This window comes from Mustela putorius, unplaced genomic scaffold (genome assembly GCF_011764305.1).
Source record: "Mustela putorius furo isolate JIRA1106 unplaced genomic scaffold, ASM1176430v1.1 tig00000040_pilon_pilon_pilon, whole genome shotgun sequence".
NCBI classification, from domain to species: Eukaryota; Metazoa; Chordata; class Mammalia; order Carnivora; family Mustelidae; genus Mustela; species Mustela putorius.
The window spans coordinates 2,287,041-2,344,182 of record NW_025421261.1 but is presented as its reverse complement, the minus strand read 5'-3'; the positions used below and the strand labels follow the sequence as shown (position 1 = coordinate 2,344,182).

Here is a 57,142-nt window from a genome sequence, read left to right as displayed (position 1 = left end):
ATCCCCTTGGCAGGAAGGATTAGCTAAGGGCTCGCTTCGGCGTCCTCAGAGCTGCGGTTGACGGAAGGACCGACCCCAATGAATGATTGATGACGCGCGCGCTGTGTTTCAGGAAACCTGAGAACCGAGAATTTCCGTGTATACGATGCCCCTACTGTCATTTATCTGAGAAATATACCTTACTTGCATTCTTGGAATATTTGTCTGAACACATATTTGGAGCTTTAAATTACACTCTGATAAATTATTCATTGGTCATTTTAATGAAAAAGTGGTAATTTTGTCCGATAAGGTCAAGTCACAAAAGCTAACCTGATCTTAAGTTACAGCTTTATCCATTACTGATTACCGGCTTGAGAGCTCCTATCTCAATAATGAAAAGCTTATAAGGCGCTTGTCGATTTTTCAGGATTGGAAATATTTCGTGACTACCACACTTAACATCAAGGCAGCTATAAAACAGAGAGTCACCTGGACAGTTCAGGGAAGCCACTGTGGGGGGAGAGATCATATCGCACATGGATGTGGACGTCTTGGACACGTGCCCCTGATACACTATTAAGATTGTCTCCTGGGCTGAACACCCCTTCTCTTTACACTGTTCTAGCCTCAAGCTCTGTACTTCCCGCGTTAACTGGTGTGGCAAGGCAGACCCTCCAAGGCCATCCTGCAAGTGGACATTGTGAACAGACAGCAGTCCCTCAGAACAGGGTACCTGACCGAAGTTGTCTCTTTCCTGAGTGAGTGACTGTGGGAAGATAATCTGGGCACTGTGCCCTCTGAGGGTGATGCCCTTGGGACAAAGCTGTGAGAGTTAAAGACCCATAGGTAGGTGCTGCTGGATGCCGCCATTAAGTCCACTTTCGTGTCACACAGTCTATCCCCTGCCTCGGGGGCAAAGATATTCCAAACAAATCCAGTTCCCCCTCCATAGGGGTCTGCTCAAAGAGGAGTGGCTCTTGCCCCAGACGATCAGCCTCTTCCCAGAACCTGGGAAGCCAAAGACCATTTGGCTGAGCCTCTGGAGGCTGCAATTGGGCCTCTTGTCTTTTTCCTTTCTTTGAGCTTAAGTCACACCCCCATTGAAATAACTGGTTTTTTTGTTTTGTTTTGTTTTGATTTTTGTATCCCTCTTTTCTGCTGCAAGAGTAGAGGACCAAACTTTTGTCTAGAGGTGACCTAGGAAGGCCTAGACGTCAGCCTGGGCTTTAGTTCACCTCAGCTGAAGGCCGGCGAGGTGCACTTAAGCTTTCTCTGGTCCTAGGGGCGGACTTCGGGAAGGGCCGAGTGTTCACTAAGACAAAAGACGTGACCAGCTCTGGTGGGAAGGAATTGAATTTGGCAAACTAGACCCCAGGTTCCTTTCTAGTTCTCTGGGAGACTGGGGCGGAGGTGAGGCGGGGAGCAGAGTTCTGCTGGTGCGCGCCAGCAAGCAGGGGGCTCACCAAACCTTTAAGATCTGTGACAAGAGAGTTAAACACGTATTTGTTCATTTAAAAAAAAAAAAAGAAGAAGAAGAAGAAGAAGAAAAGGAAGAAACAAGATGCGTAGTGAAGACAGACTACAGGGCACGTGTTTCCTGCGCGAAGCCTGCAACGCCCCCCTCTGCCCCCCATGGCCCCCAGGCTTAGCAGGGGCCGGAACGGTGGCCCTTCGGTCCCCGGCTGCGCCCGCCCCGCCCGCGCCCTGCCCCACACCCCGCGCTGCGGGTCGCGCTGAGCCCGGCTCCCCGCGGACGCGCGGCCGGATGGCGTCTCACTGCACCGTCTCGGCTCACCCCGGCCGTGCATCCCCTGAACCCCTCCAGGAGAGCGCGAGCCACTTTTCTCCGGTTACTTCGGGGACCATCGAAGGACTCCGGGGACCACCCGGGCGCGGCCCACCCGCCGGCCGCGGGGCCGGGTCAGGGTCAAGTCCCAGAAGCGCACGCACGGCCGGGGCGCGGGGCCGCCCTCCGCCCCCTCCCCGCACTTTCCCAGCCGGGACGCGCGGCCCGGGGGAAGGCGCACGCCGCCCGCTGCTCGCAGGGGCAGAGCAAACGGTCCTCGAGCCGGTGTCCACTCCTCGACACTCGCTCCCCGACAGGGAACCGATAAGCGAATCCGCAGGTGAGGGGGTCCCCCCGCCCCCAGTCACCCGGGCGCCAGGGTCCGAGTGCGCGCGCACCGGCTCGGTTGCCCCCACTCCTGGAGGTCCCCGCCGCCGCGCGCCTCCGGGACGGCCCTCCAGCAGCTCTGCAGCCCCTCGGCCTCACCTAGGCCCCTCTCCCAGCCCCAGCCCCCGAGCTGTCCTTCCAGACCCTCACCGGTTCCGTCTGAGAAACCCGATGGCGAATCTCTCTCCGTCCTCCGTGGCTCGCAGGGGGGCCCAGACGCCTGAGGAGAAGGACGTCGGGGTGGGGGTCGGTGCCCGAGCCTCCCCACTGTTCACACCCTTGCGCGGGGGGTCCCTGGAGGCCGGTTTCCGGAGACCCGCGCTCGGGAGCGAAGGCCCGGGCCTGGTCCCTCCGCCCTGCGTCGCGCCGGGTCGGAGCAAGGACGGGAGGGCCACAGCGGGCTCGGGGAGCAGCCGGGGCGGCGCACGCCCGAGTCCGGACGCCTCTGCCCCCTGGACACCCGCAGCTCCTGCGCCGGCCCGCCTCGCTCAAGCGTTGGTTCCAAGAGCCTCGGTGGCGCCCAATCTTTTTTCTTTTTTTTTTTTATTTTATAGATTTTATTTATTTATTTGACAGAGAGAAATTACGAGTACACTGAGAGGCAGGCAGAGAGAGAGGAGGAAGCAGGCTCCCCGCTGAGCAGAGAGCCCGACGCGGGGCTCGATCCCAGGACCCTGAGATCATGACCTGAGCCGAAGGCAGCGGCTTAACCCACTGAGCCACCCAGGCGCCCGCGCCCAATCTTTGTTCCGGGCCGAACCGCACTCCGGGAGGGGCGCCTGGCCTGAGGTTCCGTGCGGGAAGGCAGGGACCGGTCGTCTCTGATCCAAGCGCACAGGAGCCCGAGGTTCTCAGAACGCTTTCCTGAGCGAGCGGCTTGAACCTGGGCCTACAGGGCCCTGCGGCCCTCCCTGTCGGTTCCCAACGCCCTTCCCCACAGCGAGAGGCTGTATCTGCAAGGCGGCGGGACCCCTTTTGGCCAACCAGCTCCCTGATGACCTGCGGGTGTGGGCTCCCTCCGTTCAGCTGGTAGTGGAGGCGCAGCTGTACTGTGGGGGGGTCAGGACTTGACCGTGAGGGGCCTTCAGGCCATGCTCTGGCCAGGACCCTCTGTTTCCGGCCTTGCGCGCAGCCTCGACAGAACAGCTTGTGGCTGAAGGAGGCTGAGAAAGGGCGAGGAGGGATGTGCGAGGGACGCGAAGCCAGGGCGCCCAAGCAGGGTGGCAGCGGCAGGTGACCCGAACTTCTCCAGGTCCTGGGGCGAGAGGTCGTCATGGGTGTCCAGCCTCCATGGCTTGTTCTGACACAGCCGCAGGCCTCTGGCCTTCTCTGCTGCGTGTGGAGTCAGAAGGCAAAGCAACTTCTGCTCGTAGGAGTGGGTCTGCCGTGACCTGAATTCACTTCAATGAAATCAGTTCTTTTCTTTAAAAAGTAGCTCAAAGCTCAACTGAAGCTCAACTCTACAGCTCGATCCGGGGGCCCTCCAACTAACCCTGTGACCATTTCGGTTTTAGCGTCTGATAAATCCAGCCACTGAGTCCACAACACGACAGGCCTCTAGACACCTGAACGTGCGGTGTCCAATTCCGGACAACCACCGCTCATCAAGTATAAAGCCCCTTGTCCTGTCTGCGGCAAGTCACAGAAGGTGAAGGAGGTGCTTCCCAGTGCCTCTTAAACATGCGCACAAACCGTATGTGGGGTTCTAAAGATCATGTGCTTAAATACGATCTTCCCCAAACAGAGTCTAGCCTGACCCTTTTTAAAATAATATTTTATTTATTATTTACTTGACAGAGAGAGACACAGTGAGAGAGGGAGCACAGGCAGGGGGAGGGGGAGAGGGAGAAGCCCGCTTCCGGCTGAGCAGGGAGCCCGATGCAGTGTGGGGCTGGTTCCCAAGACTCTGGGATCATGACCTGAGCCGAAGGCAAACACTTAACCAACTGAGCCACCCAGGCGCCTGACCGGTCTGCCTTTTGTAACAGGTTTTGTGCCTGGCACATTCTGCATCTAATAATGCTTAGAGAGGTCATTCTGAGCACGCGTGGAGAGACACAGGTCCTTCCAGTCTTAATTCCCCATACCAAGTGTGTCCAGTGGTAAGAGTGGGGAATCAGAGACTTTTCTTGACTGTGAAGGGGGAAAAATGGTTGAATTAGAATTACCACTATTGCAATAGCTCTAGCATTCTGAATGTTTGGTTTGTATCCAGAGAGACAGGCCATAAGCAAATGGGCGCTCATTCGAGAAAAGTGAGGGCGGGGGAGAGAGAGAAAGAAGGCACAGTGTCCTCTTCTAGGACATCCCTCTTGTGCCAAATGAGACAGGAGGGAAGAGAACAGAAGAGAGACCAAGCCTAGTACCAGTGAAAAACAGCTAGGAAGCTGCTGAAACCGGGGTCCATGGGCTGTCCATTCACCAAGCCAGTCAAAGGCCATTTGTTCAGAAAGTAATTTGATCAAAGCTGATTTCTCAGACTAATTCTGAAAGCCAGTCCACACAGACTAAGTTTTTTTCCCCTCCAATAATAAGATGCTTATTTTTTTCAGTGTTAAAGGGACGCAGGATCAAATTGGAGAGGCAGCTGTTGGCAGGGAAGTCACAAAACGAAAGATCTCTTCAGCAATAGCAAGCGGATGCTGTGCTTTTGTTTCCGTTTTTTTTTTCCAAGAAAAATGTAGGTCTCATATTCTAGAGAAATACTCCTTGCATACTTTTTCTAAAACTTGGAATTTTCTGAGAAGCTCAAAAAGTGATCTCTGCTTAACGAAAAGCTGTTTTAAAAGGACAAAGGAAGGGGCACCTGGGTGGCTCAGTGGGTTAAGTGTCTGCCTTTGGTTCAGGTCATGATCCCGGGTCTGCTCAGTGGGGACTCTTCTTCTCCCTCTGCCCTTCCCCCAACTCCTACTCTCTCTCTCTCACACAAATAAGTAAATAAATAAATAAAGTCTTTTTAAAAACCCAAAGCCAATAAAGAAATGAATATAAATAAAAAATTAAAAAAACAAAGCAAAGACAATGACCAAAAAAAGTGCAAAAAAAAAAAGTATCTCATTCCTGTGAACTCTACAGGAATTATTTGTGATCAGTCATTTTTGTTTCTTCCTTTATTCCCGCCCCCCCCCCCACTGCAAAACTGCTAGCTCAAAATGCTGGACCATTATTTTTGTAATCACAGTATAAAAGCATTTAATAATCACAGTATATCACAGATAAAATTGAACTACCCACATGACTATCCTCTCAGCTGCCACGTAAACATATACAAATGGGATTTTAAATGAAGCAGAACAAAAAAAAAGAAGCAGAAGGACCTAACATACGTAGTTTATTTTGAGTATTGTGGCTGCATATACGTAATACACAAATCATGTTGATAAAACCCATGACTTTTTCAGACGATGTCTTTGCCATTGGCCCATACCAGATTAGAGCAGTGACACAATCTTAAGCTCCTGAAAAAAAAAAAAAAAGACTAATTCATATTCACAGGTATTTTAATTTTATTATTTATTATTTATTTATCTTCAAGATTATATTTATTTATTTGACAGAGGGAGAGAGACTGTGATCACAAGCAGGGGGAGCTGCAGAGGGAGAAGCAGGCTCCCCACTGAGCGGGGATTCTGGGATCCTGACCTGAGCTGAAGGCAGACGCTTAACCGCTGAACTGACTGAGCCACCCAGGTGCCCCTTCACAGATTTTTTTAAAAGAAGAGTTTATGCAAGCTACACTGCTCTTTGCTCTGTCTTTGAAGCTCCTGCATGACCCTTAACTCAGGGGTTGAGGAACGTACACCGTATTATTATCAGAGTTTTTCTTGGTTGTAGATGAGATAGTTTCTTGCTGGGACCCAGAGGGACACACAGTGGAACTCAGGGCTGTGAGGAAGGCCACAAGCAAACCTACCGTGATTCAGTTTTTGTTCAGCTGTTTCATTTTCCTTCTGGATAGAAATAGTCTCCAATCAATCATAGGTTCCCAAAGGCAGCCTCCTTCCGGGACACACTGCCTTGTAATCCCCCAAAGACACAATAATGTGAATCCTAAATGAGGATCCTTACCAGGGCTGGTTTCAAAAGATGGCTTATCAATCATTGCCACTTATCACCAAAAGAGATAAGAACATCCCGGCATTGAAAAGTACATTGTACCTTTGTTTGTTGTGTTTTTCTTAGATTCCGCATGTAGGTGAAATCATGTGGTATTGGTCTTTCCCTGTCTGGCTTATTTCGTTTAGCTTCATAACCTCTGGATCCATCCATGTGGTTGCGAATGGCAAGATTTCATTCTTTTTTGTGGCTAAGTAATATTCCAATGAGTATATATGCCATCTTTTCTTTTCTAAGATTTCACTTATTTATCTGTTTTGGAGAGAGAGGGAGTATGAGCAGAGAGAAGCAGAGAGAGAGAGGGAGAAGCAGACTCCAAGCCAAGCGTGGAGCCCGACTCAGGTTCTGTCCCATCACCCCGAGATCATGACCCGAGCTGAAACCGAGAGTTGAATGCTCAACCGACTAAGCCACCCAGGAACCCCACACCACATTTTCTTTACCCAGTCATTGATCAGGGGACACTTTTAGGTTGCTTCCACATCTTGGCTATTGTAGGTAACACAGCGGTAAATATAGGGGTGCATTTATCTTTTCAGGTGGGTGTATTCAATTTATTCATTTATTTGGATAAATACCCAGAAGTGGAATTACTAGACTGTGTGGTATTTTTATTTTTTGCTTACTATGGAACCTCCATTCTGTTTTCAATACTGTCTGCACCAGTTTGCCTTCCCACCAACAGTGCATGCGGATTCCCTTTTCTGCACATCCTCGCCAACCACTGCTGTTTCTTATCTTGATACCAGCCATTCTTACTGGCTTTAGAGATGCCATTTGCAAGTATTTTCTCCCATTCAGTAGGTTGTTTTTGTTTTGTTGGTTGTTTCCTTCACAGTACAAAAGCTTTTTTATTCCTATGTAGTCTCAATTATTCATTTTTACTCTTGTTTCCTGTGTCTGGGGAGATAGGTCCAGAAAAATATTGCCAATGTTGATGTCCAAGAAATTACTTACTGCCTGTGTTTTCTTTGAAGAGTTTTATGCTTTCAAACAAAGAAACAAATAACAACAAAGAGAGAAACCGATTCATAAATATGGAGAACAAATTCATGGCTGTGAAAGAGGAGAGAGGTAGGGGGTGGGCAAAATGGGTGAGGGGGTTTAAGAGAACAAATTTCCAATTTTAAAATAAATAAGTTACGGGATGAAGAATAACAGCCTAGGGAATACGGTTGATAATACTGTAATACATTTGTTGTGGTGTGCGTTTCAGGATGTATAGCATTGTTGCACCACTGAGTTGTACACCTGAAACTAATTGGATATTGTTTGTCAACTATACATCAATGACGAATTTTTAATGAAAGGAAAAGCATCAGAGAAGAAATAATTGAAGCTTAAAAAGTTTTTTAAAGTACACTGTAATGCTGGGAGGTGTGTCGTCTGTGATCTCCTCTGTCAAGGGCCTGGAGGGCTCTGGAGAGCGTGAGTGTGAATGTGTGTGTGTTCTCATCGTTTGCTTCACCATAGTTCTTAATTACAGTAATCATTTTCACAAATGGGCTTTGTTTTCTACTCTGGCTCCTTGGCTTTTGGCAGGCGGCACCAGGCAAACACCTGTTGTCTGGTTCTATAGAGAAGCACCTGTCAGTGGAGCCTCTAAGTACTGACACAGGAGCTGTCTTCTGGAGTCTGGGGAGCCTTTGCAACGGTAGGCAGGAAGAAGGAAGGAGCACCTGCTTAGGGCCCAAGAGGACGGAATGATCGCTCATTGACTTGTGGCAGGAGATGTCGATGAATCCAGTCCCCTCGCTCTCCCTACTCCCAAGAAATGCAGCCCGTGGCCACAACATCTATTAATGTGTAAATGAACGTGACCAGATTCAAGGAAAATTCCTTTTTAAGAGGAAGTGTAGTTTAACAGAGATGAAGGCTTTGAGGCATCAGCCTCGAAATGGCTTCCACGGATGCGTGTGTGGGTGATAAGCACGGCAGAAGGGAAGCAAGAAGGAAAGAGAGACGGAAGAAGAAACGGGACAAACAAGATTTTTCCCATATGATAATCTCCTTCAGAAAATCACCATTTTGAGGGGCACCTGAGTGGCTCAGCTGGATAAGGGTCTGACTCTTGATTTGGCTCAGGTCGTGATCTCAGGGTCATGAGATCGTGTGTTGGGCTCCCTGCTCAGCGCAGAGCCTGCCTAAGATTCTCTCTTTCTTCCTCTGCCCGACCCCTGCTCTCTCTCTCCATCTCTCTCTCTCTCAAATAAATAAACAACATCTTAAAAAAAGAAAGAAAGAAAGAAAATCACAATGTGGAGTACATTGGGGGTTTGAACCTGTACAGACAGGTGTGTCTTGTCTAACAGACATCACTGGAAAAAGTCAGTGTCCGCTCCTGAAGTAATTAATTCTTCTTTGACAGTTTAGATATTTGAATATGGCTTATACCCATACATGGAGAAGGAAGAGAAAACAAGTGATGAAAAAGTCTGGGAAGAGGAGATAAAAATCCTACATTTTTCAAAGATAGATTTTTAGCCCCAGTATTTATGTTTTAAGTTCTTTACCTTCTGATTCCCCATGTCCAAGATGTATAGAAATCCATAGCAGCTCAGAGAGATGTCTTGACCCTGACTCATCCGTGGCAGATAACCGCACAGAGCTGGGCATGCTAAGGGTGGACATGGAGCCTCTCCCTGTCCACCTCTTTCCGGCCGGGACTGGTCTCCGGGATACTCTGCGGAGGAGCTGGGAGCCGGAATTCCTCCTCCAGATGGAGTTCGCTTCTCTCTTCTACCCCATTATCGCTCACAAAACCACTCTTCTTCCCTCACATTATGATTTTTCCTAGACTTCGGAACTGTCTCGGCATGAGAGAAATCATGTCAAAGAGAAAAAACAGAGGACAGGATGGAAACCACGGTCGGCCGGAAGGGGGGCAGGTGGGAGACGTCCTTAAGAGGACTTTCAATCTTGGATTCATTCTAGATTTTTCTTTATCCTACACCCACTAGACAGGACCCACTAGCAGGATCTCTGTGGGCATCATCTTCCGAATGTGTACAGAATCCCAACATCTCTTGGGACCGCCACTGCCACACCCCACCCAGGTTTCAGCGTCATCACCTCTCGTCTGGGTAGCTGGTGTCCCTGCTTTCGGTCTCGCGTCCCCACACATCATTTCCAGTGCTCATTGGAATCCTCCTAAACAAAAAGTCAGTGTCTGACATTCTTCTTACGACTACCAATCACTTCTCATTTCTCACTTAAAATAAAACGCAAACCCTCCCCGTGGGCTCCGAGCTCCTCCCTGACCTCCAGGCTCACTCTTTTGGGACCCTCCTGGCTGCTTTGCGGTTCTGCCAGCGCAGCAGCCCCTCAGTCAGCCTAGGACACTCACAAAGATTACTCCCTCCCTCGGGCTGGGTTCGCCAGGGTATCTGGCCGACTAACTCCTCCAAGGTTTTGCTTGTGTATTTTCTTCTCAAATGTCACCTGAACGACGTATGTAAAACTACAGCCTCTGCAGAGTCCCTGCCACCCACGCTGCTTTTCTTCTCAGTGTTTTTCACAGCAACCATCGATCTCATGAACAGAGAGCTCTTCCCGTGTCAGGCATGCTTGCCAGGTATTAATTTATCTAACGCCCACAGCAGCCTAAGGGAGCAGGCACTATTGTCTTGTCCTTCGTAGGTCGTGAGAAAACAGGCCCAGAGCAGGGAAGTACCAAGTCACACAGCTGGGCCATGGCAGGCCAAGGTTTGAATTCGGTTCTGGGAGCCCTACATCGACAACGGTGCTCTCTGTACTCACGGCTCTCAGATGTACCCCGTATTCTGTGTCCTGCTTCCCGGTCGCTGTCTCTCTCACCTCGCCAGCCTGTGAGCTGCATGAGGGGAACGATCTTTCTTCTCTTCACAGATACTCACCGAACATCTAGAACGACACTTGACTCACCGTGGGTGAGCAGTAAATGTTCGAATGAATAAATGAACTTGATGATTAAGAGTCTGGCCCCAGGGACGCCTGGGTGGCTCAGTTGGTTAAGCAGCTGCCTTCGGCTCAGGTCATGATCCCAGCGTCCTGGGATCGAGTCCCACATCGGGCTCCTTGCTCCGCAGGGAGCCTGCTTCTCCCTCTGCCTCTGCCTGCCACTCTGTCTGCCTGTGCTCGTTCTCTCCCCCTCCCTCTCTCTCTGATAAATAAATAAAATCTTTAAAAAAAAAAAAAAGCTTTAAAAAAAAAAGAGTCTGGCCCCAGTTTGAGATACTTTATTTCAGTCTCATTACCAAAATCTCCGCTCCCCAGGCATCTCACTTTATCCTTTATGAGAACGCGGAGAAAAGGCATGCTCCTTCAGAAAACTTATTTCACTCTACAGTTTGTGAATGAGTGAAACTGCCTCAGGGATGCGACTTTGATTTCCCTCTGCACACTTGTTCACCGTAAGTTCCCCTTACAATTCCACGTCCCCTCTCCACCCCATATTTTTTCTTAAGATTTTATTTTGATTTTGGCTCAGGTCCTAAGCCTAGGGTTGGGAGACCAAACCTCCCTCTCCTTGCTCCTGGCTGGGCGGGGTGTGAAGCCTGCTTAAGATTCTCGTTCCCTTTCCCTATCCTCCTCGCTCTAAAACAAATAAATAAATCCTTTTAAAAATTTTTTATCAGGGGCACCTGGGTAGCTCAGTTGAGCCTCTCCCTTTGGCTCAGGTCATGATCTTGGGGCTCTGGGATCAGATCCCTCATCAGGCTCCCTGATCAGCAGGGAGCCTGCTTCTCCCCCTGCTCTCTCTCTCTCTCTCTCAAATAATAGTAAATAAATAATAATAAATAATAATAAATAAATCTTAAAAAAATATTTTGATCAGTTCACCTTGCCTTTGAAAATGCAGATAGTAAAATTAATAAAATTAATGCTTGTGTATGTCATACCTTGTGGCAGAAGAGCTTGTTTCTGTCTGTGTTTACAAGGTTGGATTATGACCGCCTGCTGGTGTTTCAGCAACTGAAAGGCAATTCCAGTGACCATTTGGGAATTACAGAAGGAAGGAGATTTATCTGCCTTACTCTGAAGAACACTAAAGGAACGGAAGATGAAGTCACGAAGCGCGTTTGCATTTTCAGCTATCTTCTTCAAATAATAGCGATCCTTTTTAGTGCTAGAATTGCACGAAGGCAGTAAGAGTCCCTGGTGGGTCATCTTCTTGCGCCTGAGCCCTCCAGCAGGTGCGGCACGGTTTGCAGGGTATAGGGATCTGTTCAGATAACCTGTGCCCCTGCAACAAGAAAGCAATTTTGCTTCAGATTTTCACATCAGAATACCTTTGCAGCAGCCACCTGATGCCACAGCAGTTAAAGCTCCGTGTCTTAAAATCAAGCAGATAATTTCACACTGACTGACTCGAATAACCTCACAGTCGCTGAGGGGCTAGAGAAAACTTAGAACAGACTCGAACCCATTTTCATCTCTTTTTCCCCATTAGTAAAACTGCGATAAAAAACTTGTCAGCTTTAAGAGTGTTTCTCATACATGATTAAATCTTAAAGTTAAAAACAAATTTTTAGGGCCTCTTAACGCCATAAAGTTTCATCTATAACGTGCTTTGATTTGTTTGGAGAAAGATGAGCGACAAGACCGTATGTTTAAGATAACAAAGCAGCAGGATGGAAGTCTTGGGACATGTCTAAGATTAAACATTTTAAATGTATTATAAGGAAATGTCCATGAATTGTAAAGAAAACAGAATCATAAAGGAATCATCTACTTAATAGCAAGGGGATGCTGCTTTGTTACCAAAGTAAGGGAAACACTTGAGATGGTAGTTAAAAATATTGGCTCTGCATGAATTAACAGGGCGGAAGGAAACCTGCACTTCCGACTGCAATTGTTTCATACCTAATCTTACTGCCACTGAAAGCGAGATTGGTGAGGAACCAAAACCCCGGAGACTCTTATAGCTTCTTAAAGGGAAACTACCGTCCATGTTAATGCTGGGAACCAGGTGCGAGGTCTCAGTAAGACTTGAGACAAGCCACAGTAAGAACACAGTCCAACAGTCAGAACTCGGCACGGACCTAAACGCCCAAATCAGAAGATGCTGGGTAGTTACTCAGCGTTACTCCTCTCCACAAGCACACCTGCCCTGGCACATGAAGCACACAGTCAGCCCATCACAACAGGACAAGGCTCAGAGCACGTGCTAGCTCCGCCACCTGGAGCCAGTTTCTAACCCTCTCTGGGCCTCACGCTCCTCAGTGGTACAACAGAGTCAGTAATAACCTCTTCTGCTTGGGTGATTGCTGTGAAAACCAAGAAGCCAATCCATATAAATGGAACAGTATTGTCCTTTCCTGTCACATCTCAGTGCCATTAACCATCAAAATGCAATCCCTTTGCCTCCCCTTACGAATTTGGAGAAAAATCATTTTGGAGGAGAGCAGGACTTAGATTTTGATGCAAGTCCACAAGTGCACCTGAGAAAGACGTCTTCGATTCTGTAAAAGGTAGAGAAAATGCTGTTTCACCTGAGTGGTAAAGATCACAAGAGGTTTCCTTTGTCATAAATATCAGAGACAATGTCATCAGATGACACATGGAGAAATGACAGGCCTCCGATTTAACAACAACGGAACACAAGTGTTGCAGACTATGAGATAATGATCTCTCGTGTCTTCCCATTACTGGAGAGATGACATCCAGACACCTATATCATGTGTTTAACCAGTGAGTACAGCCATATCTCTTCTAGATAACAAAGACACCTGTCATGTAACGCCAGAATAACGCCTTCAGAGGACACTCTGTCTGTCAAATTGGTATGTTACAAAACATATTCTTCTTCTGGGGATTTTTCTAGCCTGTCTAAATAATAAAGCCATAGTAAAGGGCGCTTCTTGTGTTAGAAACATAAAATATTCAGACCAAGGCCCAAAACAAGAGCAAACATTCCATTCGCAAGAGGAAGATTAGAATTTCCAGGAAGTGTGCAAGCCTGTGCTCACTTTTATGTCACTTTCGCTTCTCAGTATGAAGCCAAAGTTGCGATTGGACCACAGTAGTCAATGCCCTATATAATTTATATTTTGGTTTTACTTCTTTTAAAAAATTTATATACGGTAGAATTTATTCATTTGGGTGTACAGATCTAAGTTTTGACCAATGAACAGACATGTAACTACCACCACAGTCAAGATCGTAATTGGGTTTTAAGTGGCTCTAAGATATATGGATGTAATGGCCTCTAAATGACAAGGTGTAAGTGATTCTGTCCTTGAAATGGAAAACATGAAGAAGGGAGGGGGTGTTCCCTCCACTTCCTACCGTGTTCCTTATCTAACTTCTTCTTTCTTATTCCTTTATTTATTTTTAAAAATATCTCCACTTCAAAGCTGCTTCCTCACAAGAGCCTTCCCTGACTTATCTCCCACCCCAAACCCAGATTAGGCCCTTCCGTGATGTCCCATTCTTGTTAAAGTATCCCTACTCACCACAGCTGGGGCTGTGCAGCTTTTTTTCTACATAGCTTTTTATGAGATAATTAATCTGTCTGTCTCCTACACCGGGGAAGATAAAAAGGACTTGAATGTGTGGCTGGTCCTGCTAGTCTCTCCAAAAAGAACATTCGTTTCATAAATGTTTTCAGGCGCTAGCTGAAAGTCAGCCCAATTCTTTGATCAAAGTCTAAACTATACTGTACGAACCGTCCTCGAGGGGCTAGATCTGCATGAAAGTAAAGATTCGTGTGTACATCTGGAAGTCAGCAGTGTGATTTGTAAAGTACATAAGTAAGGTTAAACGAGGAAGCGTTCTGGTATGAACTTGTTTCCAGCCAGCTAATGGCATGATGGACGGCCACCTGTTTCCCCACTCCTGGGACCGGACTCTGTATCTATAGTTAGCTACACTTGGGAGTAGCTTTCACTGGCCAATAGACGGTAGACCAGGTTGGTCCACAAAGGTCGACCTGGTTCAACTACTGGCAGTAAAGCCAATCTAGATGCTAACAAAGGCTGCTCACGTCACTTTGCTTTACTACAGAACAAACAATCAAGGGGAGTAGAGGTTACCCACCACAGGGGTTTACAAGGGACTGGATGCACTGATCATTTCTTCTTAGTTCCTCATGCTGGTGTGTGCAAAGTGGCTGGTTTATTCAGTCCCTTAAGAACCAACCAGGTAAGAGGACCCCCAAAACCACAAGCCTCCTGCCTTTTATACTTTGAGGCTGAGGGGAATAGGCCACATAGACAGCCAAGAGCCTAGCAACTGGGGATTCTTGTTTTTCCGCAACTAAATGTTCCCAGGCTCTCTTTCTTATGTCCTCATCAGATGTATGGCCTCCCAGGAGCTCCAGGAGAGCAGGCAGTTTATGTTAGTCACTATTTGAATTTGCATTGCCTAGCCTGGTGCCTGCAACAGAGAATGCACTCAGGAAATGTGTGTTGCATGAGAAAAGAAATGAATGGATGAGTGAATGGATGGATGGATGGATGGATGGGTGAGTGAGTGAGTGAGTGAGTTCTGGTTCTAGTTCTGCCATTGATTAACCATGTGGTTAGCAAAATTACTTAGTCAATGTATCAGGCTTTCCGCAGCTGTGAGATGTAAAATCTGTCAAAGCAAGTAGATGAGATCGTCACTAGGATTCCTTCAGAAACAAGACAGATGTCATAAACAAGATCAACAGCAAGAAGTCACTTACCGCCCGGGCTTTACTGACCACGTTGGAGCTCATTTCAACTAAATTACATTAAAGCACAAAAGAGTATGTTTTAGTCCTGACAATACTGATCGTTGGACTGTGGCTCTGAACGTGTCACTTAAACTTCATGGGCCTTCATTTCCTTATACATAAACTTATATACCAGAAGAAAGAAATTATTTCTGACCTTTTTTTTAATCATCAACATTTGATTACTCTAGTTTGTTTTGTTTAAAGTTGTCCTTTTTTGTGTGACAACCCTTGAATTAATGTCTTTTGAATGCCCAGTTTCCAATGATTTTATTTAAACTTAAGTCAAATTAACAAGTCCTCTAAACCTTATGAAGAGGTTAAATATCATGGGGAAAAAGTTACTTCTGGGAAAGACAATAGGGAGCACGTATAAAAGTGGGAGAAAACAAAGCGGCAGGAAAACGATACCCTAGGAGACGGGCATCCTTTTGCCTGCGCGAGGATTATGGTAAAGAAACGTGATCAGAGCATCCTTGCAACAGGAAGAGGAAAACTGTTCTCACTTACAAGAGTGGATTAATCCACATTTCATCTCCCAAACTTTCCGTTTTTTGTTCTCTTTGTGACAACAGTTTTGATTCAAGCAGAACAATTTTCCTAAGACAAATAGCTTTTATTTCTGCAAAGATTTCTTTTAGTCTTTGGAAAAGTGCCCCAAATCCTGGATTTCTCCAGATTTCAACCACATTTCTGACACTGCACCTCCAATAAGATATGAACACATGGACATAATGAGTTCCTAGAGGTATTTTTTTAAAGGAAGGAAATGAAACATCTTTGTTACAGCTCTTGGAGACTGACAAAATCAGGCAGGATCAAAACGTCTTCTATTGTGTACCTTTCACAGTCTTTTCAAAGAATGCTATTTTGCATTTGCTGAAAAAAAGGCGCAGAGAAGGTAAAAGAACATGCCCTGACCCAATAAGGCCTAAAGGCTAGAAACCCAAGAGGGACAGAGATTCTCTGAAAAGAAACTAGACCTGTATATAGTCACTAATAATCCATTTGAGGAAGAAAACGGTGAAGCATTTTCTTTATTTTTTTTAAAGATTTTATTTATTTATTTGACAGAGAGAAAGGGAAAGTACAAGCAGGCAGAGAGGCAGGCAGAGGGAGAGGGCGAAGCAGACTCTGCTGAGCAGGGAGCCCAATGTGGGGCTCTACCCCAGGACCCTGGGATCATGACCTGAGCCGAAAGCAGAGGCTTTAACCCACTGAGCCACCCAGGCACCCCAAGATAAAGCATTTTAAATGAACTTTATCTTCCATGAACTATTTTAAAGATCTCAGGCTTCAAAAAAACAACAACAACAGTAGAATTGGAGAAGAAGCACAGAACAATACAAAACGTAAATGAAATGAAAGAACAATTTTTGGAAAGAAAGGGAGCTAAGTAGATCAAGACAATGAACAATGTTATTTTTGAAATGACACTCATTTCTAGCTTTCTAAGGGACATCTTCAACTAATCTTTGTGCTTTAATCTTTAATCTCTGCTTGTTTTAAATATCATTCAATATCTCTTTTTTCTTCTTCATTGTTTTAGAGAAGGAGGCAGAGAATCTTAAGCAGGCTCCATGGCTCATTCGGGGCCCAATCTCATGACCCTGAGATGATGACCTGAGCCCAAGTCAAGAGTTGGATGCTTAACCAACAGAGCCACCCAGGTGCCCCTGATTCAATACCTCAACCTTAGATTTGATCAGAACCTGAGACAAGGATTGGGTCCTGATAGTTTCTCTGGAAGATGATCCTAGAAGGCAAAAAGGAGGGATGTCAAGGGAATGAAACCACAAATACAGAAAAGCCCAAGAAAAGGGTTGCGGGTAGATTACTGAACTGATTACCAGCATCAGGGGCTGGGGTTTAGACGCACTGGGGACATGCTGGCACCCTTTGAAACCTGGAACAAAACTGTCTCACGAAAGACGGGTGAAACGGAGAGACTATTCACTGATTCCTCTTCTTCTTCCTTCCAGGCTGCACCTGTGCCCTGGCTGGGGGTGCCCATGCCTTAGAAGAAAGCCCAGAGGTAGAAAAAGAGAGAGATACAGGAGTTCTCATTTGAGATGCGACCCTGGCAATGCTGAAATCATTTGGGCAAAGAAAAGATGGTGCGAAACATCTTTTCTATTAGTCGTTTCACTCCAAGTTGCTCCTCCTCCTAAATGCTCACTTTTTCCATTAAATGCCATCACCTTCCACCAAGTTATCCAAGGCAGGACGCTTTGAGTAACAGCATGCCTCCGCAGCTGCCGTACTTGGTATTGAGAAGTCTTGCTCTTTACGTACTTCAAAAAAAAAGTCTGTTAAAACACACATAACATGAAACTTACCATCTTAACCGTTTTAAAGTAATGTTAGTTCAGTAGTGTTACGTATAGTCACATTGTTGTGAAACAGACTTCATGGAATTTTTAATCTTACAAAATGAAACTTAATACCCATAAAACAGCAACCTTTGCTTTTATACTGAAAGTGGGGGAACAGGTCACATCAGTAGCCAAGATCCTCTCAGTGAGAAATTCTTGCTGCTCCACAATGAACTGTTCCTAAATTCTCTTTCTTATATCATCATTGGGTACATAGCAGTTTGTTCAAACAAACAAGATGAAGGCCATCTTAATTTTTTTGCAGTTTTATTGAGAAATAATTGACATACCTTATTGCATAAGTTTAATGCATACAGCAGGATGGTTTGATTTACATATATTGTGAAATGTTTACTATAATCAGCGAAGCTAGCATCCATCTTTTCATTCAGATATGAAATGAAGACAGGAGAACAAATTTCTTCTTGTGATGAGAGCACTTAGAATTTAACAACTTTCTTGTATAATTCATTGCAATAAATCGCTGTATAATACAACAGTGTCAGTTATTATCAAGTTGTACAGTACATTCCTGGTGCTTATCTGTGAGTGTAAGCGTGACCCTTTGGTGACCTTCCTCCAATGCGTCACCCCTCACGCTTCCACCTCTGATAACAAGTCTGATCTCTTTTTCTAAGAATTTGGTTTTCTTTTTTTTTTTTTTAAGATTGCACATCTAAGTGAGACAACCAAGTATTGTATTTCTTCACCAGACTTATTTTACCTATGATAATGTCTTCAAGGTACTTCCATGTTGTCACCAAGAAGAGGATTCCATTGTTTATGGCTGAATACTATTCTGTTGTGCATGTGCACCACCGCTGCTTCTTCATCCATTCAGACACTGATGGACGCCTCTATGTCTTGGCTATTGTGAACAACGCTGCTGAAAAGATAGAAGTATAGGTATTGTTTTTAGTCAGTGTTTTTCCGACCTTTGGATATATTCCCAGAAGTAGAATTTCTGGATCGCATGGTAGTTCTATTTCCATGTTGTTTTTCATAGTGGCTATACCAATTTACAATCCCAGGAGTGAGTTCTGCTTGATCATGATGAATGATTCTTTTAATGTGCTGCTAAGTTTGGTTTGCTGGTCTGGTATTTAATGAGAATTTTTACATCTATCCATCAGTGATATTGGCCTATGATTTTCTCTTCTAGTAGTGTCCTTTTCTGGTTTTGGTATCACAATAATTCTAGCCTCATAAGGTGAGTTTGGCAGTGTTTCCTATTCCTTGATATTTTAGAAATATCATCTTTAAAGGGAAAAAGCTTGCGTCCTTCCCTTTGAGATCAGGAACATGACAAGGATGCCCACTCTCACCACTCTTGTTCAACGTAGTATTAGAAGTCCTAGCAACAGCGATCAGACAACAAAGAGAAATAAAAGGTATCCAAATTGCAATGAAGAAGTCAAACCCTCTCTCTTCCTCTCTTCACAGATGACATGATTCTTTATATGAAAAACCCAAAAGACTCGACCCCAAACTACTGGAACTCATACAGCAATTCAGCAACGTGGCAGGATACAAAGTCAATGTGCAGAAATCAGTGGCTTTCTTACACACTAACAATGAAAATACAGAAAGGGAAATTAGAGAATTGATTCCATTTACTATAGCACCGAGAACCATAAGATACCTGGGAATAAACTTAACCAAAGAGGTAAAGGATCTGTACTCGAGGAACTAGAACACTCATGAAAGAAACTGAAGAAGACACAAAAAGATGGAGGACCATTCCATGCTCTTGGATCGGAAGAATAAACATTGTTAAAATGTCTATACTGCCTAAAGCAATCTATACTTTTAATGCCATTCCAATCAAAATTCCACCGGTATTCTTCAAAGAGCTGGAGCAAATAACCCCAAAATTTGTATGGAATCAGAAGAGACCCCGAATCATGAAGGAAATGTTGAAAAACAAAAATAAAACTGGGGGCACCTGATTTCAAGCTTTATTACAAAGCTGTGATCACCAAGACAGCATGGTACTGGCATAAAAACAGACACATAAACCAGTGGAACAAAGTAGAGAGCCCAGATATGGACCCTCAACTCTATGGTCAATTAATCTTTGACAAAACAGGAAAAAATACACAGTGGAAAAAAGACAGTCTCTTCAATAAATGGTGCTGGGAACTGGACTGCTATATGCAGAAGAATGAAACTCGACCATTCTCTTACACTGTACACAAAGATAAACTCAAAATGGGTAAAAGAAGGATTTGAGAGGAATTGATGTTAATTCTTTAAATGTTTGGTAAAATTCACCAGTGAAGCCATCTGGTCCTGGGCTTTTCCTTGTTGGGGGAATTTATTTATTTATTTATTTATTTATTTATTTATTTATTTATTTTTTACTGCTTCAATCTCCTTCCTGGTAATTACTCTATTCAGATTTTCTATTTCTTCCTGGTTTAGTCTCGGTAAGTGGTATGTTTCTGAGAGTTTTTCCGTTTCTTCTAAGTTGTCCAGTTTTTTGGCAATATATTTGTTCATAGTAGTCCTTTACAATCCTGAATTTCTGTGGTGTCAGTTTTAATATCTCCTTTTCATTGACAGTTTTGTTGATTAGGTACTTTGTCTTTTTTTCTTGGTTGCACTAGCTAAGGGCTTATCAATTTTGTTTATCTTTTCAAAGAACCAACTCTAAGTTTGGTTAATCTTTTCCCTGGTTCTTCTGTTCTCTATGGCATTTACATCTGCCCTAACTTTTATTTGTTTCTTTTGTTGCACTCGCTTTGATCTCAATTTAGTCTTCGTTTTCTAGTTCCTGACGCTAGAGTTATGTTGTTTATTTGGGATCCTTTTTACTTCCTAATGTAGGTGTTTGTCGCAGTGAACATCCCTCTTAGAACTGCTTTTGCAGCATCCCACGAGTTCTGGCATGCTGTTCGTTCATTTTTAGTTGTCTCAGAAATCATATTTACTTCTCCTTTGATTTCTTCCATGTGTTCATTTTCCAGAGGGGAGTTTTCCAGTTTCACCTCTTGTCATTGACTTTAGTTGCATACCGTTGTGGTCAGAAAATGTACTGGATTTCAATTCTTTCAGTCTCCTTACATTTGCTAATACTTGCTTCGTGGCCTAACATGTGGTCTGTCCTAGAAAATGTACCATGTGCGTTTGAGAAGAATGTGTATTCTGCTTTTGTTGGGTAGGATGTTCTATTCATGTCTATTAGGTTCATTTGGTCTATAGTGTAGTTCAAATTCATTGTTTCCTTACTGATCCTTTGTCTAGATCATCTACCCATTGTGGAGGTATTAAAGGTACTGTTGGGCTATTGAAGTCTCTAAAAATTGCTCTATTTCTGTTCATTTCTCCTTTTATCTCTGTCAGCTTTTGCTTTATAGATTTAGGTGCTCTAAGGTTGAGTGCATAAATATTTACAATTATTATAACTTCTTGATGAATTGACCCCTTTAACACTATATAATAACTTCTTTTGTTTCTTTTTACCATTTTTAAAGTCTATCTTGTCTGATGAAAGTATAACTGCCCTTGCTTGTTTGGGGTTACCATTTGCTTGAAAGGTCTTTTTCCATCCCTTTATTCTCAGTCTATTTGTGTCTTTAAGGCTAAAATGAGTCTTTTAGAGACAGCATATTGTTGAATCTTGTTTTTTATTCATTCAGTCATCCTGTCTTTCATTGGTGAATTAAATCTGTTTCAGTTTAAAGTAATTATTGGTAAGTAAGAACTTACTATGGCCACTTTGTTAATTACTCTCTGTTTGGTAGATCCATTGTCCCTTGTTTCTCATACTGTTTGCTATTTTTCATGTTTTGATATCAGGATGCCTCAACTTCGTTATCGTGTTCTTTAGGGCAGTTACTGCAAGATTTATCCTTATGGTTATCACTAAGCTTACATAAAATACCTTAAACTTATAACAACTTATATTTAATAGAATTAATTTACTTTATACTTTTACTTCTTCTCCCCCCACATTTTAGGTTTTGCTGTTACATGTTTTTATTTTTTATTTTTAAAAAATTTTTAAATAATTTCTAATGCATTACTTGAACTCACAACCCTGAGATCAAGACTTGAACTGAGATCAAGAGTTGGATACTTAACTGACCGAGCCTCCCAGGTGCCCCTACATGTATTTATAGTGTGTAATTAATAACAGATTGTTACATTTTTTGTTATTTCTGCTATGTTCTTTTTTTAAAAAAACTTTTCAACTAGTTTATGAGTTATGTACCACTGTTACCATGTAACAGAGTCTATGGCTATATATTTACCATTTCTAGTGATATTTACACTATTTTTTTTAATGTTATTTAGCATTCTTTTACTTCCACTCAAAGATCTTCATTTAGCATTTCTTGTAAAGTGGGTCTGGTAATGAACTCCCTCAGCTTCTGTTTGCTGGGGAAGCCCTTACTCTCCCCCCCCCCCCAACCCGAAGAACAGCTTTGCTGAGTATAGCGTTCTTGGTTGACAGTTATATTATTTATTTCAATATTTTGAATATGTCATTTCATTCTCTCCTGGCCTAAAAAGTTTCCATTGAGGCACCTGCTGCTAGCTTTCCAGGGATTCTCTTGTATATAACCTTTCTTTTCTCTTGATGCTCTTAAAAGTCTTTCTTTGTCTTTGACTTTTGACAATTGAATTGAAATGTACCTCAGTGTAGCTTTACTAGGGTTCAACTTGTTTGGGGTCCTTTCGGACTCCTGGATCTAGAAATCCATTTCTTTCCCTGGGTTCAGAAAATTTCAGCCATTATTGTGCTAAATATATTTTCTTTCTCATTCTGTATTTCTTCTTCTAAAATTCTCATAATGTGAGTATTATGTCTTTTTGTTGTGTCCCATAATTCCTATAAAGCTTTCCCAAAGCTTTCTTCTTTCTTTTTCATTCTTCTTTCCTTTTGCTATTCCAACAGGGTAATTTTCAATATCCTATCCTCCATGTCATTGATTCTTTCTTCTGCATGGTGTAGCCTCATTTCTGAACTCTCTATTGGATTCTTCAGTGCAGTTATTGTATTTTACAACTCTAATATGGTTGCTATTTCCTTGTCACTCATCTTGTTTTATTCATGCATTGCTTGCCTATTTTCATTTTGTTGGTGGTGGTTTTCTTGTAGTTCACTGAACTTTCCTAAGAGCATCATTCTGAATTCTTTGTCTAATAATTCATAGATCTCCATTTCTTTATGGTCAGATATTAGAGCTTTATTATTTTCTTTCAGTCGTGTCATATTTACCTGCTTTTTCACAATCCTTGATTCCTTACATTGGTATCTGCATTTGAATGACCAGGCTTCTCTTCCAGTCTTCAGACATCTGCTTTGCCAGAGGCAGTTCTTCCGCAGTCAGCTCAGTTTCAGTTTCTGGGTATGTCCACTGGTAATGTCATTGGATAGGTGGGGCCTGGTATGGTGGTATGTTCTAGGTGACATAACTGCTTGAGGTCTGAGGACGGGGTGGGGGGAGGGGATATGCCACTGGCTGACTAGGACTGCTAGCTTGGTTCTCTACCAAATGAAGCTGTAGGATGGGCTCCACACTTGCCTGGGTTCTCTAGACAGACTTGCTAAATGGTCAGGACCGAGTACTATATTCAGTAGTAGGTGGATGAATTAGCTTTCTTACTTGGCAGTGTCCAGGGCCTGCACAGCTCACTGTTTTGGGGCTGAAATCAGGCTTAAGTGTGCACTGAATGCCTGGTCAGGTAAGGCCACCAGTTTTGTTCTACAGATGGAAGAAGCCGCGAATAATGTTCTCTGTTCAAGTGCCACTGTAGTTACAGCTGCTGAATGGGCTCCAAAGCTTCCTATGTGCTCTGGTTAGGTTCCCTGGTCAGATAGACTAAAGGTTTCATTCAGTGACGAGAGGGGCTATGAATTAGATTTCCTTCTGGGTGCAGTGGGAGAAGCAGCTCTAAAACTGTAAAGCTCTTTGCTCTCTTAACTCATGCTGACCCACACCCTAAGTCCTCTGGCCAGAGTCACTGGCTTTGTTCTACAAACTATCACTCTGTCTACCCTCCTCTTGACTTGAATGTTGCTGGGCTACACAGCTTCTGGGAGCTGTCAAATGAGGCTGCAATCTTCCTCCATAGCAGGTGGAGTATGTCTTAGCCCCTTCCCTGGGGACGTGGTGGAGGGGATGAAGGAGGACTAGTCTCAGTTTCCCCAACAGGCTGTCTATTCGGAAGGGGCTAGGAGTGGCTAGGAGCTACGCTCAGCCTTGGCTATGAACTAATCCCCCTGCCGGTGCCTAGCATGGGAAATCCCCATGCTAGTACTAGATATTAGAGGATCTGCATAGTTTCTATTAAAACATTCACAAACACAACACACAAGTAAAAACTCTGGGACTGTTAGTTTGCCACAACCTCAATGTGAGTTCTATAGAAACAAGCCTTCTAATACCAATTGCAATATTGGGATACTTTAAGAAATATATGGATAAGTGTCTCTGAGGCATGAAACATAGTTTAAAATAGAAATAGAAATAGAAAGAAAGAAAGAAAGAGTTACAGCCAATATGTTGTAAAAGATCTTATAATATTATCACTTGATCAAAACATCTGGGGATGTCTAACATAGAAACTAGAATTGGAGGACTACATCTTTTTTTGGAGTTAAAACTTTTTAACAACATTTATTTGGTTGTATTTCCAATTTCAATTCAAATATAAAAGTGAGTCCTTAAAAAAAGAACAGTGGCTTTATTGCCATAATTTTGTTAGAGTTGAGCAACTCTCAATATTTTTAATGATTCATGTATGAAAACCAGGGGTCCCTTAGGTACGTTTGTCATTGTGACTGGGAAAATCAGCGCATCATTGCGAAACCAAGTGAAATCCTAGAAGCACATATAATTAAAGTGTAGACTGAACTTTATAAAAAAATATGTTTTGTGTTTTTAGATACTGGATCACTTAAGTTAAATGAGGGATGCAAACCTATTCAGGCAAAAGATATATATATATAAATCTATAATTAATGTCAATATGTATTGTGTTCTTCCATGCTTTTTTTTAAAGTTATTTCAAACATTTATCTTCAGATATATATTTGGGTTGTTTCTTGTTTGTTTTAAGAAGGGAGATCTTAGGGCACCTGCATGGTGCAGTTGGTTAAGCATCTGACTCTTGGTTTTGGCTCAGGTTGTGATCTTGAGTAATGAGATAGAGCTCCATGTCGGGCTCCAAACTCAGACTGAGTCTGCTTAAAACTCTGTTTCGCTCTTCCTCTGCCCCTCCCCACCCCATGCTTGCATGCTCTCTTGCTCTTTCTCTCTCAAATAAATAAATAAATCTTAAAAAGAAAAAAGAAAGAAATGAGACCTTATAATACACATGGTTGTGCTTCCCTCACATGAAAATATACCAAGAGTAGCCCTCTTGGACTACATACAGATCAATATGTACGGACATAGTTCACTCTCTTAAATATTCGCCTTATGTTCCATGGAATCATATATAATTAATATATATTTTCACGATTATTTGTTTCCAGTATTTTTTTAAAGATTTTTATTTATTTATTTGACAGACAGAGATCACAAGGCAGAGAGAGAGGAGGAAGCAGGCTCCCCGCTGAGCAGAGAGCTCAATGCGGAACTCAATCCCAGGACCCTGAGATCATGACCTGAGCCGAAGGCAGAGGCTTTAACCCACTGAGCCACCCAGGCACCCCCAGTATTTTTTTTTTTACCATAACTAATCAAAATACAAAACATTCAAGTGTACCTCTGACTATATTTTTATGAGACAGATACCCAAAACTGGTATAGCTTTAGATCATATGTTAAGTGCAATTTTTATTTGAATAAATATCACTTTTCAAAAAGTAGTATAGCTCCCCAGAGACCCCTCTAATAATGCATGAAACTTTTGACTCCAATTCTACAGGAACATGGATATTCTGGGTTTTATATTTTTGTAAAGTCATCTTCAATTATTTAAAGGGATTCGCTAATGAGATAGAAGTATTTGTATAATTCTAGAGCATAGAACTACTGTAAGTGAAATTAGCTTTTAGCTTGGTATAATTTTTCTAGCAATTAGAGCTGTTCAAAAATGAAATCAATTGCCTTATTAAGAAATCAGTTTACTACTTCTGGAAGCTATGCTTTAGAAATAACCTGGTTAAAAATAATCCTTATATTTGCATAATAGTTTATAGCTTACATAGCATATTCATATCTTTTTATTTCCATTAATCTTTGGATCTCCATTAATCCAGTCTATGAATACACAAGTTTTTAAAAAATCCTATTTTCTGAAAATTTTTATTATTCCCAAATATACTGTTTCATTTACCTTCGTTCTCTCTCTCCCCGCAATTTTTTCTTTGGCATTTTGGAAAAACAGACTGTAATGGAGAACATCACTCATCCAGAAGTAGGTGGTTTTTCGTCAACAGACTAACTATGTGTCTTTTATAGGTTATATACCAAACTAATATTGACTTTAAAATCGAAAAGTTTAATTCAGACTTACCCATTGACATAATAGAGCCCTTTGATTCAGACTTATTTCTGCCCTAGCTAATGTCAGTGATATTGGAACCAAACTTTTACAATATGTCTCTCCCTTCCTCTCCCCCTAATCAAATTCTGATTTGAAAAATCAAGAAGTCTTTAAAAACAAGCTTACTAGAGTAGTAACAGTAGTAACAGTTAACAGATTTTTTTTTTTTTTTTTTAGAGGCTGCAGTTCTTAGAAAGCCAGAGAAAGAAAACATTCTTAGAGCAGTAAACACCACAGACCTCAGAATTGGGTGGTTAAATGTCTCAGCAGCAATGAGATGAGTACCCTGTCTCAAGGACAGGTGACATGATATTTCCCAGATGTCACTGTTTAGTTGTGTCACTGTCCAGCAGCAGCCACTGATTAGGAAAAAAAAAAAAAAAAATCTTTCCTCCCGCTGAAGGAGCACGGCCAGCACTGAAGGCAGTAGGGGAGATGTTGGCAAAATACCGGAACAGGTGGCAGCAGCAGGTGTGATGGGCAAGAGATGACAAGGGCACAGAGTGTGCTGTTGGCAAGCTGTCGGTAACCAGAGTTCAGGAACTACTGCTAGCAGAGAAAGAGCAGAGACGGTGGCGTGGGGATAGAGGAGCAGGGCAGAACAGACTGTCATAGCAGGATGACAGGTACCCCCTGAACAGGCACAAACAGGGAGCGTGATAAGAGTGGAAGTGGCGGCCGGCGGCCCCATGTTGGCTGGGGAGGATCACACCACGATGGCCGGGAAGCCCGCAGTCCTCGAGCAGACGTGCGAGTCACCCCGAGCAAACATGCCAGAAGGCAGCCCACACGCCGCAGCCACCGCCGAGGGAAGAAAACAAAGAGAATGCAGCCTTAGTGACATTTTATTCTTCACTGATTGTTGATGCCGCTTTTTCTCCCCACTCGAGGAACAATGATGTGAGAGGAGCATCTGGGAGTCCCCGAGGACTGTAAGAACCCAGAGTTCTTAGCTTCAGAACCGGAGATAAAACATCTTGCTATGGCCCCAGTTCTATTTGTTCTACAGCCCTTTGAGACCACGTATCATGACGGCTAATTATCCATGATGGTAAAACGCTTCTCTCATATGATCTGATGGAATAAATATTCCCGATGCCAGGTTACTGCATCAAGATTCTGGGCAGGAGGGGGTCACCGAGGACTGCTGCTCTGCCGGATTTGGATACTGCCTTGACACTATGCAACTAGACAGGGTGGAGACATTTGATTCAATGTGATAGCACTCCATCAATATTTTACTGTTTCCTTTGACAAATTGTCTCTCAAAAAGAAGATATTCCTGGAGGAGGATAGTTTTCCAAAGTGTCAGTTCTGCTCTGGGAAGAGCTGAGTTGCAAAACAAAGATTAGTTTCAGTAGCTTACCATGCATTGTATTTTCTGATACACTTGATAACTTCAAAGATAATGGTTTTAAAATGGTCACATTGAAGTAATGACAAAATTGGTTTATTCATTCAGAAAAATTTCCCTAGTGCTTATTTTCTGCCCAGTGCTATTCTGATTGCCAGACATGTCATAATAAACAACAGAACAGCCCTGACCTGTATTGAGCTTTCATTGCACGGAGGGGAGGCAAATGATAAATAAATAAACCACCAAAAATATTAAACATAGTAGGCAGGATGGAGATATTAGGTTGGAGGATAGAATGTTGCTATTTTATACAGAGTGCTCAAGAGCAGCAGTTTTTGACAAATTTCCATTGGATGGAGACCTAAAAAGTGAGGAAGCATGCTGTACCGATACGGAGTGGAGAAACATTCTGGAACAGACAGGCTGGGAGCAGTTCAGGGAGAACAAAGAGGTCAACGTGATGGAAACAGAGAGAGAACGAGAGTGGTCGGAGAAGAGGTCCCAGGGGAGGAGGATGCTTGCCCTGTGTGACCTTGAAGCTGATGGTAAGGATTGTGAATTTCATTGTGAGTGATAAGGAGAACTGTTGAAGGATTCTGAGCAAAACCATATGATCTGAATTAATCTTCCAAAGAATCACTCCGGTTGTTGAATAGAGCTTAGGTTGTAAAGGACACAATGGTCAAAACTGGAAGTTCTAATGGGAGGCTTTTGAAATAATCCAGTGCTGGGATCATGGGTCTGATGATGTGTCTTGGACTAATATATTTTCAATGGAGGGAATTGAAGGGGTTGGCTGCTGGGTACGTTTTTTTTTTTTTTTTTTTTTAAGTTTTATTTATTTATTTATTTATTTATTTATTTATTTGACAGACAGAGATCACAAGCAAGCAGAGAGAGAGGAAGGGAAGCAGGCTCCCTGCCAAGCAAAGAGCCCAATTTGGGGCTCAATGGACACTGGGATCATGACCCGAGTCAAAGGCAAAGGCTTTAACCCACTGAGCCACCCAGGGGCCCCTGCTGGGGACATTTTAAAGATAAAGTAACAGAAGCAACTAATGGATAGAATGTCTGAATTCTATGGGAAACAGAAGAAGCCAGAAAGCATGCCAGGATTTTTAAACTACACAACTGAACAGAATGGATTTGCCATTAACAGAAATAGGGAAGACTGCTGGAAGAGTAGATTTGGAGGAGAAAACCTGGAGTTCTGTTTTGGTTTCTATTGGGTAACCATGTGAAGATATTAAATAGGTGTTGATTATAAAAGTCTAAAGTTAGGGAGAAATCAGCTCTAGAGATATAAATTCAAAAGCCATGTGCATATAGATGACATTTAAAGCCCTGGAGCCAGATAAGATCACCCAGGAAACTAGCGTGGAGAGGAAAGAGGTATAAAGACATCAAAGTGAAGCTATGAATGAAGAGAGAGCAGAAGAGGCAGCCGACTTCCGGCCAGCGAGGTCAAAGAAACACCAAGATAGGGGTGAGAAACCCAGGAAAGAAATGATTTCAAGAAAGAAGTGATCAGTCATGTTAAATGTTGATAGGTCAGATGAGAAGTGAGAATTTTAAATATGACAACATGATACTCATCAGTGACAAGCCTGATTGCAACGGGTGAAGAAAGAATGAGAAAAGAGGATTCTGGAAACGTGCACTCATTCACGAATTTTGTTCTTCAGGGGACCAGCGAGATGGGGAGGTGGCGGAGGGGGATTCAGGAATGAGAAAGAAGCTTGTTAAGATGGGAGATACTAATGATATGTGTATGAAGATGGGCATGATCAGGCAAGAGGAAAAACCTGGTGATGTGGAAGACGGAGGGGAAGTAGGGGAAGGCGCGTGTTGGGGCCGGGCAGGAGAGGCGCCAGTGGAGCAGCAGCAGCAGGCAAGTCGCGCACACATAGGATGTGAATAGGCTTCCTCTTTCTCCTGTTGGGAACTGAGAACTCCCAGTCAAGCTACAGCCGAGAGAGTGGAGAGGGGAGAGGTGGGTAGGGAAACCGAACACCTCTGAAAGGAAAAGGAAGAAACATGAAACCATGGAGAGAGGAAGTGCGAACCTGAAGAGGCATTCCCGGCATTGGTGGGTCCCGGCTGAAGGAAGGAAAGTGAGCAGAAGGAAAAGAAAGTGGACTTAAAATAGAAATCGGTCATCGGAATGAAATTTAAATAAGGCAGCAGGCGGTGAGACCTTTGTTAAAACTTACCTAAGAATAGATAGCTGAGAGGCTCTATCAAAATCTTAACCAGCTAGAGAGATACATCTATGAGATAATGGATATCATATAATCATGAGTATCACAGAGAGTATGTATAAATAATTTCCAAGAGAGTTAAACAGGTGATCGAATCGGAGTGTGTTTACGACCCTACTAACCGTGCTGCTCTGTGAACAGGAACGTTGATGCGTTTGGCCGGCGGTTAAACTTGAACAGTTTTCCAAATTCTTGAATGTTGCCATGGCAAGAAAGAATGTTTGGCAGCACTTCGGATCTCAAGAATGAATATGTGTCATTTAAATTTTGAGGATGAAAATTGATTCAGTATTTTCAAGGAAATTGGGGGCCGGGGTTTGGTTCTATGACATGTTTGTACCCCCACTTTTGTAACGACAAGATGCTGAGCTCTGCGGCAAGACAGAGAGGAGACGAAAGGGCCAGACTGAGGGCTCGGCCCCTCCTCCCCCACACTCTGCATCTGACCTCGAAAAGCAGCACCTGGCGAATTAAAACGAATAAAGAACCATGAATCTTAAAGTTATTCTACTGTGATTTTAGACTAACTGTAATAGACTACAAACCCAGCGGACTCGAATGGTCCCCAAATGACTATTCTCTTTGTTTTCGATGAAGGCCTGGTCTTCCTCCATTAGAGACTCGGCAGCAGCAGGGAGGGAGAAGCTTGTGTATGACTTCCCAAGAAATACCTATAAAAGTTCCAACGGGGGGGGGGGGGGCGCCTGGGTGGCTCAGTGGGTTAAGCCTCTGCCTTTGGCTCAGGTCATGAACTCAGGGTCCTGGGATCGAGCCCTGCATAGGGCTCTCTGCTCAGCAGGGAGCCTGCTTCCCCCCACCCACTGCCTGCCTCTCTGCCTACTTGTCTCTGTCTGTCAAATAAATACATAAAGTCTTTAAAGAAAAAGTTCAAACCTAGGAATAAGGAAATTGTATGTTAATATGCAGCAACATATTATTCATTAACTTTAAGACGAAAAATACATTAAAATTTTTTTAAAGATTTTATTTATATTTTTTTGACAGAGAGAGAGAGGGAACACAAGCAGGGAGAGTGGGAGAGGGAGAAGCAGGCTCCCACTGAGCAGAGAGCCCGATGCTGGTCTTGATCCCAGGACACTGAGATCATGACCTGAGCTGAAAGCAGAGGCTTAACGACTGAGGCGCCCAGGTGTCCCCTAAGAATACATTTGTAGATCATTCCTAGAGTTGCCATGAAGATCAAACGAAAAGATATTTGTATGAAAAGTATGTGAAATGCTTTGGTAAATATAAATACTACAGAACGGAGCACCTGGGTGGCTCAGTGGGTTAAAGCCTCTGCCTTCGGCTCTAGTCATGGTCTCAGGGTCCTGGGATCGAGCCCCGCATCGGACTCTGTGCTCAGCAGGGAGCCTGCTTCCTCCTCTCTCTCTCTCTCTGCCTGCCTCTCTCCCTGCTTATGATCTCTGTCTGTCAAATAAATAAATAAAATCTTCTACAATTTTTAAAAAATAAATACTACAGAAGTTTTAACACCATTATTACTCATAGTGCTCCTGAAATAAGTCATTGTGAATGTGCAATACTGATAATTCAACTAAGTGAAAACATTAAATGATAAAATACATCTGAAGAAGGGTAATTCTGTTCCTGCATGTGTAGAGAGAAACGGAGTTTGGAAGACACTACAGATACTTAAAAGAAAAAAAACAAAGAATCTTGACCAATGTTTAACCAGGCAAAATATTTACTACTAGTACTGTTTTAAGGAGATGATGACATCCCCACATGGAAGCTTCTTATTTTTACTCCTAGGGAAAATTTTGTGTAGAAACTCCTTGTATTTGTAGGACATATTTCAGAAAGAATAAGAAAAATTGACACACAAAATTTTGTTGTAATGTGCAATGTTAATAATAAATGGTTTTATAAAGATGGGGTAGGGTGGCAAGTGGACACAATGCCTCAGATAATTTATATGACTTTCAAGTAACGATGCTAAAAATAAATTAAATTAATACAGAACAGTAAAAATAAGATAAAAAGTCAATTGGCAATGGGATCTCTGTGGAAAATGAATTTAAGCAGGGAAAGACGTTTCTGGAAGAAAAAAGTTCCTCGAAGGAATGAGGGTAAAGGGGACAAGGGGACACGGGGACACAGAGCAGTGCAGGTTGGTCGCACTGCATATGCCAGCCACGTGTCTGCCTGATTGGTTTCAGGAACATTTGAAAGGGTCAATGCAGAGAGAAGACAGTGTTAGTGCGCTACCGTCCTGCATTGGCTGACCCTTCACGGTGAAAATAATGAAATAGAAGAAAAAGATCTTTATTTATTTATTTGACCAGAGTGAGAGAGAGATCACAAGTAGGCAGAGCAGCAGGCACAGAGAGGGGGAAGCAGGCTCCCTGCTGAGCAGAGAGCCCGATGTGGGACTCGGTCCCAGGACCCTGAGATCATGACCTGAGCCGAAGGCAGACGCTTAACCCACTGAGCCACCCAGTGCCCCATGAAATGGAAGAAAAGGAAAAGAGAGGGCCGTTAGCAATTCCTTGGGCTTTCAGTCTTCCTTCCTTATCAGTAAGCCAAGTGGGCGAGTATTAGTAGAATGTGTGCCTCTCAAGAAGAGAAATAAAAACAGTTAATTTTGTGCCGATTTCCACTCTTCTGTTAAGAACACACACACACAGATGAGGTGCAGAATATACTTGTGGGGCACCTGGGTGGCTCAGTCGTGAAGCACCGGCCTTCGGCTCAGGTCATGGATGGAGTCCCGCATCCGGCTGCCGCTCCGCCGGGAGTCTGCCTCTCCCTCTGCCTCTGTCCCTGCCCCCTGCTCAGGCTCTCTCTGGCTATCTGTCTCTGTCAAATAAACAAAAGCCTTTAAAAAACAAAAAACAAAACAAAAGAAAACAAAATACACTTGTGTAATTTGGATGCTTCTGCATACAAGTTAAACATTCTTATATTTACATTTAAAACTGGCATTGCACAACACAAAGATAAATAGTAATAATTCTTCAGTGACTTAACATTTACTGTTTCTTTACTTAAAACATTAAATACGGGTGCCTGGGAGGCTCGGTTGTTAAGTGTCTGCCTTCAGCTCAGACCATGATCCCAGGGTCCCAAGACGGAGCCCCATGTTGGGCTCCCTGCTCAGCAGGGTGTCTGCGGCTCCCTCTCCCACTCCCCCTGCTTGTGATCCTTCTCTCGCTGTCTCTCTCTTCGTCAAATAAATAAATAAGATCATTTTAAAAATGCAAAAAAAAAAAAAAAAAGAAAGAACATTAGTAGCCAACAACAAAAACCCCACAAAACACCATGGTGGAGAAAGGGAAAACATTTACATTTTGGTGACTTTAATGGCATTCCTGTCCTGCTTTTTGAACAGGAGGCCCCACACTTTCCCTTTGCACTGGGCCCTCACGTCGTGTGGCCAGTGCTATCCAGGGTGTCCGCACCACCTCGCACCATCATCATCCTAAGTCCCCTCCGTGCACTCTCCGTAGTCCCTGGAGACCTCAATTCTGCTAACATAACACAAGACGTGTCACTCCGCAACGACAAAGAGGCTTGTAATGAGCAACGCAGTGTCACAAGGAGAGCAGGGGACTTGGAAAAGAGGACATCCGTCTCAGCACTGTCACCCCCTGTGTTTGAGGAGTGACATGTGGCCCCCCAATTCCTCGACTGCCACATGGGCTGAATTATCTTTCCGGGAGGCCCCTTCAAGCTCAAAAGCCTCTGTGATTAAATCCACGAGATGCATGCGTACATGGCTAAATTTCGGATCTCTGTTGATCTCGACAGCGCTGGAGAAGGACACCCCGAGCGCTGGAAGGGGAAGGAAGCAGGGCCGAACGGGATGGGGCAGGCTGCTGCATCCCCTGGGGGACCAGCTCGGAGAAGGCGACCGTCACGGAGCGGTCACACGACGAGGCAAGGGAAGGACACGCTGCTGTGTGGGAAGCACGGCACGTGTTAGGCACTTTCCCTGCGGTTCGGCTAATATCTCAACCCACCTTGTTAGTAAAGGGACAAGGCTTTGAACCTCGGGGCCAACGAAGACCATACTCTTTCCCCTGTGACGGATGGAAAGGTTTTTGGTTAGACACTGAAATTATAAGAAAGAGAATACTCAAAAGTTAAGTGTGCGAGTACCGTGGGGAAGGAAGCTCCCGGGCTCATTGCACTTTAGCCAGTCATGAGTCAAAGGACATTTGTGATGATGGAATTTAGGTAATGGTCATGTTTTAAGTAAAAATTGAAATGGAAATATGTAAAATCTGTATGTATTTTTGGATGCTTACAGTACTCATTTTATGTATACATATTACCTTAGAAGCTGTCTTAAAATTTAGAGTTAATTAGAGTAACGGCTGTGGTTATTTTGAACTCATTGATTGACCAGTGTTAAGGGGCGCCTGGGTGGCTCAGTCGATTAACATCTGCCTTTGGCTCAGGTCATGATCCTGGAGTCCCAGGATAGAGCCCCCGGTCGGGCTCCCCACTCAAGGGCCAGTCTGCTGCTCCCTCTTCCTCTGCCCCTTCCCTGCTTGTGTTTTCTCTCTTTCGCTCACTCTCTCTCAAATAAATAAAATCTTTTAAAAAAAATAGTGTTAAAATATCATGATGTATTGATATTCCTTTCTTTTTTTTTTTTTTAAGATTTTATTTATTCATTTGCGAGAGACACAGAAACAGAACACAAACAGGGGGAAAGGAGAGGCAGAGGGAGAAGCCGACTTCCTGAGTGAGCAGAGAGCCCAACGCGGGACTCGATCTCAGGATCTAGAGGTCCTGACCTGAGCCGAAGGCAGACGCTTAACCATCTGAGCCACGTAGTGCCCTGATACTCTTTTCTTTATTTTTTTTTAAGATTTTATTTATTTATTTGAAGGAGAGAGTGAGAGAGAGGGTGAGAGGGGAGAGACTCAGAGGGAAAAGCAGACTCCCCACTGAGCAGGGGGCCTGATGCGGAACTTGAACCCAGGACTCCTGGATCATGATCTGAGCCAAAGACATTCACTTAACCAACTGAGCCACCCAGGCACCCCCCATACTTTTTTCTAATATAAAAGAAATTTGTAATCCTACAATTCTTCCATTAATGCTTCTAAAATAGGTTCTTTGTAAACCAGCCTGAATTAATTCTGCTTAGTTTTTAAAGTTAATTTCTTTAGAACATTGGTTAATGTGGTTTTTCTCCCCTAGCCTGTCAATCCTATAATCAATGCAAAATATAACTGGAAAAGTTAAACTTTCATTTCATTTTTTTTTTCTTTTAAACTGTCATTTTAATAACACCCCTAATTTCTTCATTTGGTCGAGTGGGGAACTGAACACAAGGCATTGCCTGCCTCAATGCTCAGCGCAAGTCAGGAACACACTTCCAAGTTTTACACTTCTTATATCACACTCTAATAATGATTTCTGCTTGCTCACTCCCACCCCCACTCACTATATAACTTGTGACCCAGGCCTGGCAAGTTGATACTCAGAATATTCAGGTGAGCCAAGTTAGCAAAGACGATGTGATGTTGCACATACGTAACCGTTGACTCATTCATTCCTGGTCGTCCACAGCAACGCAACTGTGAACACTGGCAATGCAATCGTTATTTATGTTTAAGACAAACAGCTCTACTAAGGGGCAGTAACTTTAAGACTGTGAAAGAAAAACATTTTTGGTTCCCTCATTTGCAGTATAGAGCGACACTACTTAACTAGACTAACTCACCGAGTTGTTTCGAGGTTTGAATGAGATGGTATGTGCAAAAGAGCTTTGCAAACTCCAAAAGAAGTGTTTACATGCTAAGTAACCTTCTGGAAAATAAGATCACAAAATCCATAGTTGCATATGAGACTGCTGGAAATGATAAAGTTTCTGAATTTCCTTAGTTCATAGGAATAAGATAAAATTTGATATTGTCAGACATTTTCAGAAAAATAAACTTGGGTAAACATCTCATCGTATTACTTGCTGAGGCCACTGAACTGTTACTGTTACTCTTCACTGTTCTTTCTCTCTGTCTTACAGCGAAAAATCTCCCAAGCAAGAAATAGGTTATTTTATTTTTAAATCTTCAATTGGCTATTTTATCTCTTCAAGCTGGCATCTCTGTTGTCTTTCTCTCGTTTTCGGAATCCACTATCTCCAGGGTAAGACAGAACAATTCTAGCTAATAATTGAGGAAGAAGGGTTAGAATTAGAATGGTACCATTTTTCAACATTCAGTGAACTAACGGATCAAGGCAATGACTATCAGTAGTCATTATCATTCCTAAATAAAACAACCTGAGAAGTGACTCCTGAAGCAAGTCTACCTATGAAGAATTCTGGTCAAGTCTCTAGATCCAACTGCCATCTTCCAGGAAGTGAAGATGACAGAAAACATAATTCAATGACACTACAAGAATGCAACCAGAAAAACCCTAGAGTGCATGCAATTTTACATGACAACTGGCCCGATTTTTCCACGAAAAAAAATTGCAAGAGAAAATAAATGAGTTTTCTATTTTAAAAGGTTTAAGAGACATATAAATCAGTTGATGTTTAGATCTTAATTCAAACAGATTATAAAAATTAGTATGAGACAATCAGGGGGACTTGAAAACCGATTTTGGTACTTGATGATGTCAAGGAATTATTCCTAATTTTTACAATGTAATTAGGTTTTTGTTTGTTTGTTTTAAACATATCCCATATATTTTTGGATTACATCCTGAAATATTTACGAATGAAATGATTTTCCATCTGGAACTTGCTTCAAAATAATCTAGTAAAGGAGAGAGTGACAAGTTGTGGAAGAAAGAGAATTGGTCATGAGGTGATCATTACTGAAGTTCGGAGACAGTTATATATGGGCCCATTTTTCTGGGCTTCCTACAAATGTATGTGTTTGAAATGTCCCACAATAAAAAAACGCCCAGAATGTAATCATTCATGGCCACTACCTTTACCACCACTGGCCCAGGTGGAGCTGCTGTCACGTTTCGTCAGAATGATGCCAGTGTCTCCTGATGGATCGTGCTCACCTCACTGTTGCCCCCTTTACAGTCTATACTCAGCCCAGGTGCTAGAGGAATTATTTTGAAATTTAAGTCAGATCAAGTCACTGAAGATGGGAAAAGGTTTCAGCAAGAAGAAGCCTCGGAAGGTTATTAGAACAGTCCAGGTTTATAATCCTTGTGGCTTGGACCAGGCAAGTTGGGAGTAGCAAAGATGAGGAGATGTGCATTGTACTTTGACACACGTTGAGGTAGACACAACAGGATTTGTTGATAGATTGCATGTGGAATAGGAGAAAAGGGGAGGAATCAAGAATAATTCCAGGGGTGCCTGGGTGGCTCGGTTGGTCAAGCACCTGTCGTGGGCTCACGTCGTGATCTCAGGGTTCTGGGATCGAGCCCCATGGCGGGCTCCCTGCTCAGTGTGCAGCCTGCTTCTCCCTCTGCCTGTGCTCTCCCTCTCTCTGTCAAATAAACAAACAAATAAAATCTTTTCTTTAAAAAGGGAAAACCAGGGTATTTTGCATGGAAAATTGTTATAATGGAATTGCAAATATTTTGTGAAAAATAATAGCATTTTCCACAACCAAAAACAATTTAGTAGGGCGAAAAGTATTGTTTTACATTTTTAAAAATCTCCTTACTCTCTGAATAAAAAGAGAGCTGGAGTCTCAAGTCTGCATTCAGTCTATTGAGATGGTGCCCATCCTGTAGCCTCTGAAACACTCCAGTGCATCGTGAGAGACTGACGCTCTCTGGGATAGTGTTGATATCGCAGACTCCCGGAAAGTGTCTTGGGGATCTCTGAACACTGAGAACTGCCATTGCACACCACTGGTCAATAGTTAGGTCCAGATGTCCGTTTCTATTTCTAGAAGATGGGAATGACAATTGAATCAATCCTCAGACTTTTCAGAGGCGTGATTTTCCTCCAAATTTCAATATTTATTTTTTGTGCTTGATACAAAATCAGCATCCTTTAAATGTTTGTGGATTATGTTTCAGACTTCCTGTACTCTTGTTGGTTTTAAGTATTCATTTGAACAATGTCAAGACCAATACTGGACTGTGTATTAGTTGGTAAATCTTAAGCACCGGTGTTCTTAGGAAAGAACTGGACAAAGGGTTTATTATGTAGTTTAAAATCGTTTTGTACTTGAGGTTTTAATCAACACCAGTCATAAATTCTTTCTATCTTTGGCAACTGATTTCACCGACAAGCAGCCTTAGAAAAAAGGAGTTTCAATTAAGAGAAGACGTAAAGCTTAGCTGTTTTGGCTGCCTCCGAATGTTTTTCTGAAATTAACCCCAGCTTCACTCACATTGGGTGTCTAACAGACGCATTCATATTGTATGTAATTTATTTGGAGTACTGGGCAGCAAAATAACCTGCGATAGACCAACACTTATGGACATTGGGGAGGGTATGTGCTTTGGTGAGTGCTGTGAAGTGTGTAAACCTGGTGATTCACAGACCTGTACCCCTGGGGATAAAAATATATGTTTATACAGAAGTGAACTAGCAGCGCAGACGCCTCTCACAGCGGCTCGTCTCCCAGGCTAAGCAGCCAGGTCTCGGTTTTGCGGTATATACACATTCTTGTGTCCTAGGGAGGATTCGGTTCAATAGCTTCAAATATCAAATATCGAGGGAGGAGTCAAGATGGCGGAGAAGTAGCAAGCTGAGACTGCTTCAGCTAGCCGGAGATCAGCTAGATAGCTTATCTAAAGATTGCAAACACCTGAAAATCCATCGGCAGATCGAAGAGAAGAAGAACAGCAATTCTGGAAACAGAAAATCAGCCACTTTCTGAAAGGTAGGACCGGCGGAGAAGTGAATCCAAAGCGACGGGAAGATAGACCCCGGGGGGAGGGGCCGGCTCCCGGCAAGCGGCGGAGCAACCGCGCACAAAATCAGGACTTTTAAAAGTCTGTTCCGCTGAGGGACATCGCTCCAGAGGCTAAACCGGGGCGAAGCCCACGCGGGGTCAGCGTGGCCTCAGGTCCCGCAGGGTCACAGAAGGATCGGGGGTGTCTGAGTGTCGCAGAGCTTGCGGGTATTGGAACGGGAAAGCCGGCTGCAGAGACAGAGCCGACAGTGAGCTCGCAGCTCGGGGTTACCTTGAACCGGTCGCAGGCTCGGGGAGCTCGGAGCGCGGCCGGAGGACAGGCAGACGGGAGTAACTGGGCGCTGTTCTCTGAGGGCGCACTGAGGAGTGGGGCCCTGGGCTCTCGGCTCCTCCGGGCCGGAGACCAGGAGGCCGCCATTTGTATTCCCGTCCTCCGGAACTCTACGGAAAGCGCTCAGGGAACAAAAGCTCCTGAAAGCAAACCCGAGCGGATTACTCACCCCGGCCCCGGGTAAGGGCGGTGCAATTCCGCCTGGGGCAAAGACACTTGAGAATCACTACAACAGGCCCCTCCCCCAGAAGATCAACAAGAAATCCAGCCGAGACCAAGTTCACCTACCAAGGAGTGCGGTTTCAATACCAAGGAGAGCAGCAGAATTCCAGAGGAGGAGAAAGCCAAGCACGGAACTCATGGCTTTTTTCCTGTGATTTTTTTTAGTCTTGCAGTTAATTTAATTTTTTCTTTTTCATTTTTTTTTTTTCTCGCCTTCGGGTAAAATTTTTTTTTTTTTTTAACTGTTACCTTTTTCTTTTTTAACGATTTTTTACTAGTTTATCTAATATATATATATATATTTTTTACATTTTTCTTAGGTGTTTTCTTTTTTAAAAATTCTTTTCTTTTCTTTTCTTTTTTTTTTTTTTTTTTTTTTTTTTTTTTTTTTTTTTTTTTTTTTTTCTCTCTTCCTTTTTGAACCTCTTTTTATCCCCTTTCTCCCCACTCACGATTTTGGATCTCTTCTAATTTGGTTAAAGCATATTTTCCTGGGGTTGTTGCCACCCTTTTAGTATTTTACTTGCCCCTTCATTTACTCTTATCTGGACAAAATGACAAGACGTAAAAATTCAACACAAAAAAAAGAACAAGAGGCAGTACCGAAGGCTAGGGACCTAATCAATACAGACATCGGTAATATGTCAGATCTAGAGTTCAGAATGACAATTCTCAAGGTTCTAGCCGGGCTCGAAAAAGGCATGGAAGATATTAGAGAAACCCTCTCGAGAGATATAAAAGCCCTCTCTGGAGAAATAAAAGAACTAAAATCTAACCAAGTTGAAATCAAAAAAGCTATTAATGAGGTGCAATCAAAAATGGAGGCTCTCGCTGCTAGGATAAATGAGGCAGAAGAAAGAATTAGTGATATAGAAGACCAAATGACAGAGAATAAAGAAGCTGATCAAAAGAGGGACAAACAGCTACTGGACCACGAGGGGAGAATTCGAGAGATAAGTGACACCATAAGACGAAACAACATTAGAATAATTGGGATTCCAGAAGAAGAAGAAAGTGAGAGGGGAGCAGAAGGTATACTGGAGAGAATTATTGGGGAGAATTTCCCCAATATGGCAAAGGGAACGAGCATCAAAATTCAGGAGGTTCAGAGAATGCCCCTCAAAATCAATAAGAATAGGCCCACACCCCCGTCACCTAATAGTAAAATTTACAAGTCTCAATGACAAAGAGAAAATCCTGAAAGCAGCCCGGGAAAAGAAGTCTGTAACATACAATGGTAAAAATATTAGATTGGCAGCTGACTTATCCACAGAGACCTGGCAGGCCAGAAAGAGCTGGCATGATATTTTCAGAGCACTAAACGAGAAAAACATGCAGCCAAGAATACTATATCCAGCTAGGCTATCATTGAAAATAGAAGGAGAGATTAAAAGCTTCCAGGACAAACAACAACTGAAAGAATTTGCAAATACCAAACCAGCTCTACAGGAAATCTTGAAAGGGGTCCTCTAAGCAAAGAGAGAGCCTACAAGTGGTAGATCAGAAAGGAACAGAGACCATATACAGTAACAGTCACCTTACAGGCAATACAATGGCACTAAATTCATATCTCTCAATAGTTACCCTGAATGTGAATGGGCTAAATGCCCCTGTCAAAAGACACAGGGTATCAGAATGGATAAAAAAACAAAACCCATCTATATGTTGCCTCCAAGAAACACATTTTAAGCCCGAAGACACCTCCAGATTTAAAGTGAGGGGGTGGAAAAGAATTTACCATGCTAATGGACATCAGAAGAAAGCAGGAGTGGCAATCCTTATATCAGATCAATTAGATTTTAAGCCAAAGACTATAATAAGAGATGAGGAAGGACACTATATCATACTCAAAGGGTCTGTCCAACAAGAATATTTAACAATTTTAAATATCTATGCCCCCAATGTGGGAGCAGCCAACTATATAAACCAATTAATAACAAAATCAAAGAAACACATCAACAATAATACAATGATAGTAGGGGACTTTAACACTCCCCTCACTGAAATGGACAGGTCATCCAAGCAAAAGATCAGCAAGGATATAAAGGCCTTAAATGACACACTGGACCAGATGGACATCACAGATATATTCAGAATATTTCATCCCAAAGCAACAGAATACACATTCTTCTCTAGTGCACATGGAACATTCTCCAGAATAGATCACATCCTCGGTCCTAAATCAGGACTCAACCGGTATCAAAAGATTGGGATCATTCCCTGCATATTTTCAGACCACAATGCTCTAAAGCTAGAACTCAACCACAAAAGGAAGTTTGGAAAGAACCCAAATACATGGAGACTAAACAGTATCCTTCTAAAGAATGAATGGGTCAACCGGGAAATTAAAGAAGAATTGAAAAAAATCATGGAAACAAATGATAATGAAAATACAACGGTTCAAAATCTGTGGGACACAACAAAGGCAGTCCTGAGAGGAAAATATATAGCGGTACAAGCCTTTCTCAAGAAACAAGAAAGGTCTCAGGTACACAACCTAACCCTACACCTAAAGGAGCTGGAGAAAGAACAAGAAAGAAACCCTAAGCCCAGCAGGAGAAGAGAAATCATAAAGATCAGAGCAGAAATCAATGAAATAGAAACCAAAAAACAATAGAACAAATCAACGAAACTAGGAGCTGGTTCTTTGAAAGAATTAATAAAATTGATAAACCCCTGGCCCGACTTATCAAAAAGAAAAGAGAAAGGACCCAAATAAATAAAATCATGAATGAAAGAGGAGAGATCACAACTAACACCAAAGAAATACAAACTATTATAAGAACATACTATGAGCAACTCTACGGCAATAAATTTGACAATCTGGAAGAAATGGATGCATTCCTAGAAACATATAAACTACCACAACTGAACCAGGAAGAAATAGAAAGCCTGAACAGACCCATAACCAGTAAGGAGATTGAAACAGTCATTAAAAATCTCCAAACAAACAAAAGCCCAGGGCCAGACGGCTTCCCGGGGGAATTCTACCAAACATTTAAAGAAGAACTAATTCCTATTCTCCTGAAACTGTTCCAAAAAATAGAAATGGAAGGAAAACTTCCAAACTCATTTTATGAGGCCAGCATCACCTTGATCCCAAAACCAGACAAGGATCCCACCAAAAAAGAGAGCTATAGACCGATATCCTTGATGAACACAGATGCGAAAATACTCAACAAAATACTAGCCAATAGGATTCAACAGTACATTAAAAAGATTATTCACCACGACCAAGTGGGATTTATTCCAGGGCTGCAAGGTTGGTTCAACATCCGCAAATCAGTCAATGTGATACAACACATCAATAAAAGTAAGAACAAGAACCATATGATACTCTCAATAGATGCTGAAAAAGCATTTGACAAAGTACAACATCCCTTCCTGATCAAAACTCTTCAAAGTGTAGGGATAGAGGGCACATACCTCAATATCATCAAAGCCATCTATGAAAAACCCACCGCAAATATCATTCTCAATGGAGAAAAACTGAAAGCTTTTCCGCTAAGGTCAGGAACACGGCAGGGATGTCCATTATCACCACTGCTATTCAACATCGTACTAGAGGTCCTAGCCTCAGCAATCAGACAACAAAAGGAAATTAAAGGCATCCAAATCGGCAAAGAAGAAGTCAAATTATCACTCTTCGCAGATGATATGATACTATATGTGGAAAACCCAAAAGAATGCACTCCAAAACTGCTAGAACTTATACAGGAATTCAGTAAAGTGTCAGGATATAAAATCAATGCACAGAAATCAGTTGCATTTCTCTACACCAACAGCAAGACAGAAGAAAGAGATATTAAGGAGTCAATCCCATTTACAATTGCATCCAAAACCATAAGATACCTAGGAATAAACCTAACCAAAGAGACACAGAATCTATACTCAGAAAACTATAAAGTACTCATGAAAGAAATTGAGGAAGACACAAAGAAATGGAAAAATGTTCCATGCTCCTGGATTGGAAGAATAAATATTGTGAAAATGTCTATGCTACCTAAAGCAATCTACACATTTAATGCAATTCCTATCAAAGTACCATCCATCTTTTTCAAAGAAATGGAACAAATAATTCTAAAATTTATATGGAACCAGAAAAGACCTCGAATAGCCAAAGGGATATTGAAAAAGAAAGCCAACGTTGGTGGCATCACAATTCCGGACTTCAAGCTCTATTACAAAGCTGTCATCATCAAGACAGCATGGTACTGGCACAAAAACAGACACATAGATCAATGGAACAGAATAGAGAGCCCAGAAATAGACCCTCAAATCTATGGTCAACTAATATTCGACAAAGCAGGAAAGAATGTCCAATGGAAAAAAGACAGCCTTTTCAATAAATGGTGCTGGGAAAATTGGACAGCCACATGCAGAAAAATGAAATTGGACCATTTCCTTACACCACACACAAAAATAGACTCAAAATGGATGAAGGACCTCAATGTACGAAAGGAATCCATCAAAATCCTTGAGGAGAACACGGGCAGCAACCTCTTCGACCTCTGCCGCAGCAACATCTTCCTAGGAACAACGCAAAAGGCAAGGGAAGCAAGGGAAAAAATGAACTACTGGGATTTCATCAAGATCAAAAGCTTTTGCACAGCAAAGGAAACAGTTAACAAAATCAAAAGACAACTGACAGAATGGGAGAAGATATTTGCAAACGACATATCAGATAAAGGACTAGTGTCCAGAATCTATAAAGAACTTAGCAAACTCAACACCCAAAGAACAAATAATCCAATCAAGAAATGGGCAGAAGACATGAACAGACATTTCTGCAAAGAAGACATCCAGATGGCCAACAGACACATGAAAAAGTGCTCCATATCACTCGGCATCAGGGAAATACAAATCAAAACCACAATGAGATATCACCTCACACCAGTCAGAATGGCTAAAATCAACAAGTCAGGAAATGACAGATGCTGGCGAGGATGCGGAGAAAGGGGAACCCTCCTACACTGTTGGTGGGAATGCAAGCTGGTGCAGCCACTCTGGAAAACAGCATGGAGGTTCCTCAAAATGTTGAAAATAGAACTGCCCTATGACCCAGCAATTGCACTACTGGGTATTTACCCTAAAGATACAAATGTAGTGATCCAAAGGGACACATGCACCCGAATGTTTATAGCAGCAATGTCCACAATAGCCAAACTATGGAAAGAACCTAGATGTCCATCAACAGATGAATGGATCAAGAAGATGTGGTATATATACACAATGGAATACTATGCAGCCATCAAAAGAAATGAAATCTTGCCATTTGCAACAACATGGATGGAACTAGAGCGTATCATGCTTAGCGAAATAAGTCAAGCAGAGAAAGACAACTATCATATGATCTCCCTGATATGAGGAAGTGGTGATGCAACATGGAGGCTTAAGTGGGTAGAAGAAGAATAAATGAAACAAGATGGGATTGGGAGGGAGACAAACCATAAGTGACTCTTAATCTCACAAAACAAACTGAGGGTTGCCGGGGGGAGGGGGTTTGGGAGAAGGGGGTGGGATTATGGACATTGGGGAGGGTATGTGATTTGGTGAGTGCTGTGAAGTGTGTAAACCTGGTGATTCACAGACCTGTACCCCTGGGGATAAAAATATATGTTTATAAAAATAAAAAATTATAAAAAAAAAAAAAATATCAAAAAAAAAAAAAAAAAATATATGTTTATAAAAAATAAAAAATTATATATAAAAAAAAGAAAGTAATTTTTCTCTGTAACAAGGGTAATATCTTACTCTCTTATAATCAAATTTAAAATTAATACTTTGTTCCCTAACTTAATCTGTCAGATAAATAAATAAATAAAATCTTAAAAAAAAACCATAAGAGATGGACTGGAAAAATATTTGCATGAATATAACCTACAAGCACTCAATACTCAAAATATAGAAAATCTCCTAGAGACTGGTAAGAAAAAGCAAATGATGCAACTATAAAATGGGCAAAAATTATAAATAAGAAATCCACAGAAGAAGAAATACAAATACCCAATAATGCATGGAAAGATGATACAGTGAAATAGTCCTCATAACTAGGCAAATACAACTTCAAACATGAAATGCCATAAAAATGACAAAAAATGTCAAGTGGGATCCAGAATACTGACCAGGGCGCGGGGAGCCTGGTCTTCTGCCGTGGCTGCCAGACGCCGGGAGAGCTAGTCAGCGGCGTCTGTCCAGTGGCCAGCGCCTGCCTTCCACGATTCAGCAGTGCTCCTCACAAGACCCGCTCCGTGGAACGCTGGACACGTGCGGAGGATGAACACAGACAGATCGCTTCCAAGACAGAAAAGACAGAAATGAATAGTACTTCCCTAGGAATACGGGCAGTTAAATTACGGGCATGTCCATTCTCAACGACACTGTGCCCTAGTTCAAAAGAATTAGACAGATTTATAGAAACAGACATGTAAATAACTTCAACTCTATTATTAAATAGAAGTCAAGCATAAATGACAGAACAAATTGTTCAAAGTTACATATGTTTATTTTAAAAACACATGTGTACATGAAACTAAGTAGTATGTGTATATTTTAGAGGTATACATACTTGCATGTAAATGTTTATCACAAGATCTGGGAAAATACACAAAAAGAGTTACCTTTGGGAGGGTTTGGAGGTCAGGGCTAGTAAGCAGAAGCCTGCAGTTATCTGTAGTATTTCAGTATTTTCCATGGGGAAACTATTCACATAATATATTTGTGCATAAAATAACTTTAACAAATTGGGTATATAAATAATGTATGAAAATTGGGTATTATATGTACGGTTTAAAGCACATCTAGCATTTTAACTCTTTTATTATGTTTTCAAATGTTAAATATTTTCTTTGATAAAATCTTCTCATAAGTGGTAGAAATTATGTTTCAGTGACCTCTGTTACAGTCTATTTAGACACATTAGTGGTACATGAATGTATAAAGAGATGGACATTTTTTTGGAAGGCAAGAATAAATCTTTGTGTGATTTCTTTATAAACATCTCCATTTCACAGAGAAATGAGATATGGCACTAGTGCCATTTTAAAAACTGCTTTTTGAGTAAAGTTTTAAAATAGCTACAAACACGTTTTAAAATCAGTACAGTTATAGATAGAGGAGAGATGTAGTGGGCATTTTTCCAATGGGAAGCCAGGAAATTGTAACCTTATGCCAGGAGGTTTAATAGGAAATACCCAAGACTATAAATACACACAGATATATATATATATCATACACACATGATATATATGTTGGTAATATATGTATTTATATATATGATATGTGTATGTTTGCAATGTTACTTTTTGTCCACGAGTTGTGATACTAACAATGAAACAGTAGCTTAACATTTATGCAATTCAAGCGTAAGGAGAGGGAGATAAACAACCGAAGTATATTAGGCCCTCAGTTAGATAAACTAAAGGATTTCAGGTATCACATTTTAGAGTCATTGCTTTTCAAAAAGTGGCTCAAAATATAGCTCCAATGGATTCAAGAAGGATGAAATTCAGAGATTCGTCAACAAGTATTAATGCTGAATATTTTTCATCAGTTCCAGCGTGTGTGGCAAGGAGCAGAAGTTGAACGGCTGCTTCAAGTCCTGAGAAGGTGCCCATTTCTGCTTCCTTCACATGACTACAGTATTATAAAGTCTATTAAAACTTCAGAAGTAGACACATCTTGCTAGTGTTCGAAGAGTGATGTTTAAAAATAAAAAATAATATAGACCTAATTAGATATCCAAGAAAGTCATTAGAAAGTCACAATAGAAAATATATTTGATATATAAGAATATATGAGCCCAGTATCAGAAAGATTTCAGAGAAAAAAATTGAGGAATAGCAGAAATTCTTCTGGGAGGAAGCAAAATATACAACAGTGGAAACAAAGACGTGATAGAAGATTCAATGTTGGTAATCAAGGCTTAATTTCTCCATTTTTAAGGGAAGTAAGTTGGAAAGTGACCTCTAGTGGACTCTTAGCTTCATGTATAAAGCTGGCTTTTTTCATTTTGGGGGAAAAAGATGTTTCTGTTATGAATGATGAATGTAAGTTGCTGAGGACATGGGAGTCTGGACAGTATATTTAAAAACACTATTACATTATATATTTATTCTGATTGCTTTCAAACATTTAAAAGCACTATAAAAGAAGTTCACACATTCCCCTGATAAGCTATCATAGATCTAAAAATAACATAAAATTTAGAATGTACTTTTCACATATGGAATAGCATTAACAGGCCAAAGAGCATTCCCAGTCAGGCTCGGGCGGATGGTTGCGACTCAGGAGACATGAGGGGTGCGAGCTCATGGCACATGCGACTGCGGGCCTGACCCTGCATTTCCTTTAAGGCCCCTCGCTGGGCAGTGGCGCCTTCCGCCCTACCCACCCCGCAGCACATCATCGCTGGTGTCTTATATTCTAAAACAAGGCTAATCCTCTGCAGGAGCCCAGAGCCTCTACTGAGTAAGTGCCATAAGCCAGCACCAGCTGTTTTCCGACTTCAAAATCTTGTAGGAAATTTGTTAAAAAGCACATATCGGGAACAGAACATTGATGTATAGGAACGTAATGAAATAGTAGAAGCAGAAGTTCTCACCAAGGTAAAGATGAGATGTCTCTTTGAAAAGCACCAGAAACTATGGTTTTATTAAAAAAGAAAGAACCATTTTATAGAGTGAAAAAAATTAAGATGACATTCATTGAATAAAAGGAAGATGTATTCAGAACCCGATTTCCAAGCAAACATAGAAATTCTGTGCAAGTTGTAAGGAGCATAGAAAATTCCCTAAGTAATTCTTTTACTCTTTCTAACCCAAGAAAACTGTCAGATCAGTAATCATCTTGAGGTTGAGAGATTTTTAGAAGCAAAACTTTATAGGTTTTCCTCAACAATGTAATACAATTTTATAGGATGAACGAGATTTCAGTAACTGCTGAGAATCTCTGCTAGTTCAACCCTACACCCATTTAGAGAAATACTAAATGAAATGAAGTGTTTCAGTTTAGTATTACTGTCGTCTACTTTTCATATGCACTTCGAACTTAATTCAGGCTGAAACCGAATTAAATGGGATTGAATTTTACCCTCTGATTCATGTTTTGTTTTCTCTCTTTACTCATCCCTCGTAGGAAAGAAACGACAGAACCTTGAGCTTTCCATCCACACTGGCTCAAATTCTGCCAGCGCCAACGTAACTTACCAACAAGGTGATCTGAATGGCTATTTAAAAAATATAGGATAATTCTTTTCCAAACTCAAACATAGATATTGGAAAATGTCCTATACAGAATCATTGTTTAGGGCTCTGATAGGATAACATGTTAATAAAATTCAGGCTTTCAATCTTTCTTCGAGTTCGGAGTTTGTAGTGACCCCTTGGCAGTGTCTCACCAGTGCGTGCAAGCCCTCAGCATGCGGCTCCCGAGCTCCCGTCCGGGTAGCGTCCGGGTAGCGGCTTATCAGGACCTCCCACACGGCTCACTCCAAGCTGAGTGAGCAGACAGGTCTGGGGCTGTGCCCTACAGGCCAGCATTCCTGGGCTCCACCAGACCACCAGGGAAGGGAGCGCTCTCAAGTGGTGAGCTTCCAAAGCAGTCTGGAGGAGTGGGTCACCGCCCCCGCAGGTGTTTAGGGGAGACAGGCGATCTACGCTGCTGAGGGAGGAGACCACGCTTCTGCCTCCGACTTCCTTGGTCTCAGGTCTCACCTGCAGTTCTCGAGAAACCGTCCGTACCCCGGAGATCTTCTCTAGTCTCCCAGCAGCACGCTCTGCTCACAGAAAGAGGAGAGGGGAGGCCCCCCTTTATTCACAAAAGGGAGAAAAGAGTTTATAGGCCTGAAGTTGAGAAGGCACGAGATAATGGGAAATTCAGAAAGGCCTCTCTGATGGGTAACTCGGAAGTGATCATTTGCATGTATCTTGGGCTACTGTGTGACTTGGGCCTCCAAACCTTCACCCACAATGTTTGCAACAACCTCATATGGTTTTCAACATTCCAGTTGCCAGGGGAGAAAACAGGGTCAGAAGAGTAAGGCGACTTGCCAACAGGGCACAGCACGACACTGGTCTACTACGGAGTGGTCATGCCAAGGCCTTTCTGAGCCCCGCACTCTGTCTTGCTGCGCCTTCCAGCATAGCCTAGAAAAGCAAGGAAGAGCGGCCATTCCTTAAGTCCTTGCTAATCTTAGTATCTCAGTGATCATGCTTATCAGGTGCTACCAACAACTTCTGAACCCTGACTGAAGTTTCGTTTCACCAATGAACTAAACAAAACCAACCAACAACAAAACAAACTAAAACAAAACCTTGTGACTTTTCTCTGGCTTCCGCAAAACCACGGACATCCACTCAAGTACGCGGAGGCATTAAAGATCCCAGATACCAACCCCAGACGAAGGCTCCATCACTAAGGTAGATGTGGAAAGCCTTCAGGCACCCGGAAGAGCCTGTCAATTAGTACACTATTTATTTTAAAATTTATTTATTTACTTGTCAGAGAAAGAGAGGCGGGGAGAGAGAGAGAGCACAAGCAGGGGAGTGGCAGACAGAGGGAGAAGCGGGCTTCCTGCTGAGCAAGGAGCCTGGTGTGGGACTCGATCCCAGGACCCCGGGATCACAACCCAAGGTGAAGGCCGACACTTCACGAACCGAGCCACCCAGGCCTTTTAGAGTGTAGCAGTAAGAGGACAAAAAAATTTTCATGATTTGAGATCTTTTTTTGAAGATTTTATTTATTTATTTGACAGACAGAGGTGACAAGTAGGCAGAGAGGCAAGCAGAGAGAGAGAGAGAGAGAGAGGAGGAAGCAGGCTTCCTGCTGAGCAGTGAGCCCAATGCGGGGCTCGATCCCAGGACTCCGGGATCATGACCTGAGCTGAAGGCAGAGGCTTTAACCCACTGAGCCACCCAGGCACCCCGTGATTTGAGATTTTGAAAAGGAAGTGAAGACTTAGGATCTCTGAGGCATTTGTTCCACTCTTAGAACAGAATATTCTAGGCTGCTGGCCAGAGGAATGTTTGGTTGCATATAAATAAGCTCACTCTCACACATATGTGTAAGTGTGTACAATAGCACTGAGGGTTAATAAGACATTTTACACCAAAACAGACCAATATTTTATCTGAAAGAATCGTTATCAGTTTTGCCTATATTTCTGGGACATAACACTCTGAATTCTAAGTACCAGCCGTATTTCCCAACTATTTCATTACACTGCAACCTCTTTCTAGGATGGACCATGGAAAATGTGTGGAATGTAACATGTATGACTTTAGAAATCTCTTCTCGTTTATTGGGACAAACACCCTTCACTGCCTTAACTCAGCTTCCCTGGGATGTATATCACATGCATTTGCGTTCTGATAATAAAAAGAAAAAAATGACACAGTCAAATCAAAGTCACCCTATAAAGTATCCTTTCATGGGGCGGCACTTAGGATACCTTCTTGCACTGAAATGGAATATTTTAATTTTATATCACTAGAGAGAACGTATCTCACTGTTACATATGCCGTTTAGTATTGCTCCACTACAATATGGGGGAAATGCTACCTTAAAGAGAATAATAATAGTAATCAGTTGAAAAAAAAATAGTAATCAGTTGAGAGTTGTAGATGATCAAAAAAAAGATATATTAATCTATGCTGGAACTTAAATCGTAGCTCAAACTTAGAGGTTTTTGTTTTTTGTTTTTTGTTTTTTTTTTCAGACCTACAGAAATACTTCCCTAATGGCATGTGTCATGACCTTTCATTTGTCCTTGTCACATCCAACTGTTGTTTCAAGCATGCAGTAGCCTCTTCCATATTTTATTGCTAAAACTACCTAACTGAGGAAGTAGAAGATAAGTAATAGGCTGGCAAGATTGATAGTGAAAATGATATGAGGCAGCCATATAATCTGATAGAATAAAGAATGTCTCAAATTATTAATTGAATTTTTACCTCTGAAATTAAGTAGATCTGGTTACTAAACTATTTGTACTTTAAAAGGGGGGGGGGTAGAAACAATTGCTTATTCTAAGAAGGCAGGTATTTTCCAGCTTTGCATTTGAGACTTAGAACATTATTTTTCTGCTGTTTTGCTGATTTAAAAAGAAGGGAAGTAGGTAAAATGGACAATAAATACCACAAAATGCACCTGAAAATAAATATTACAAACAGAACATACAGAGAGTTTCTAGGAAGAAAAAAACGAGACCCTAGAAGTCCGCTCTGCTCCTCTCAGTTGTCAGAATCCACTTCCCCAGACCTTATTCACAACACACGGACTCTGGAAAATTAACCTTTACTCTCTTTTGTTCGTTTTTCTTTCTTTCCTTCCTTCCTTCCTTCTTTGTCTCCTTCTCTTCTTTCCTCTTCCTCTTCCTCTGTGGGGATGGGACAGAAGAAGGGAGAGGACATAAATGTGCTAGAAATGCGATATAACTGGCCTTCCTCAGTATGTTATCTCTGGATGAGGTCTCAAACAGAAGTTTGATATCAATCTTCTTATGTCCTCTAAGTATTTTATTAGTGCTTACATGAATGGAGCTTCTCACTATTAATTATTTAAAAGGTAACTGAGTACAGCAGACTCCCTACCTGTAGTATGTCATGACACCTACTAATTTAGCACACTTGTTCCCTTACGCCCATAGACAAGCTGACATTTTCACGTGAAGCCCATTCACTCTGAGAGGGAAAGACATTTGTCTTAATGCTGTAGAGAAAGAAACTGTATCCAAGAATTTAAGTCAAACAATGTGATGACTTAAGCTCCCCAAATTACCTCATTTGAAACAGGATCTTTCCAGAGGGCATTCACACAGTAGGGTTAACCACGTAAGGCTTGTGACATTCTTGGAACATACCAAGGGCTAAGAGAAGGGAAGTGTCCTGAAACTCTCCTTCCCCTTCCCCAGCCGGTGCGTGATAAGAAGGACTCACAGAATTACCGAGTTGTTAATATGATCCTTCATGCTTATTGAAGGTCCACAAGTCCACCAGCTAGCAGCAACCTTCTCTGAGTTTAGGACAGGAAACAATAAAGATGCTACAACCACATAGAAGCAGCCAGGATAACTTAGCTGGATAGAATGTGATTGCTGAAGTTAAAATTAGCCGGGTCACCTTCATCTTAAGGGGGGGAGGCGGGGGAGACTCCCTGGGAACCTGGCAACAAAGTAAATAGATAGGAACTTCCTTTCCATTAATAAACTTCTTTTAGTTCTATGCTGAAATGTCACTCCAAAGACAAACACCTATTAGCTCACCAGCACCGTTCTCTAAACTAAGCTGGGCGCTCACCTAATTATTACAAAGACCCTGCGCTTGATACTATAAGTGTGTATTCTAGGTACACAGTCTGATCATATTAGAATTGGAAATATCTAATCGATTCTGTAGTTTAACACCACTTTTTCAGATGAGGAAACAGGACCAAAGCTGTGACTTGCCCAAACTCGCCAGCTATATTTACATCAGTTGTCTCCTATGCTGGCCTTCTGTGCACAGTAAATAGTCTTTCTATTTGCCTGTAAACACTTTTTGTCATTTTAGCTAGATGTCCTTCAGAAAGATTGGGTTCCACTTTATCCCCCAGCAATAGCAATAGCAATAGCATATGTCTATGAGGAGCTGCTGAGTAAAAATAAAGAATACGTAACTTAGAAGACAAAAATGGTACGGCAGCTAAATGTGGAAGGCATCATTTAATTAAAGTGTAGTTATTCATGATGGAAGAACATTTTTCAGCATGTCTTGTACTAACCATTTTGTGGTTTAAAACTGAGTGAAATCGAATGATTCTGCCTATTTTCCACTAGGTGGCAATATATCTTTTTCTTTATGGTCTAAGTCTGTTTTTCCAGGGGTATGATGAAAATACTCAAATAGTTTCTCTTTGAGTAGATCCAAGTGAAAATTGAGATTAAAGAAATCTTAAGAAAGAGGCATGAGAAATTAGGGATGGATAGGATAGATGACAGGGTTGTCTTATAAAACCCAGAATTAAAATTAAAATAATAAATTCTATTTCATGTAAGCTCATAATTAAAATTTACATTAAATTTACATGACCATATTAAAAATTTGGTAGTAATTTATTGTTTAATTAAAATCAGCCCTGCTATTTATGAGTGGTAGCAAAAAGTCCTGGAAATTTTCTTAGTCCTGTCAACTTAAAACATCATCTCAAAATTAAGTCATAGTATTTTAAACTGCATTACTTATTTCCATAGCTTATCTTTAATCAGGATTTTGGAAAAAATGCTCATTAAATCATTTTCCTTTTAGTTCATTTGTGTCCATACAAGAGATTAAGTTGGTTCTGAACAATAACAAGACAAGCCATTTTCTTTAAAGTCAGTAGGGTTTCAGAAAACCATTCAACTAATGTGGTAGTTTGCTAGGGTTGTCCTTAACAAAACATCACAAACTGAGGACAGCAGAAATTTATTTTCTCACAATATCAGAGGCCAGAAGGTCCAAGATAAGATGCTGATGGGGTCGGTTTCTCTTGAGACTTGCATTTTGGGACCATGGATTGCTGCCTTCTTCTGGTCTTCTCAGTTTATCTCTGTGTCCTCTCTGTCCTAATCTCCTCTTACAAAGACACCAGTTACTTTGGATTATGGTCCACCCATAAGACCTTATCTTACCTTAATTACTCCTTTAAAGTCCCCATCTCCAAATACAGTCACATTCTGGGGTACTCGGGGTTCGGACTGTGACATATGAATTTGTGGGGTAGGGGACTCAGCCCCTAGCAGTAAATCTGTATACTGTGGTAGAGAACCAGGAATCCCAAATTAAAAGTGAGAGGTCTAGACCTAAGGAAAGATCTGAAAGATTATCTAAACCACTGATTCTCAACCCCTGCAGCGCAAAATAACCTGTAGCGCCTGGTCCCACACCCAGATGACCTGATGCGCTCATTTACAGTGGATCCTGTCAGGAGCATTTTTTAAAACTTTCCTCATGTTTCTAATGCAAGAGTAGAGTGAAGAACCACTGATTTAGACAAATATTTCCAGAAGGTGGATCATGAATCACCCAGAGAGTTTATTAAAATGCAAATTCTTATACACAGGCCACTGCCCCTTTGTTCCGAATCTCCAGAAATGGAGCCAAACCCATTTATCAAGGGCCCTGGTAATTATTATAAAGTCTGAGAAGCTCTGATCTAGTCTAGCCCTCTTGTTTTACAGGTGAGAAGACTGAAGCTAGAAGAAATTAGTTCATCCAATGTCACCAGCTGGGGAATGGCAGAGCCGGAAGGAGAGTAGATGTTAGGTCTCCTGAAATCTAATCTCATTTTTTTTTTTTTTTTTTAAGCAGGATCCTCTGTGCTAATGAAGAACTATATGGACCCTAAATGATCTTGTAGCTCTGGTCCCAGCGCCTACCCTCGAAGTCAGGCATGTCCGGACAAACCTAGAAGCCTAGTAGGAGAAGTCTGTTGCATTTAGGGTTACATTTGTACAAGAGCATCCCAGAGCCCATACCCTGTTGAAGGACCATGGGCAACATCAGAACTGCTGGGTTCCTGTGAGTGCTCGGCCACGACCAGATGCCACCAGGCTATTCAGGTACCACCCCCTCTGATTTCCATCTGAGGCCCCGATGGGGGCCCCGATGGAGGCCCGGCAGGACCCAGCTAGCAGAAGAGCAGTCCGTTTCTGGGCCACAGTAGCTTCTGCGGTCGGAGTTGGTGGCCTCCACTCGCTGTCCCTCAGAATGTGGCAGAGTCTGTGTGGCCCCCAGCGGGGCAGGTTCGGTAAGCTGGGGCCGGAGCAAACCCATAGCTTAAGAGATTTTCAGTTCTGTGCTATGATCCACCGAAAACCCGCAGGTGCGGAGAATTCTTGGGAGACTGCTGTCACTACCTGTTTGGGAAAGGCCATGAACGCACAAGTGCAAAGACGCTGTGACGCAATTTAAGAAAATCCAACGTATCCAAATGCAAATAAAATAAAATATAATAAAAAGCAAATCCCTCATGAGCTGATGATCCATGGACATTTAAAAATCTTCCACACCAATTCCACTCAAAGATTCTCTTAGAGCCTTTCTTATGCATTTATATATATTTTATTGTTGTTTATACTAATGGCCGGGCCTGAATGGGACATAAAGGGCAAAATGTTGACACCTTATGAACCACCAGAAATTGAAAACTGATCTGAGGGGCACCTGGGTGGCTCAGTGGGTTAAACCTCTGCCTTCGGCTCAGGTCATGATCCCAGGGTCCTGAGATCGAGCCCCGCATCAGGCTCTCCGCTCTGTGGGGAGCCTGCTTCCTCCTCTCTCTCTCTGCCTGCCTCTCTGCCTGCTTGTGATCTCTGTTTGTCAAATAAATAAATAAAATCTTTTTAAAAAAAAAAAAGAAAAGAAAGGAAAACTGATCTGAAACATAGAGCATCCCTGAAGATACTTAAAAACTTTTACTGTAAGGGCGCCTGGGTGGCTCAATGGGTTAAGCCTCTGCCTTCGGCTCAGGTTATGATCTCATGGTTGTGGGACCCACGTCAGGCACTCAGCTCAGTGGGGAATCTGCTGCCTCCTCTCTCTGCCTGCTGCTCTGCCTACTTGTGATCTCTTGCTGTGTGTCAAATAAATAAATAAAATATTAAAAAAAAAACTTTTACTGTATATTTATAACACTGTAATTCAAATTAGACTCAGTATTTCTGAACCATAGCAAGTTTCTAGACTGAGGTACACATATACTTTAATTTGTTTCCAAGGGACTAATTACTGTTCTGAACACTTCACGGTGCTTCTCAAGTGTGGATCAAGAGTCACCTTCTCTAGAATCACCTGGGATGATTAATTAAAATACAAGATTCTGAGCCCGTAAGAAGATCTATCCAATTTCTGGAAGTGCATCTGGGAATTTGCATTTTTAACAGTCAGCTAGGTGGTTTAGAGAGATCGCATCCTCACAGACCTTTATAATGCCCTACAGATATTATTGCCTTCCTGGGAAATATTACTTTTCTATTATTATTGCCCTGTGGGCTCTTAATATCTATCATTTCTAATGAAAATTTCTGACAAGGGGAATTTGGGGGAAGTTACCTCCTTTTGGAGTTGTCTCTCTGGAGTCCACACAACTAGGAAGTCATTATCAGAGCTCCTGTCTTTTCATCTCTGTTTTTCCACTTGACCCGAGCAAGCTGTTGTAAAGAGCAGATACGACGGAGACTCAGAAACTATACATATTAAGCTTTAAATTTCTTCTCCTGAAATGTTCAAAGGAAGAGAGAAATTTGTGCTCTCTAAAATCCCAAACCCCTCTTTCTGAGCTGTCATCAAATTGACTTGGTACTGGGGTGCCTGGCTGGTTCAGTCGGTAGAGTGTAAGACCCTTGAACCTGCCGTTGTGAGGTTGGGCCCCATGTTGGGCGTGGAGCTGACTCTAAAAAAATTGGCTTAATACCAAAATAAATGTATTTTAAATATTTAAGGGATTTAAGAAATTCAGATGTGAGCTGCTAGCAGTCATGGAACTCGATAAAACTTGTCTTACCACGCTATTATCTTTAGTACGCATGGAATTCAATTTTTGAGAGGTAAGTTTTCTAAATATCTCCCTGGTTTTATGTTTAGGCATGTTTGGCAGCTTAATAAACGCTTTCAAGGGCAGCCTCAAAATCAAAGACTTCTGATTTGGAAGTCGTCTTGAGCATGATGAGCCCAGGAACAGAAGCACCTCTGCAAACCACTGGCTCGTCCTTCTTTAGACTGTTCCAGAACGAGAAAAGAAGCTCGAAAAAACAAACGGTGAGGAAAATACCTTCATGTACATTCAAATGTTTTTTCCTTGCTATTTATTCATACCAGTGGGAATTCTGTATACCGCCCCTTTGCTGGAGGGAAAAGACTAAGGGAGATCTAAGAAAGCCTAAAGGCAGAGACCACTGAAGATGGGAGTTCTGAGATGAAAATCAGAGAGATTGAATGTCCATGAGGAAAAGCTTTACGGCATTCACGATTTACCTCCATCGGCCCAGCAAAAGCAAACAGTTTCACTTGTCCTCTCTCCAAAAGTAAGTAACTGGGCAAGTCTCATTGACCCCTTTCTAAGAGGGACCCTGCAGCAATATTCCCTTTGTTTTCCTTCCTCCAACCTCGTTAGGCTCCAACACCTAACCTCTGAGCCTAGAGAAATGTATGGATACCACGATTTTTAAACTGCATGATTTGCATCGATTTCTGGGCTGGGTGTCGCTGTTTGGCTATGTTTGTCTTTCTCAAAGACCCAGTGAAATCTTGCCAGAGGGGAAAACAGATCTTAATTCATTTGTTTGTCTGTGAGAAAAGA

General features: G+C 42.3%; 1 protein-coding gene across 1 annotated transcript; it reads left to right on the top strand.

Moving 5' to 3' along the window:
* Positions 1 to 1,543: 1,543 nt before the first annotated feature.
* Positions 1,544 to 26,697, top strand: LOC123391763 (basic proline-rich protein-like). Its single transcript, XM_045079197.1, has 3 exons — positions 1,544 to 2,668; positions 3,670 to 3,789; positions 26,473 to 26,697. Exons 1-3 carry the CDS (start codon positions 1,544 to 1,546, stop codon positions 26,695 to 26,697), a joined length of 1,470 nt encoding a protein of 489 aa, XP_044935132.1.
* Positions 26,698 to 57,142: the final 30,445 nt, after the last annotated feature.

What these genes read in the sequence shown, in the direction of transcription:
- LOC123391763 (XM_045079197.1), top strand. Translation starts at nt 1,544, where the DNA reads ATGCGTAGTGAAGACAGACTACAGGGCACGTGTTTCCTGCGCGAAGCC. An exon ending in CGTTGGTTCCAAGAGCCTCG is followed by an intron (nt 2,669 to 3,669) that starts GTGGCGCCCAAT and finishes TTTCGGTTTTAG; the next exon opens with CGTCTGATAAATCCAGCCAC. An exon ending in AGCCCCTTGTCCTGTCTGCG is followed by an intron (nt 3,790 to 26,472) that starts GCAAGTCACAGA and finishes CCCCCTGAACAG; the next exon opens with GCACAAACAGGGAGCGTGAT.